General features: G+C 34.6%; 8 protein-coding genes, 1 long non-coding RNA gene and 2 other non-coding genes across 12 annotated transcripts; 7 read left to right on the plus strand and 4 right to left on the minus strand.

Moving 5' to 3' along the window:
- Positions 1-23,527: 23,527 nt before the first annotated feature.
- LOC108197635 (abscisic acid receptor PYL4) lies at positions 23,528-24,729 on the minus strand. Its single transcript, XM_017365305.2, has one exon. The coding sequence runs from the start codon at positions 24,441-24,443 to the stop codon at positions 23,802-23,804; it is 642 nt and encodes a 213-aa protein (XP_017220794.1). The 5' UTR covers positions 24,444-24,729; the 3' UTR covers positions 23,528-23,801.
- Positions 24,730-39,958: 15,229 nt separating this feature from the next.
- Positions 39,959-44,352, plus strand: LOC108197252 (uncharacterized protein At5g01610). Its single transcript, XM_017364826.2, has 3 exons — positions 39,959-40,219; positions 42,015-42,069; positions 43,811-44,352. The coding sequence occupies exons 1-3, from the start codon at positions 40,133-40,135 to the stop codon at positions 44,179-44,181; spliced, it is 513 nt and encodes a 170-aa protein (XP_017220315.1). The 5' UTR covers positions 39,959-40,132; the 3' UTR covers positions 44,182-44,352.
- A 697-nt stretch (positions 44,353-45,049) lies between these two features.
- On the plus strand, positions 45,050-47,765 carry LOC108197241 (ferritin, chloroplastic). The gene is made up of 8 exons (XM_064082824.1): positions 45,050-45,529; positions 46,180-46,263; positions 46,352-46,412; positions 46,491-46,578; positions 46,678-46,739; positions 46,871-46,936; positions 47,334-47,397; positions 47,497-47,765. Exons 1-8 carry the CDS (start codon positions 45,195-45,197, stop codon positions 47,541-47,543), a joined length of 807 nt encoding a protein of 268 aa, XP_063938894.1. The 5' UTR covers positions 45,050-45,194; the 3' UTR covers positions 47,544-47,765.
- A 2,407-nt stretch (positions 47,766-50,172) lies between these two features.
- Positions 50,173-51,159, plus strand: LOC108197897 (uncharacterized). Its single transcript, XM_017365636.1, has one exon. It carries the CDS (start codon positions 50,173-50,175, stop codon positions 51,157-51,159), a length of 987 nt encoding a protein of 328 aa, XP_017221125.1.
- A 472-nt stretch (positions 51,160-51,631) lies between these two features.
- TRNAS-CGA (transfer RNA serine (anticodon CGA)) lies at positions 51,632-51,712 on the plus strand. Its single transcript has one exon. It is a non-coding gene; the product is annotated as a tRNA-Ser (tRNA).
- A 55-nt stretch (positions 51,713-51,767) lies between these two features.
- Positions 51,768-58,131, plus strand: LOC108199370 (ubiquitin-activating enzyme E1 2). Of its 2 annotated transcripts, XM_064083309.1 has the most exons (7): positions 51,768-52,038; positions 52,309-52,589; positions 53,113-53,330; positions 54,437-55,231; positions 55,397-56,265; positions 56,357-56,789; positions 57,141-58,131. In XM_064083309.1, exons 2-7 carry the CDS (start codon positions 52,322-52,324, stop codon positions 57,735-57,737), a joined length of 3,180 nt encoding a protein of 1,059 aa, XP_063939379.1. In that variant the 5' UTR covers positions 51,768-52,038; positions 52,309-52,321; the 3' UTR covers positions 57,738-58,131. The 2 variants fall into 2 exon arrangements, with proteins under 2 accessions (XP_063939379.1, XP_063939378.1); XM_064083308.1 differs by lacking the exon at positions 51,768-52,038 and having other exon boundaries at positions 52,277-52,589.
- A 96-nt stretch (positions 58,132-58,227) lies between these two features.
- On the minus strand, positions 58,228-60,056 carry LOC108199371 (protein NODULATION SIGNALING PATHWAY 2-like). Its single transcript, XM_017367155.2, has one exon. The coding sequence runs from the start codon at positions 59,966-59,968 to the stop codon at positions 58,349-58,351; it is 1,620 nt and encodes a 539-aa protein (XP_017222644.1). The 5' UTR covers positions 59,969-60,056; the 3' UTR covers positions 58,228-58,348.
- Positions 60,057-64,361: 4,305 nt separating this feature from the next.
- Positions 64,362-65,987, plus strand: LOC108197898 (protein NODULATION SIGNALING PATHWAY 2). The gene has a single exon (XM_017365637.1). The coding sequence runs from the start codon at positions 64,362-64,364 to the stop codon at positions 65,985-65,987; it is 1,626 nt and encodes a 541-aa protein (XP_017221126.1).
- A 688-nt stretch (positions 65,988-66,675) lies between these two features.
- LOC108198976 (uncharacterized) lies at positions 66,676-67,368 on the minus strand. The gene has a single exon (XM_017366749.2). The coding sequence runs from the start codon at positions 67,366-67,368 to the stop codon at positions 66,676-66,678; it is 693 nt and encodes a 230-aa protein (XP_017222238.1).
- A 2,320-nt stretch (positions 67,369-69,688) lies between these two features.
- Positions 69,689-70,393, minus strand: LOC108198819 (uncharacterized). The gene is made up of 2 exons (XR_001802192.2): positions 70,072-70,393; positions 69,689-69,910 (listed from the first exon to the last, which is right to left on the minus strand). It is a non-coding gene; the product is annotated as an uncharacterized LOC108198819 (long non-coding RNA).
- On the plus strand, positions 69,889-69,986 carry LOC135149099 (U6 spliceosomal RNA). Its single transcript, XR_010287159.1, has one exon. It is a non-coding gene; the product is annotated as a U6 spliceosomal RNA (small nuclear RNA).
- Positions 70,394-71,403: the final 1,010 nt, after the last annotated feature.

Consider the following 71,403-nt stretch of genomic DNA (forward strand, 5'->3'; position numbering starts at 1 on the left):
TGGTATCAGAGCGAGGTTGATTGATATACAAATCAGGATCCTTATTGTACGTAAAATCATGAACCTAGCTTTTGATATTTGATTAGGGGAAATGTTCTTCCGGTTTGTGTTGCTGAATTTGTCCGTAGGCCTAAGCAAGGATTATCTGTCGGATATTGAACTTTGGACCGGGACTTATAAATTTATACTTTAAATTTTAAAAAGTTTATTTTATAAATTTGACTTAATTTATTTTAAACTTATTAATTGAGTTTATTATGAATTAATTAAATTTATCTTATAAACTTGATTAAATTTACTTTATAAACTTTACTAAATTCATTTAATAAATTTGCTTAAATTTATTTTAGACTTGTAAAGTTTACTCTTAGACTTTATCAAGTTTATCATAAATTTTTATAAATTTATTATTTAAATTTGTATAATTTATGATTTAAATTTAAGTTAAAATATAAAATATAAATTTAAGAGGATTTAACTGATTATGGATATAAGTTCAAGTTCAAGGGTTCAATTTAGTTTGTTCTGGAAGCTATGATTTAATTGGAGACGAGACACTTGAATATTTTCAAAAATTAAATTTATCTAATAAATTTTAATATATTTACTAAATGAATTTGAAATAAATTTATTCTAAACTTATTCAGTTTATTATGAATTTATTTGAATTTATTTTTTTAAATATAATTAAATTTACTTTATAGATTTAACTAAGTTTATTTTATACTTTATTTTCTTTCATCTTTTAAAACTTATTTTTAAATTTATTTTCTTTATAATTTAAACTTAGTTTAAATAATCAAGTGTCCCGTAACCTTTTTAATTATTCTACTCCAAGACAAATCAGATTGACATTTAGTTGAGACAGATCAGGCTGACAGATTATAAGACAAACACCGGGCTTTCAAATACCAGATTCTCAGAACCGGTAATGGAAGTACATTGATGACCCAATCCAATTGATTTCTCAAAGGATTATTAGAAGCAGTTTTCTATGTTCGACAAAGTTGATTGTGATTCGAAGAAGATTCTATTGAAGACTAATTTGGTACTGCTAAAAGTGGATTTTGAAGAAGGTACTTCAGGCCTTGATCTGAGTAATTACTCCGACTTGATTATCAGATCACCAGATCAGGATGGGAATTCGCTACATCTACAATGAAGCATCTTTCCAGGGCTCGGAATGTCAACTTTGAATGGCACCACTAGTAGTAGGAAATGAGAAGTTTTTGTAGAAGAATCTTCAAGGGATTTCAATCTAACTTAGTGATTCAGGGATATACAATTACTTAGTGAATTGTACCAATGCTAAATCTATCTGGAATCATCTGAGACCAAAGACAGAGAACTGTGGAGGTTTAAGGATATAATTATCGAGTTACTACCGCACCAAATCAGTTTCGTGCATTTATGTCAGAACCTTAGAATTGAACAGAAGAGTTTGTAACTGCTGAATTTGAGGAAGCTCAAGTCGACGAAAGTTAACACTTTTGAAGAATGTGAGGAAAGAACTTCAAGGATTAGCATAACACTGTCTGAGAAGTTTTAGTCATGTCAGATTCAGATGGAATCCATTGGTTTCAAGTGGTGACTCTTCAGGGTTCAGTTCGACAGGTTGTTTGAAAACTGAGTTGGTCAGTACACACAATATTGTTTGGTATCTTTAGCAAAGAAGGGTTGCTATATATATTGAAGCCTCGACAAACAAGGATGATAGGGATTGTCTAAAATTCAAGTGGATGTTTTGAAAGAAGCATCACAACAAGTTCTTATGCTATTTTAGGAAAGGTGTGAGATGGATCAATTGCTGATGAGAAGGATGATTATGGTTATCTGGCTATCCAAGCGTTCTCTGAAGATAATTCACTTTGCACATCTCAGGTACGAATTCTTTCTAACTATGCAATACATATTTCTTTATATTCAAAGCATGTTATAAATTTCTGAGTAGAATTGTTCAACACACAAGCACAAGCATGATGGCATCACAATAGATAATGTTAAACTAGTATGCTAGATGACTGTTCTGGTAACTAGGATTGATGATAATCTTGTGCATGTGTCTTTAGCAGATTCTTAACATGTGTATGAATATTTAGGATCTGATTATTTGCAATGGTGAGATTAGAAGCTTTCCTTTGGAAAACAACTCTTAGTTTTAGGGGTTATGATCCTAGCATATATAACTTTGTTAAAACACTTACTTTCAGATTCCCTAGTATAACTAGATTCGCTTATTTATCTGAATTGTTTGTTAAGGAATTTACTTGTTCTATGATGGAATGTCTACCTTGTGTCAGCAGTACTTTTAGAACTTCATGTTAGATCTAAAACTGACTTAGGTAATAGAGATAGTATAATGCCATATAACAATAGAGTGGGATTAATATGAATTGATAATGTGATTATTAATCTGTTTATGATCATTATGCTTTTAGGAGATTATTGAATATCTGTAATTCTGCTTTCTACCTATTACACTTGTGTTAATTGGTTTAAGTAGAGAGTACTGAATCTTCTGAATTGCAAAACTGCCTGTCTTGCTCTTGTCTTATGTTTGATTGTTAGCCATGTGTATTCAACATCATGTCTGCTTATTTTCATGTCATGAATGCATGCCTTTGTACTTGCTTTGATTTTAGAAAAGCATGTTTGAGAATCACATTAGGGCAATGTCTAAATAAGAATTAGCATGTTAAGGTTGATTCTGTTGTTACCACTGTTAAAGAAAAATCTCTAATCCATCCGGACCCAGTTATGATTGGGGACCATAGAACTCTTTCCATTTGTGATTGCAGGTTACATATGATCCATATGATTGTTGGTGCACTCTGTTTGCTGAGTAACTGAATTCATACGCTTCACCAAAAGTACCCTGTTAGCAAATGTGATCATGTGAGCAGTTCCGTCAATAATCTTTGAACGATGACAACAAAGATTCTCTTACGGGACATGCCTGTTTTCCTGGAATGTCATCATGGAAGAATATCTTTCTTGGAAGAGTCAAAGCACAGAAATTCCTAGTATCAGACGGTTCTCTGACAAAGGACATTATGTCAGTTCATGGAATAGTGTTTTATCTTAAATCAGGAAGGATGTGAATTTTACTCGTAGCTAATATGGAACTTCAACTAAAGATGAAGTGAGCTGTTTCGATAGAGAAGCTTCATCGGATAAGTATTAGCTATGGCACTTGAAGCTCTCAAACTTGTATGTCAAAACAAGGAGCTCTTTCTATTTGCAAGAAGAGCATTGGTGAGAGGACTACCTCATCTGGAATTCAAATTGGATGAAGGATATGAGTTATGTCAAAATAGGGAAGTCGAAGGAGCATCGCACAGAAGCAAAGATATGATTAACATTACTGAGCCGCTTGAGATGATACGTATGTATTTCTACAGATCAGCTAATGTCATGTCTGCAAACAAAGCCAGATATCTTTTTGCGATGATCGTTGACTACTCTAGACTCTTTTGTGTTGTTCATATGTGTTCGAAGGACAAGACGTCACAAATAGAGGTTGATCAAGATGAACCCTGATCGTTGATAAATCCAGAAAGGCACCATTCTTGTTAGTGGCCAATCAGAAGCAAACACACAATCTCTTGATATGTGTTTGGGGAAAAATGCCTCTTTGCAAGTCTTGCATCTAAAAGCTCAAAGAATATTTTCCTTGGCTACTCAATGGAGTCTACAGTCTATAGGGTGATTATGATTGATCAACAGAAGGTGATTGTAAGTCTGGACAGGACATTGAACAACACTTTGCTCCAAGCTGTTAAAGGTTATATCATTCGTATTATGATGAATCAAATCCAAGCAGAATCTCTTTGCAAGGATAAGGATTGTTAAGGAAATCCCAGCAACAGCTTAGGGGGAGCAGTTGGTGGATCCACTAGTCAAACTCAACACCAAATTGAAGATGAACAGGACATATGAAGAACGTATCTGCTTAGACAAAGGGTTTGGACTTTGGAGTCAATATCATTCCCGGGTTCTAGTTCTTAAATGTTCTGAATGGTGAAGTGAAGACTGGGAGAGCTATTGTGAAAGGATGTTGTTTCTTTGGGTTTCAATCTGAAGTGAAACTTGAGGAAGATTCAGAAGCTCTTAAAGGGATCCAGATTGAGTGATTGCACAATAAGATGATCTCAATCAGTTTGAAAGCAGATTGTGCGGATTCTGATACCCTGACCTAATGACAATTCATTACGTAGTACTTGTCGGGTATTTAGATTCCAACTGGATGTTTTTGGCTCTGTTACGAGGGACAAGCCAATTTGGTTGCTTAGAGTTACTTCAAAAGAGAAGGTTATGAAGATGATGGAAATAGAATCTTCAAGTTCAGGACTCTACATCTTAGGGGACTCAACGACCTTCATGATTGAACTAAAGCACCATTGACGAGACTCGGGTTCAGGATATTACAGTGAGCTAGAAGATGAAGCTTCATGCAATATTTCAAGGACTTTGCAGTTGCAGATCCAACGGAATTTGTATACCTATTTCTTCACCAGCTCTCTATGAGTTGCTATCCAACACCTGATGATCGTCACAGACATGGTATGACTTCTTACTATCATATTATCTTAATATCTGTTTGCTAGAGTCATATTTGGTATCCAAATTATTACCTCTCATGATACAAGGCACACACAATACAACTATCTATGCTGTAATACCATGATTATATTATATGTGGACTAACGTCACTTGTGCAAGATAATTGCTAAGTGAATGCAGATTAGTGATATGATGAGTTTGTTGGAAAGTTGCAATTCTTTATGGTCTACTAGTTAGCCTAAAGAATGATGGCAATAAAAGGAAGTCAAGGATCTTTTGAATATGCGCATTTTGGAAGATTCTAGACCTGCCAAGACTTATGCCAACAACCACTGGACTTCATCAGTACAAGAAAGTAACATCAACTGAAATGTCAAGTCTCAGAGGTATTCAACTTATCACTTTACTTAACTGCAAGTGGATCACATACTATACTTTCTATAAGGTATTACTTCTTTCATGAGCATGTCTATCGTATTTCTTGAATGAATTCATGAGTATTAAATTGTCTATACATAGGACTTGTGAATTTATTTAAAATCCAGTACCTCGTGCTTTTTGCTATTCTATGTGATTGCCATGTTTATTGCTTTGCATGCTTAGATGGTGATTATATGTTTTAGCATGAGCGTTTGTTATTTCAATTATTTAAATTATGTTGCATGACAATTAAGTGACTTATTTGTTCATGATTTAAATGATTAGAGATGACATGAAGCATGACTTAATTATGTTATTTTTCTTGATCTATACCTCTTTAACAATTGGTATCTAGTAGAGAAACTTTGTCATAATCTAGTCGTGATATATCTGTATTTGTGAACATACTTAGGATTATTTTCTAGGTTGAATTCATTTTTATAGGTATAAAATCTGAAGCATGACTTATTTGTTTCTAGACTTGTGACTTGTATCAGTAATTGGTATGTGGTTAGAATCTAGTTAGAATTTAGTCATGATATACTAGTATTTGTGGAGTTACTTAGATTCTCACTAGGCTGAATCCATTTATATTAGTGTATATACTTGAAGCATAACTTTTTGTGTTGGATATTTGATGATTTAATAATTGATATTTTATTTCATGTCTAACTGCATATAGTTGTGATACTTTTAATGTTAGTGATATTTTTGCATGCTTATATGTAGATCACTAATATTAAGTGTTAATATTTTCTGCGAGGAGTTGTGTGAGTTCACTTGTGTTTAATGATTATCTGTATAAGACTCGTGAACTTTTCTTCAACTTTCCTCGGGCTTGCGAATATCTTTGTATGATTGTCATGATTTTAGTTGTTATATGTTGATCTGATAATTATATGATATTGCATAGGTAATTATTATTTTATCTTGGTTAAATTGTGATCCATGACAATTATATGCCTATTTGTTTCATGATTGACTTTGATAGAATAATAGAAGCATGATTAATTCATCTTTGAAATATTTGATTGGTATCTTTTCTTGATGCTTTATTGACGTTTTATTTGTGAATTGATTGTGATGTATTGGCACTGGTGAAATATTGTTGCATATTTCTTAAAACCACTAGTGCTAATATATTTTAGGTGTTTAATATTCTGAGTACAAGGCAGACAACAAAATATTTATTCTGTCTCGTATTTATGTTATGGAGTGGTGAGTTTCTGTAAAGAAATTTCCTTATCAATTGATTTCAACAATTGGTATCCACTACTCTATTTCATAAATATTTTTCAGAATATTTTACATCAATACATGAAGCGTCATAGGACGAGACATTGATTATCTTGTATTTGTATACTTGGTGATCTTTGTCACTTGCAGCGTCTGTTTTGACGATGTGCTAGTATGAGGCCTTTTCACTAATTATTGTGGTGAGTGCTTTATACACTGTAGCGCATAAATTTTCTTGTTTTCTTTTTAAATTGTAGTGAGAAACAGGAGTCTGTGTCTTTTTCAAAGACAAGTTCATTTAAACCTTTTTCAGACTCTCGTACTCAAACCAGTTTTTAATGGAAAACTTTGATTCTTTCATCGGTTGTGATTGTCATTCTTTATGAAAATCATTTTACAGTCACAACTGATTCATTTTTCTCAAAAGATTAAATGCAATTGCTTTCATTCAAAATCATATATTTTCTAAAGTGCATTTATATCTCATTCTGTTCTTCGGAACTTAATCAGCCTCTTGGCTTTCCTAGATAGTCATAAGGTTGAAAACCAACAATCTTTATCCCAGACTATAAAACCAAATTCAGAACACATCCCAACTTTTCCCTGGAGTAATAAGGAACTTATTAGACTAGAGGTCAATGAGGGAGAAACTGTACTCGTTGCAGCAAATAAGGATGTGAGGGATAGTGTACCCACAGCTCTACCTCCCAAGAAGAAAAGTTGTTTTTTTGAAATTGAGGTAACTGTTGCTCATCTGTATTCTCTCAACAGAATATAGAGCTGAAAAGGCAATTAAACAGTCTCTGGAATCATTCTCTCAACAGGATGAGTCCATTGAAATTCGCTCGTCAGCCAGAGCATCTTGTATTGAGTCAAGCACATCATCAGTAATCACTCTGATGAAGAGCCTAAACAAAAAATCTTACGGACACAATACAAGAGAGTGCACAGTGAGGTTAAAGGTTTTGTTCCAGAAGCAACTTCTTCATTTACCATTTTACGGTAGATAAGATGGTTGATGCCTTTACAGGTGTAAGGAGGAAACGAGAATCTCAATTGCCAAATCTTCAGGATTCTCGTCTCCCTCCCCAGATAAGAACAGATCTGGATCCAATCGGAATGGATTTCCTATTTATAGGAGATCGGCAACTCTCTGACTATGAGTCAATTTATTGATGAGTCAGTTGAGGATCGGGGATTTACGAAACCCCATTGCACCGCCAGTGACCTCTCTTGAAGGGGCTATGGTGATTTTCTCATGCAGGTACAGAAGACCATACTTTGAGTGCTGAGAGAAACACTATGAGCCAAACACTGAGAGTTAAACACTTGGTGAGATTCTGAGAAGAACCAGTGAGATATCAGAATGAGAAATATGTGAGCATAAGTGAGTGCAAACACATAGGATTTTGAGAAGAGTGTAACACTTGTGACGTACATATAATAATAATCGGTATTGAAAGCTCACAAGTTGTTGAAAGAATTGACGGAAGCAACTACGGTTCATTCCATTTCACGTTGTGAACTTATGGTTGATGATTCTCTTGAATCAAGTGTCTTCACAGACATTGAGGAGGACTTAGGCCTTTGCCATAATTAAGCCTTTGTCTAACCTCCCAGAGCAAACAACTCTGGATCCTTAATTGGATAAGCCACTTAATGGTTGGCAACTTGTGGACCATGATTCGGATTTATCCGATGAGTCTGTAGGGACTGGGAATTACGAACTCCCATTGCACCACCAGTGACCCCCTTTAAGGGTGGCTAAGGTGATTTTCTTGCAGGTACTCAGCATTTTGGAAGCTCAGTATTTGTGTGGAGGGATACACTTACAGAACTCGTGAGTGACACCCTTACCCAAAAACCGAGAGAAAATTGAGTGTTGAGTGATACACCTGCAGAACATTTTAGTGAGACACCCACTAATTACCAAATTTATACCTAAAGACAAAGTGGATGTTGTTACTGGAATGTCAGTTTTTACTCATTACTTTTCCGTTTGGAACCTATTCTTTCAGCATAGGGACCAACCCAATCAAAGTAAACCCTTCTTCTGAACTCTTTCTTCGACCCCAGCTTTAGCGTTGTTTAGTTCTCTATGGGGAGATTATCTTTTGGTACAGGAAGTATTGTACACGTTCCTTGACCTATTTGATACCACATATCCTCGAAGGATTCCACAACTAAGGGGGAGAATATATTTAGGGGGAGAATATATGAAAGGGGGAAGAAAAAGTAAGTTAGCTTTCTTCTATTGTCTACAACTAAGGGGGATTAAACTACTCTTTAGCTGTGTACTACTGAGGGGGAGATTCTTCTTCAACTAAGGAGGAGGATTGATCTTTCATCTAAGGGGAGATAGCTACTTATCACCAAGGGGAACCTGATCAAGGTAACGGGAGGAGAAGTATAAGATGTATTTATTCTTCAGTAAGTGGTAGACATGAACTTATTCATTACCACTGAAGAATTCATTGAAGCTGCTGATTGTTCTTTGCATAATGGAATGTTTTGAATTCTCTTCAAGACAGACTATGAGGATTATCTGGCAGGTAAGCAAAAACCAGAGAAATGAAGGTGATATGCACATCTGTTATTTCTATTCATGAAATCTGGAAATGTATTATATGATCCAGAAACTTTGTAGCATTATTTACTAGTCCAGGACTTTACTTTTTCTAGTGTTAGTTGAGTTATCCTCCAGAGGATTTGCTTGTTATGATTAACAAACAAATAGGGGGAGATTGTAAGTCTAAATGTAAAGACAACCCTATCTGTTACATAGGGATGATAACTCAACAATAAAACAGGACAAGTAAATAACACTACGCCTGCACCGGAATCGGAAGATACGAAGATAAAGGTTGAAGAAGTCATCTACAGTCTTGAAGGAATAAGTTCACTGGAAGAAGTTCATTAATATGTTCATGCCTCAGTGAAGAATAAAGATTGAAGTATTCAAGATTGTGGAAGCAATGAAGATGTTGTCCAAGTACTCGAAAGATTTCAGTGCAACCCATGAAGCAAGATATTTCTATATATCTTGGTTGGTTATTTATAATCAACAAACTGAAGCATAAACTAACCCGGAACCGACTGATCAATGTTTGCTGACAAAGACGGTACAATGTTTAACTTCAGTGTTAGTCGCTTGTGAACCAGACCAGTGCACTAAGCGTCAGCACGTACGGAGTTTTCCAAAGTATTTATCAATCGAAGAATTGATCAAGTCATAACAAGTCATTTGTTCCAAAGCCAAGTCAAGCCAAATGCCAGCTATGCCAAAGCTTACTGCTCAAATGCCATATGTCAAAGCTTCCACAGAAAGCCATATCAGGAAGTGACATTTTATATATGTGTGCACTTATATATTTGTATATGTACAAATATAATTATATATGTATATATGTATATTTAATTAAATATAATATATATAATATATATGTATATATGTTTTTAAACATATGTATATGTATATATATATGTATATATATTTAAATAAATATATATGTATATAGTATATGTATTTATATTTTACATAAACATTTATATATTTAAGTGTATATATATATATATTATATTATGTGCATAAATATGTGTATATTTATATATAGATAATTATATATATATCCCTATATATATTTATATTTATATTTACATATAATTTTATGTATATTATATATATTTAAATATATGAGAATATATTTAAATATATGTATATATATATATATTACTATATGTTTATATAAATATTATTTATATATATTTATATATATATCTTTATTTATACATATATTTATATAATATTATGAATATAATATAAATATATGGATGGAGCAAACTCAAGTCAATCTCAGTCAAAGGAGTGATAACAAGGAAAGCTCTTACTATGTGAGGAACAACATTTGACCGAAGTCAACAGCTCTTCCTCACTTAGAAAATTCTCTAAGTACATCACAGTGAAGACATAGCACTCTTGAGGCGCAACCTTTGACCAAAGTCAAAGTTCGTCCCCAAGAGATGAGAGATAACAGGGGAAGCATTACAATGGTGGAGCAAGTTCATATTTGCCTTAGAATTTCTCTAAGTCACCATATACCTCTTGCACACTCTATGGCGCAACATTTGACCAAGGCGCAAGGTTTGACCCGGGCGCAACATTTGACCCAGGCGCAACATTTGACTCGGGCGCAACATTTGACCGGTCAAATGTTGCTCCTCTACTAACAACTCTTGGCACTAACCCTTTGTGACTTAGAATAATTTCTAAGTCACAACTCTACACTGGAATGCACTGAGGAGGCGCAACCTTTGACCGTAAGTCAAAGCGCAATGTTTGACTTCTCCACTGGACAATATTGGCGCAAGTTTCTTTTGGCGAAAATATTCTAAGTGCTTACAGTGGATCTTCTGTGATGGGGCGCCAAGTTTGACTGGGACAGGGGCGCCAACTTTGACCTGGCAAATAGCTCAAGATATTACTTAGAATAATTCTAAGTAATACACACCACTACACTGTATGGCGCCATGTTTGACCAAAGGAGGCGCAAGGTTTGACCACAGCTTACAAGCGCAACTTTGAGTTTCTTTTGGAGTTAGTTTATTTCTGGACAATTTAATTTAACTACAGTTAAATTGAATTCGTCCAGGACGAACTCAAGTCGTCCAGGACGAACTCGTTAACCATGGTTAGTTTATGAAAAGCCTATAAATACCCATGGATTTTGTTCTCATTTGTAACACTCTCCACCACCTTTATGGTGGAATGGCTTTGTGCCTTGCACACTACTACACACAAATAAATCATAGCTTAGTTTTGTATTATATATATATTTAGAAGCTAGGGTTTGTGAGTGTAAGTAGTAGTAGCCATTGTAGCCAACCTTCGGGTTTGGATTTATAGCACCCTTCGAGGTATTTATCAATATACAGATATACCTTGGAAAATATTGTGTGTTGGTTTAATATTTTCATATCCTCAGAAACCGACCCAATAAATATCCGGAACACGAAACCCATTACAGAACTGCAATTTGTTTATCCGCAAGATTCGAAAGAATTTTAAATTGTAGTGAGTATCGTATTCAACCCCCCCCTTCTACGATACTTTGGACCTAACAAGATGGAGACATGTTCTGCTTGTCAATTAGGAAAGCAAACAAGGACTCCACATAAGGCAAAGAAAATGGTATCTACTTCTAAACCTTTAGAGCTTCTTCACTTGGATCTTTTTGGTCCCGAAGCTTATAAGAGTATTGGAGGTAAACAATATGCCTTTGTTATTGTTGATGATTATTCTAGATTCACTTGGGTATTATTCTTGCGTACTAAAGATTGTGCTTTTAGTGAATTTGAGAAACTAATCAAGTTGCTTGAGAACAAGCTAGATACAAGACTTGTAGGTATTCGAAGTGATCATGGTGGGGAATTCCAAAAAGACTTCATTACTTATTGTGAAGAAAGAGGAATCTCACATGAGTTCTCAGCACCTCGTACACCTCAGCAAAATGGAGTTGTAGAGCGTAAGAACAGGTCCTTACAAGAAACAGCTAGGACATTGCTGCAGGAGAGCAAGCTGCCAAGAAGTTTCTGGGCAGAAGCTGTCAACACAGCATGCTATGTTCTTAACAGAGTGCTTATCAGGCCAATTCTCAACAAGACTCCTTATGAATTGATAAGGAAAAAGAAGCCTAACATTAGCTACTTCAAAGTCTTTGGATCTAAGTGCTTCGTACTCAAAACCATTGATAGGGATGGTAAATTCGACTCTAAATCTTATGAAGCTATATTTTTGGGATATTCTTTAACAAGTCGTGCTTATAGAGTTTATAATCTTGCTAAACATACTGTTGAAGAATCTATTGATGTTTCATTTCAAGAGTCTACTGATGATCTTGCAAGGGATGAGGAAGAATGTGCAGGTACAAGTACTAGCAGCAAGCTGACAGTAAAGGAAACTGGAAATCAGCAAGCTGACAAGTCAACTGCCACAACTTCAGAAGGCAATAAAGCTACTGAATCCACTCCATCTCTTGAGGAAACTTTGGATAAGATGTCAAAGCTTACATTAGATGAATCCAGAGGTCAAACTTCATCAGCAAGCCAAAATGTTGTTGATCAGACTCCTCCTAGGCAGACTACAAGGAATGAAGAGGTCATAGCTCAACATAATCTACCAAAATCAACTAGAACAGTGAAGAATCATCCACCTCAGTTGATCATTGGAGATAAATCAGCTGGAATCAAGACAAGGAAAGCTCAAGCCAACATTTGTGCTTATGCTGCCTTCATAGCTCAAGAGGAACCAAAGAATGTTCAAGAAGCTTTACAAGATGAAAATTGGATCATGGCAATGCAAGAAGAACTCAATCAATTCGAAAGATGTGATGTTTGGGAACTTGTAGATCCACCAAAGGATGCGTCAATTGTTGGAACCAAATGGGTATTCAAGAATAAAGTTGATGAATTTGGTACTATCACTCGGAACAAAGCTAGACTTGTTGCACAAGGATACAATCAGCAAGAAGGAATTGATTTTGATCAAACATATGCTCCGGTTGCAAGATTGGAATCTATTAGGATGCTATTATCCTTTGCATGCTACAAGAAGTTCAAGCTACATCAAATGGACGTCAAAAGTGCATTCTTAAATGGATATCTAAAGGAAGAAGTCTATGTCAAGCAACCACCAGGATTCGAGGATGAAAAGTATCCCAACCGTGTCTACAAGCTCAAGAAGGCACTATATGGGTTAAGGCAAGCACCTCGATCATGGTATGAAAGGTTAAGTGAATTTTTGATCAAAAATGGTTTCATTAGAGGTAAAATTGATCCTACTTTGTTTACTATCTTTAAAGGTCAAGATATATTAGTTGTTCAAATATATGTAGATGATATTATATTTGGATCTACTAATGATTCTTTGTGTAAGTGGTTTTCAAAGTGCATGCATAGTGAGTTTGACATGAGCATGATGGGAGAGCTCAATTATTTCTTGGGGCTCCAAATTAAGCAAACTCCAGAGGGAATTTATGTGCATCAATCCAAGTATATCAAGAATCTACTCAAAAGATTTGGATATGAGAATATCAAGGCGAAATCAACACCAATGAGCGTTGTCAGCAAGCTGACAGCAGATGAAAATGGTAAAGATGTTGATATTCGAATGTATAGAGGTATGATTGGTAGTTTACTTTATCTTACAGCCTCTAGACCTGATATTATGTATAGTGTTTGTGTTTGTGCTAGATTTCAAGCAAAACCAAAGGATTCTCACTTACAAGCTGTTAAAAGAATATTTAAATATTTAAGTGGAACCATTACTTTGGGCTTATTCTATCCTATCACAAATGCTTTTGATCTTGTTGGGTATAGTGATGCAGATTATGCAGGTAGTCAAACTGATAGAAAAAGTACAAGTGGTGTTTGTGCATTTTTGGGTCAAAGCTTAGTTTCTTGGTTAAGCAAGAAGCAAACTTCAGTTGCTCTATCTACGGCTGAGGGGGAGTATTTAGCAGCTGGTAGCTGTTGCTCTCAAATGCTATGGATGAGACAACAATTGAAGGACTTTGGAATCAAATGCAAGCAAACTCCTATCTTTTGTGACAACACAAGTACAATCAACATTTCAGAAAATCCAGTCAATCATTCAAGGACAAAGCATATTGATGTTCGACATCATTTTCTGAGAGACAATGTTGCAAAGGGTGCTGTCAAATTAATATTTGTGGCTACAGCAGATCAGCTAGCTGACATCTTCACAAAACCTCTTCCAGAAGAACGCTATGTTGTGCTGAGAAGGGAATTGGGTATGTGTGATGTGCAGTCAGCAGGCTCTTAAGCATGATCCGGGTACTATCAGCTTACTACTAGTATTTTACATAATTTTTGTTATTTTTGCATGCCAGTCAGTTTAAGTGTTAATTTGAAATTTGTGCTCTTAAATGATATTGCCGTTGTACGTTTAGAAAGTTGAAATTTTGTGTTGAATTTTGATACGTGATTATGTGCTTATCTGTGTAATTTATGATAAGTTTAAAATTCAAATCTGTTACACTGGATATATATATATAGATGTGATAAGTGATAAGTGGTTATTTGTTTTAAATCTTTCGGGAGCTAATAGATTAACATGAATTGTTTTAGGAATATCACTTCGTTTAATTTTATTCCTAAAAATACTCCCCTGATAATTGTTAAAAGAGTGTTAAAATCTATCCTCTCTCCACGCCTCTTCAACTACTTATACAACCCTCCCCGAGACGCTAGGGTTTTATCTCTCTTCGCTCGAAAGGTTTTCGTTTTCACAATAGCATCAATCGGACTGCGACTCGCGATGAGGAAGAAGACTCGTGCAAATGTCAAGGCTCACACCCCTACTCCGATATCGCAAAAGCGCAAGTTGATTGACGAAGACGAGGATGAGCTGGTGACTGTTGATAGTGGTGACGAGTTCTCTGGAGTGAATCGAGATGAGGTCGGGGTTGAATCCACTCAGAAAAGGCCCAAATCGGAGATGTTGGTTGTCCGAGGTCTTGCCGGTCGCAAGGTTATTTTGGGTAAGCCACTATCTGGAAAAGCTTTGTACTCTTGTGGTATAGTTAAGCTTTTTGAGGATTTAGGGTTTCAATCGTTTTTAGTGGATTTACCTAAAACTTGCTATCCTGCATTAGTTAGAGAATTTTATGCGAATCTACAGTTGGTTGGATCTGATCAGTATGTGTCGTATGTGTCGGATGTGAAGATTTGTCTCTCCTCTATGTTTTTGGGGGCTATACTTAAATGTCCACCATCTACTCTGTCTATACATACTAAAAGAGGTCCTAAGGATGTTGAAGGTTTTGTTCATACAGATCAGTTAAAATTAATCACTGGGTCTGAAATTGTTTCTGAAAATGCTTTTCCGTCTACTACACAATTGCTCCCACTGGCACAAGCTTTATTTAAGCTGTCTATTGAGAATGTTAGTCCACGTTTGGGAACTCGTTCTAATTTATCTTCTCAAGATATTGTTGTGGTTGCTATGTTGATGGGTGGTCGCAAATTTGATCTAAGTGATTTAATTTTGAAGAATATGTTGGATTCTGTTGAGGGTAAATCCACAGGTGGTTTACCATACGGTCTGTTATTGACTCGGGTTTTCGAGTGGTTTGGTGTTTCTTTTGTTAATGAGGAAACGGTTGTTGCTAAGGAGTTTTTGGATGTTAAGTTTTTGGGTCAATCCAATTTGAAATTGGATAAAGATGGGAAATTAGTAGCTGTTGAAATTCCTCCTCCTCCACCTCCTACACATTCTGTGAACGTTGTTGATTTGGGAATCTCTGCACAAGAGATTCAGGAATATATGGAAGAGCTTCGTTCCAATCATCAGCAGCTGGTGGACGGGCAAAAGCAATTGTCTGAGCAGATGGCTGATCTGGTTTCTCAAGTCAGTTTTTGGAAGGATATGATGTTTGGGGCACGAACTTCAACTGCTTCTGAGAAATGCAGTTCTGGAAGTTTTGCCTATGAACTTTGCAAGCGGATGTATGGGTCTGGTGGTTCCTCTGATGTCAAGGCAACTTTCACTTCAGAAGATGATGCCACAGAAAGTCCAAGGCCTAGGACAGCTTTGGATGCACTGAAGGAAGCTGCTGGAACGGATTCTAAGTATGCTGCTGCTGGGAATGCACTGATGGCTGAAAATCTGATTGCTGCAGAGCTTGCCAAGAAGTTTGCCAAGGACAAGGATGATCAGGACAAGGCTGGAACTTGATTTTCTCACCTTTTTAATGATTAAGGGGGAGGAAATTAGGAAATTAATAATACTTTACTTAAGTTTGTGTTATCTGCTTAAGTACATTGGCCCTAAGTTTATTTGTTTCTAAGACTAAGTTGGTTTGGATTTGAATTTGCTGGTGCTGGTCTCAGGTGGTTTATCCTGAGTTAAATTGGTTTGATTGTGTTTGGATAATATTTTGGATACCAGGTGGTTTATCCTGGTTAGGAATATTTTAATTATCTATGCATATTTGCTTTGGTTAATTGCTTTCTGCGTTAAATATTGCATATTTGTGAATATTTGTGAATTAGATATATCTGCTAGATTTTATTCTCTGTGATAATTGTGAAAGTTTAATGATATTAGATTGCTATATTTAGGGGGAGTTAATTACTTTTCCTAATATAGTGTAATCATCAAAAAGGGGGAGATTGATACTCTCAAGGTTTTGATGATGACACTAACAGCAAGCTAATAACATGAAACTGATATGTGTGAGCATGCTATCAAAGGTTATTTATGCGGACTAACAGTATTTCAGGATGTTAGCATGATTATAGCTGTCAGCAAGCTTACAGGGATATTTACAAGCTATCAGCAGGCTTACAGCGAGAACAGAGAAACAATCGGATAAAGATCAAAGTCTATTTTCAAGGAGATTTAATAGGAAACGACTTTGTAAGGATTCTAATATTTGTATATATCTTATATAAATATTAGAGCTCGGTTTTATAAAGAGTTTTGTTCAAAAACGTTTTCCTAACAAATAGGAGATTTTATCTCAAAAGATCTTATCTTTAACAAACTCCTATTTTGTTTCAAACGGGTTTTAGTTTAAATGTCTTACTGAGATGATTTCAAACGTGTTTTATCTTTTACTCAGTAATCTTACTTCATTCAAACGTTCATCATTCAATTCAAATTTAAACGTGAGGTTGTTACCAAGATCGTTGGGAAATTTGTTGGATTATGACCGTTGGTATGATGTATATAAACTTGAGTGTGGTTTCGGTTTTGACAACAAGAAAAACACACCAAGCTTTCTGAAATACAACTCTTCACATTGCTAAATCTTTTATTGAGCTCTAGTACTTATATTTGCATATATATCTATATTGAGAGTTCATAGTTTCGGTTGTATTACACTCACACATTGTATTGTTCAAGGTGTAATGTTTTGTTGCTGTGTATCGAGCTTGTGAAACAAGGGAACAAGGGGACTAGTTAGCTTGGAGAATATACTTGGGAAGTATAGGTCTCGGTAGGCTTTTGGTTCGTGGTTCAGGGGTTTCAGCAGGCTGATAACAGGAACAAGGGAGAAAGGGAGTTATATTATTGAATCTTGTAATCGTTGATATTATTGATTAATAATATAATCTCTTACCAGTTGGTAGGGGACCAGGACGTAGACCATTAGGGTTAGGGGTCGAACCTGGCTAAAACTCTTGGTGTTGCTAGCATACTGCTTTACATTATCTGCATTGCATTTATCTTATTAGCAGGCTAACAGTTTACTCTGAAAATTAATAGCAGGCTGTCTTTGACAGATTAATTATTCGGTAACTTATAAAAATCGGGTATATTAGCCATAACACCTATTCACCCCCCCTCTAGGTGTATAATTTCAATTTCGTGTTAGTCTGAGTAATTACAAATATATTCAGTACCCTGAATTAGATATTATTGATATTATTAGTTGGTTTCAAAATAAAATTATACTTAAAGGGCGAACACTCATCGTTTACGGCATGGACTACATTTAGTAAAAACACAATTATATTATAAAAACAAAAAAATTATCAATTAAATTAAATAATATATATTTTTTATAAATGTTGGCCCGTGCCTTGCACGGGTTTCCATGCTAATTTCAGACTTAAATGATAAATCCGATTCTGATTTGCAGAGCAAACAACTAAATAGTAATCAACAAGTCGAATACAAATTGACCTGGTGGCCTCCCCAATTCACACGACGCAGGGTGATGTGTACACAAGAAAACTAAATACTACTGAATTAATTGGTTTTATAATATGCTTTTCTTTGAACAAAGTTGCAATACAAAACTGAAAACGTGACTCCGATAGGCATCAATGTGGAAAAAAGTATGAGTATAATCAAAATTCAAAGCCCACTTGCTCTATCAACTTGCATGGCAATGCACCCATTTTTTCCTCCTCGTTTCCTTCCATATTTACTTCTTTCATTTTCGTAAATTTTAAATTTCAATTGTTGGTGTGTATATATATCATGTACACACCACACCTTCCGCATCCCAGAACTAAGTCTTAAGTTAATTTAAGATTTATTTTTTAATTATAAATTGGTTTCTAATTTGGTATGAAAATAGATTGCTTTCAACTTAGGTCGAAAATGGTTTTGAGTATTCATATTTGTCAACTCTGAAATAAATATAGATTTCAAGATATGAACCAAAAAAATTTATATAATATTGGGCTTTTTGCAAAAATATTATTGATTTTAAAAAAATGCAAAAATACGATTTTTTGAAAAGGAGTTGCAAAAATACTATTTTCGAAACACTTTTGCGAAAATACGATTTGCAACCATGTACATATATGCTTGCTCATATTTGCAAACACAATCCAACTTTGAAAAAACTGTTTAAATTATATTTAGTTGCACAATAAGTTGTAACTAGTTACAAAGATCATAAAGATGATTGTAGACGAGTACTAATATCACAAAAATAACTAGAAAATCAAATGCAAGCAAATCATAACATAACTAAAAGCAACTAACAAGATTTCTCTCTTCATATCTCTTTTTCTTTATCACTCACCACCAACTCCTTATCGTCTCTCCCTTCCTCTATATGTCAATCTCTCCTCATCGTTCTCTTTTCATTATGGCAGTTGCTCCTTCGACTACCGACAACACCCTAAACATCAATCCACCCCCGTCACCACATATCCATCATCTATTTCATCTAATCTCTAATTTCTTTTTCCACACATACTTATGATTATGTACATGTGCCGCAATTGAGATGCGAAAGAGTTTTTGATTGTAATTTTTTTGATATATGTATCGATCAAGACTCCATAAATTACGAAACCAATATATAGATCAATAACTCTAGGACGACAAACAAAAACAGTCGAGTTTCATTCGACAGAACCGAGTTTAACTTTATTTTAAAACGAGTCAAGCTGATCCTCAACCAAAAGAAAAGTTTTATTCAATATCAGCTCGATGATAAATAAGCCGAACATGTGAAAACAATTTGTGTTGAGCTGAACTCGAGCCGAGTTGTCCACAAATAATTCATATTTAATTTTTACATCTTCATTTATCATTTGTAAAACTTGATATATAGTCTTACAAGTTATATCCGTGTACATATCGGTCAAGACTCCATAAATTACGAAATCAATATCTAAATTAATGACATTAGGACGACAAACAAACTCAGCCGAGTTTAACTTTTTTCTTAAACGAGTCAAGCTTATCCTCAATCAAAGGAAAAGTCATATTCAATGTCGGCTTATAATAAACAAGTCGAACACGTGAAAACAATTGGTATTGAGTAGTTGAACTCGAGCTGAGTTGCCCACAAATAATTCATATTTAATTTTTACTTTAATTAGTTCTCAATTGTAAAACGTTATATATAATTTTACAAGTTACATCTTTATAAATATCAAACAATTATAATATTTATACATTCATAGTTACACTCGATTCACCAATAACTCTCACATATTTGTTTAACTTCCAGTTCGTAAAATATAATTTATAATTTTCAAAGTTACATCTAATTTAGTATTATAATAATCATATATTTACACTCAAATCACAATCAGCTATACACTTACTTTTGACTAACGACTCATTCCATCTTTCATGTCAACTTTCTAATGATATTGGTTTGAAATTTTAATATAAAATATTCAAATTATTAATATATTATAAATATTCGAGTACAAAAATACAACAAAAATCATAAAAATACAAAAAAAAATAGCTCGCTTAAAATTTTTCAGTCTAAAATATTCGAATTATTCATATATTATATATTTAAAGAAATAATAATAATTAACTGAGTATAATGAAGTTAGATGAGTTTGAGCCAAACTTGAGATAATCTCGAACTGAGTGAGTAAAACTCTAGTGGACAGATAAAATACTCCGCCACATTGGTCCACAAACCTCACCCAAAAATTTACAATTATAAACTCCACGAAAATTTTATATAACAAATTAAAAAACTCAATTTTCACGAGGTTGCTCCAATTTCCAAACATAAATAAAAAAATATTTGCACATCAAATCTCAACAACATTCTTAGAAACTATGAAATTATTTTGATATATGTATCGATAAAGATTGTAGGAAGAAAACAAACAAAGTCAAGACTTTCATTCGTCTGAGCCGAGTTTAACTTCTTCTCTAAAACAAGTTAAGTTGATCCTCAACCAAGCGAAAAGCCGAGTTTAACTTCTTCTCGAAAACAAGTTAAGTTGATCCTCAACCAAACGAAAAGTCATATATTCAAGGGGTTTTTTCATAAATATATAGGAAAAAGTAAATTTTTGCAAATTTACTTTTCTCAAGAATAGCTATTTGCAGTTTTACTACACTAAGTTTCTAAATTGCAAAAATACTACCCCTCCCTTCTGCAACTGAATGCAACCACATGCAACTGAACGCCTGATTTCAAGTTCCAGTTCTCAAATGTCATTTTCGACCTCATCCTTGGAATCCATATATATATATATATATATATATATATATATATATATATGGATTTCAAGGATGAGGTCGAAAATGACATTTAAAAAGTGGAACTTGAAATCAGGCATTCAGTTGCATATGAGGTTGCATTGAGTTGCAGGGGGAGGGGTAGTATTTTTGTAATTTAGAAACTTAGTTTAGTAAATATGCAATTAATTTAGGAAGATGGTATTTTTGCAAATAAGATCCTAAAAAGTAGTATATTTGATAAATTCCCTATATTCAATAGATAACAAACAAGCTGAGCACATGAAAATAACTTGCGTTGAGCTAAACTCGAGCTGAGTCACATTTAATTTTTTTCATTTGTAAAACGTAATATATAATTTTATAAGTTACATCCTTGTAAATATAAAACAATTAAAATATTTATACATTCATACTTACACTCGATTCACGAACAATTCTCACATATTTTTTACTCTATCAATCCTTGCCCGTATTATAATTCATAATCTTACAAATGACATCCAAATTAGTATTATAACAATTATATACTTGCACTCAATTCACAATTAAATTATGTTGGTGTTTGGACCGGGCTTAAAAGCCCCGCTTCTCAAATTTTAAGTTCGAATCACTTATTCGTGCAATTTGTGTAAAAAAATCGAGAAACACTTATAAAAAGTTAAGATTCCTAACTTTTGTTTCATGACTTCTACTTTTTTCATAAACACTTTAATCATCATCTAAGTCTAAACTAATTTCTAACTTCTACTTAATTTTTTTTATTTCAAAAAAGAAGCACTTTAAACTCACTCAAACGGTCAATATATATACCTATTTCTATCTTACGACTCATTTCATCTTTCATGTCAATTTATCAATCAAAATATACAAAATTTATACGGCAGATTTCAGTGCTTAGCATACGACTCACAAACCTTATTTTAAAAGTTCATGTGTGTGTTGTTTAATACGACAAAGATGCATAGCAAATGTACACAGTTTTTTCTGGGGAGTCGTAACTACCAGGTTGCAAGTTGCAAGGATGGTCTGTGAACAGGTAGTCAGTCAGCTCAGCTGGTGATGAGATACATGTAATGTATGTAAGTATAAATCAGAAAGAACAAGTCTTGTACTCCCTCTGTCCCGGTCAATTGTATACGTTTCTTTTTCACTGCTCGATACGCTTTTTAAGGCACTTATAAAACATAGTTCTACAACTTATTTTTAAGATTTTCTTTTTTTGTATAAAAGTATAAATGTTATACTTTTATACAGAAAAAGAAAATTTTAAAAATAATTTACAGAACTATACTATATTGAAGCATTAAAGTCCGTGTCGCGCCCCCGTCCCCCAATGTATACTATTGACTGGGACGGAGGGAGTATCAACTTGCACCAGGCAGCGGCTGTTGAAGATTCCCATCACGTTACTTATTATTATTCTAATGCAACATGCCTCCCAACTCCAACCTTTTTGCTCCACAAATTTCTTAATCCTCAAACCTTCGCTTAATCACACTTTTCCTAATGTGTTTACCATCAAGCCTGATTCAGGAATTCAACTTGATCGTTTAAAACTCTGGATCACAATGATCCGATTAAACTTAAATATCACAATAACTCTAACATCAACTCGAAAATATAATTAAATATTCCAATAACTCTAATATCAACTCGCTGATTTCATTAAAATTTTGAATTTGCTTTTTATTAAAATTCTCAACCGAAACTCCATAGATGAATCAACAGTTCGGATCGATTTGACTAAAAAGGCGAGCTCGAACTTTATGCAGATATTTGGCTAAATTTGTAAGTAAATTTCGGGCTGATAAATAAAAAAAATTGAAATTACAAAAATATAAGAAAGCAGTTTCAAACATATTATATAATATTTTAATTATCATTATATTAATAACTATTAATTATACTTAACAAACCATAAATATCAAAAAATTATTTAAACACATAAATTGAAAATTATTACTTATAAATATATTTTCATTTAGAGGTAATAAACATTTTATAAGTAATTTTTTTTTCCAAATTGGCCAGGTCCTGTATTATCTGAACTCTATATCTATAGCTACTAGCAAGCAGTTACACAAAATATTAAGGCTAATGAATTTTTTACATGCGGAACTTGGGACAATCTTTTACTTTGTCGGATAATTTATTCCTGACCTACTGCAATTACGGATTAAAAACAGTCGAATTAAGTCGGTCATAGTTCCATAGCATGTGAAAGCTAGATATTTATACAGTACTCCCTCTGTTTCATATTATATGTCCACTATTGAGAATAAAAAATTGTTTCAAATTATTTGTCTATTTCAACTTTCAATGGAGTGTAGTCAATATTTGTATTTCCAAGATGAGTTTTATACCACATCTTACCAAATTATTATTTCTTAGATCAAATATATGCCATATATTATACTTGGTCAATGCAATAAATACAATAATAAATGAAAGATTTCTATAAAAGTTAGTTTTTCTTAATATGCGTAATTTGTTTAAAAGTGGACATGTATTATGAAACGGACGTAGTATAATACAAATGAGAGTTACACTGGCACTCCCTCTTCAAAATAATCTTTTTGCGTGCACATTTATATCACAATATTTTGACAGGAGCCCCGGTGTGATGTTCATCACCAATAGTCGGTTGATTTCAACCCTCGAAGCGAATTACTATACGATAATCATATCAAGCGATTGGATAATATCTTGATCATAAGCGATTAAGATACAAATGTATAACAGCTAAACATGACAAAGATTAACATATTTTTATGTAAAAAAGTATAAATAAAATTATTATTTGTGGAGAAGACACCAACAGAGAGCAAATGAGAGTGAGACCTTGATATGATTCAGCCTTGACGTTGATCATCTCCAAAATATGCATAAATAATCCAAAAGCGACCAAACATAAAATTCTCAGCGAAACAAAATTTTAAAACTAAAACATGCATTAGTTACTAATTACATCAACAGACACATACCTAATCTTTTTGTCTTTGTTTTTTCTCAGATCATCACAAGATTAATTAAACACTAATACGAAATTAACCAACACATTTTGCTGTTACCGTCATTAACTGCTCCGATGAGATTAGTTTCGTTGCATTAGATTCTGAGCGATCCTCGCAAGAGACTTGAGGTTACAGATAAGTATGGTGTCGACAAAGACACGTGTCTCTTCTTTTGTGTTCCCCGGTGGAACATCAACAACGTAGGACTCCACGACCACCGTCCCGTTCCCCGATGCCGCCGGATGGAGCGTCGTCACCGACCGGTAGTTCTCGAGGCGGTGCTCGCCGCCGATCACGCTGAAGCTCATCACGTGCTGTTCCTCGTCGAGGATCTCGAGGCGCTCGGTGCTGTTCTCGGCGGGGAGGCCGGAGACGACGTGGACTTCCCGGAGAGTCCCGACGTCGCCGTCGCCGAGGAGGAGGTGGCAGCTGCGGAGGAAGTGTTTGTACGCTTGCGGGTTGTCGAAGCGGCGCACGACGGACCAGACGGTGGCGAGCGGCGCGTCGATGTGTTTGATCACGGCGGAGCAGCATTGGTTGGGGCCCAGGGGGTGTGTGTGGTAGAGCGCCACCGAGTCCGGGATTTGCGCGCCGTCGCGTGGGGTGGGGGTGTGGCGGCTCACGGCGGCGTTAGCTGTGTTCATTCTTTCGAGCAAAATAGATGAAGCTGGCCTCAAAGGATTATTTGGTCTAAGTGGCTGCATAGGGTTTTGATTTGTCATGGTAATGTGTTAGAGAGCTCTAACTTTGTGATATGTGGTCACTTTTTATATGATCCTAATATCTCCCGAACACACTGCTCTAAACGGGATATACTTGATACGTTTTCGTTTCGATCACGTATCGTGCATGATATGTGAGAGGCTCTTGAGGCTAATGATGCTTTGGTAAAAGAAAAGGGTTTGTTTGAATCTGTTGAGGGTTGGAGGTTTGTGGGAAGAGGATGAAGATGAGCTCAAATGGTTGGGTTAGCCATGTGAGATATATGAATTAACTATGTCAAGTTGATGAGTTTGTAGTGTCTAAACTACCCTTCTATATTTTTATGCTTTTAGTTTTTAAGTTTTGATTCATGCATATTACCGGTCGTTGGAGAATGTTTGACTTGATTTTTTTTTCCATATAAATGTATAGCGTAGTTATAAAATATTAAAATCAACTCAATTCAATATTTTTGTTTTTTCTTTTTTTTTGATAAAAATATTATTGTTAATCAATGACTATGTGAAATAAGGTAATTTTGATAAAAAAAAATACATTTAATGAGAGAATTTCAGTCAAAATATCTAATGAGAGAATTTCACACAAAATTTATTTCAAAATTAAATAAATTGAATTAATTATCTTACAAAATATGTATTAAGAAATTATTAAATGTATAAGATAATCTCGGAAAAATAGAATTGAAAGATCGTTCGGATAGACTCTGATTAGGATTGATCGGATAGACTCTGATTAGCGAATGTTTGTAACAACTTTTTGTCGCTTTCACTACTATAGTACATAATAAAAAAGATGGATCACGACGTAGATTTTTGTATTCATATTCAAATTTCTATAAAACTTTTTTGTCGCTTTTCACTATTGTGATAAAAATTGATCAATTGATGTCAGTAGATTTTTGGATTCATATTAAATTTTTTAAATAATATTGTTCTAATAAACAAATATCAAACTTAGTTATAATTATTTTTTAAATTATTTGTCTGGAATTCGGACAAATTTAACTGATGGTGCGGAATTTGAAAGAGAGGTGCATATGAGTAATATCAAAAATTTGGCGTTGGAATCTATCAAACCGCAACTTTTCAAAAAAGAAGCAGCTCATTTGCAAATAAAGTAGCCGCGGCAAAGAGAGCATGGCGTAAGGTGACTGACAAGATAGTTAGATAGACCTCCATCCCATCCCTATGGGGCCGTTTGGGTTAGCGTAAAAGAAGTGACTTCTTGCTTATAGTAAAGAAGTGAAGCAGAAGTGAGAAATAAAAAAGTTAATAAAATGTTTGGAAAAAAAGCGAAGCTGTGAGAGAGAAGCTAGCATTCTCAGCTTTTTAAAAATGCTTCTACTTCTTTACACAAACGGGTCAAGAGAAGCAGAAGCCATAAGCAGGTTCTGCTTCTCTCAACCAAACAGCCCCGTGATTTTTGCACACTCCACCAATTTCTGATATTACTACTCTATGATTCATTTGTTGTTAGAATTATATTATGTTATTAAAACATCTCCGACCTTATAAAACTCACGCAGAATTTTTGGCAAAGATATTAAATCGATTTTTAAAAAATAATATGATATATGAATTTTAACAAGTTAATATATCAAATATTCTAACAATTACAACCCTATCCTCTATACTTGTTTGGTATTTTTATTTTATTATTATTTGAAAGAAAAGTATGAAAGAATAGGGAATAGAATTGGAGAGAAGTGATATTATATGAGATTTTTTAAAATGTGTCCATGATCACAACCTAACAACCACATTAACTACAAGTCTACAAATATCTCAAGGATTAATTCTTTATTTCGTCACTTGACCAAAACTTCAGTTAACCTGTCAAGTCAATAATAAAGAATATAAAAAGATTAAACTTAAAAGAGATTTCAGCACCGCTAAATAGTAGTTGACTTTAACGGATAAATGTTTTAACGCTTATTCTGATATGTACATATAATCGATCAGGTTTTTGGTTAAAAATCTTAAATCAACACCTCAGCTCCTAAGCATATACATACACACTTCTCTCTACCTCTGGATCATTCTCAATCTCAGCAGTGATGGATGCTCAATGAGTTTTGCTAGATGAATTCATGGGTGATCAGTTTTTTGGTTAAAAACAACACCTTAGCTCCGAAGCATATTATTAGGATTGCATCCACTATATATTGTCACTATAATCACACATAATTACAAGCACAAAAGTAAATAATACAAACAATTAACGTGAAAGTCCCTCAAGGGAGGGTAAAACCACGAATCCATGAAATATGAATGTGTTACCAGATTGCAATTGCTCCCTCACTCAACACTCTTGTATACAAACACATCAACTTGGTCACAAAAGTCTTTTCTTATATATCTCTCAAACAACTCTCTAACTTTTGCAATACATAAAACTGCGACAAAACTATATTTATAGGTATGATAAATAATTGTAATCCTAATTTTCTTCAAATCTTATTTATGAAAATTACCATATTTTCCTATCTTGAATTGAATCCTTCCACAATTAATATTTCTACCAAAATACGATTACCTCAATTATCATAAATAAGACACCTTCTCAAATTAGGATTCTTAACTTACCTATAAATTCGGGACGGGACTCAGTATATAAACGTACACACTTCTCTCTATCCTTCGATCTCTTTCGATCTCAACAGTGATGATGTTCAACGAGCTTTGCTAGATTAACTCATTTGTGCTGGTATTACCTTTCTTTCATAATTACCTCCCTCCTCCTATCTACATACTCTCCTGTTCACCAGTTCTTGAACAACAACTTTCGGTGAGTCAATAATGGCAGAGCCCCCGTCCCCCCGTCGTCGTTGCACATATGAGTGGATATACATACATACATACTTATTCAAGTTTGAAATCAGACTGAAAGAAAGCAACAAAAAACAAAACCCTAGCAATCTGATTTTTCCCCAAAATTAATTTTTTCCTCCCCCAATATTGTTGTTGTATATAAACTGATGGTATCATTTTGTTTTAAAAAGAAAGGACTGAGAGTATACAAACTGATAGCATTTGAGAGTGAGAGGAGATGGAGAAAGAATATCTCTACTTGTTAAAAAACTAACGGAATGATCTTTCGGCAAGTTTTAATGGTACAATTAGTTGACTGAAAACTTATTTCACTCGGTAGGTCAACTGAAAATTTTGGTCGAGTATAATGATGATATAGAGCATTAACCCAAAATCTTTCATTTTTAATGAGATTGGAGCCGATAAAAATTTGACACCTAGCTAAAAAGTAGTTGTTAATGTATACTCATTAAAACATGCTGAAAAGTTCATATTTTAATAATAACTAGCGTAGAAGCCCGTGCGAGGCACGGGCCGGTCATTTATAAATTGATTTATTATTATTTTTTGGATTAATAATTTAATTTAAATTTTTTTATTATATATCAATTTTATTTGATTTTTAAATATTTTAAAATAAATTAATAATATCCATGATAACTGATTCAGCATGACAAACAAATATTCATATAACTTGAATTGGCATAATAGATTAGGCACATGAAAGAAGTTTACACAATCATTTTTCAGTATGTTATTCAACCAAAACACATCTGAACGTGTCTGTAAATGATAAAAATTATAAGCTTGATTCGCATGAATCATATAAGCAACCCATTGAATGGTAGGGTAGCTAAAATTGATTAATATTTTCATATGCTACGATGATAAAAAAGATATAAGATCGAACACCGAGAGACATGCACATATGAAAGGATATTTATATGATACAGTTTTGTAGCAAAAATAAACATAATACTTGGTAGGCCTTCCTCCCTCTCACTTCCTCCAGTAAATCTCTTCATATATATGTATCTTATTCATTAGTATGTTACAATAACTATCCATCAATTATCGGTTAATGATACATTATTATAAGGTCGGTCGATTAATTATTAACTGTTCATTTATTATCTTATCAATGGGTGTTTATTGATATTTTAACAGACTATTTTTAACAATTTATATGAGATTATTTGTTTAATAGTCGACTGTTAGAGTATGTTGTCTAAAATCCATTGGCTTGATCGATAACTTGGTCGAGTACTCGTGCTTTGGATGCTAGCTCGATATTTAGCCCAAGTCGAATAAAGTTCGACATAACTCGCGTAAAAATTGGGGCAACGTGGATTATATATTAAAAAAAACAGATTAAAAAAAAAGAGAAAAGATCCCAGATAACCTGTAAAGTTTTTAATGGAAATTTATCATATAATACACATCTTTTTTAACAGTTTAATCTCTAAAATTAGTTTATAAATACATGCAAACTGTTTAAGTAAGTACTTGTCGATTATTTTGAGTATTTATTACTGATAAGATTATCGAGTCAAATTAAAATTCACTTTTTAGAACATTAGTTAGCATTTAATGACTTGTCACTCGAGCGCCAGAGTTTCATTTGAACACCATCACTCTGATGATAATATTTGAATCACATGATATACTTGATATTTTTTTTTACTCCCACTTTTTCAATACACCATGTAACAAATCTATGATTTGTTATAAAATTTCGTTATTACAAATTAAGATAAAATTTCAACTTAATAAATATGGTTGTACCATTACATATATGAAAACATATAAGTACGTACATACATATTATATGTACATAAATAAATACATACATACATACATACATACATACATACATACATACATACATACATACATACATACATACATACATACATACATACATACATACATACATACATACATACATACATGTAATTAAAAATAAGATTCGTAAACAAAATCACTCTGCAAAAAGTATAAGAGCTAATTAATTACTATATTAGAAACATTAAGTTAAATCATAAATAATTTAAGATAATCGCACATGTAAAAAATTTATAATTTTCTTAAATAAAATGGGAATCAAGATATCTTAATTTATCAATTATGATTGTAGAGAGTTTACATGAGAGTTTAATCATATATCTAAACTCCAACTCACATAAATTTATGTTGTGTAAAGTAAATAGCTACATTAACATCTAATTTAAGATAATCGCACATGTAAAAAATCTATATTTTTTTTTTAATAAAATGAGAATCAAGATATCTTAATTTATCAATTATGATTGTAGAGAGTTTACATGAGAGTTTAATCATATATCTAAACTCCAACTCACATAAATTTATTTTGTGTAAAGTAAATAGCTACGTTAACATTTATTATTTCAATTCGTTTATAATGAGTGGTCATAAATAAAGGACAACTGTAATTAAAATGGATATTTATTATGTAAATGTGTTAATTACTAACACTTAATGTTTTAATACAATAAATGACCCACCACTTGGTAATCTTGTAATTACATGTAACACAAGGGTATAATGGAGATTTCACCACCATTTTATTGGCTCATTTTGCCCTTGGTTGCCATTTAATATATAGAAGTAGATAAGTCAAGAGCATATAGATGCTCTTTAAAAAGAGAAGAAAGAGGATATTCTTAAAATATTTAAAAATAAAGTACTTGGAACACATTGGAGTATTGTTTTCCTCATGTTTTTTAAATTTGATTAAGAACGTGTTTGAATAGTCCATTGACGATACTCTTAGGTTAATGTTTAGGTATCGTGCTACAAATATATTTTTTAAATAATATGTAAAAGTAGTGATTACAAACTTTTTGTCAATAATTATAGTCGATCTGTTATATTTTTCAAAACTCTATACATTTGGTAGTGAAATGACATCTCATATATTCTCTTATTAAAGTGAAATATTTTTGTTAATAATAATTTAAAGTATAATAACTATTTTAAAATATAATCAGTATTATTGAAGTACATGTCTTTCAACTAATTTTATATAATATTTTACTGGATCAATTTAGCCAACAATTCTCGGTATCGTAATCATAAAGGATAGTCGGTGTCTCCGGTTGCGAGTAATGATTTAAATTTCAAATGTGTTCATAGCATACGCTAACAAACATAGTTGATTTTTATTAGCTATAATTTTATTAATAATGATGTTGCCTGCATGCTCAAAAATCTCTATCAATAAAACTTTTCATCTAATAATAAATAGATATTAGTTTATAGAAAAACCTTTACAAATTCACTATAGGAACACAAATATCTCTTGTTTCTCCGGCCAAAAATGGAACTATACGGCTTATTTGTAATACGGAGTTGGAACTTTGATCAAGCAAAACTTTGATTGAATTTGATTGATGGAGGAGAATTTGTTGTTCAAAAACGGTTGCGATGTTTCTCAAGTGTCTTTTTTCTTTAATAAAACTCCCAAGTGTTTGATATGATAATTAAAATATAAGCAATTAAAAATATAATTATAACGAGTTCAACGTATTGACCATCTGGAAAAGGGATCATATAACATCAAAAATATAATACTCCCTCCGTCCCATTTTAACTGCTTTTGACTTTTTTACACGTATTTTAAGATATTAAAAAAATCACATCTACACATAATTATTCTTTATAAAATTTATATCAAATAAAAGTTTAGAACCTATACTTTTATTTGATATAAGAATTTAATTTTTTTATTGGGTATAGATATAGTTTTTTTACACCTCAAAATACGTGTTAAAAAGTCAAACATCAGTTAAAATGGGACAGAGGGAGTACATATTGTTCATTAAAAAGTAACATTAACTTTAAATTTTATCATCTTTACATTTTTAAGTCAATTTCTATAATTCCACACAGATTTTTATAGCTAAAAATAAAAATATACTTCAATTTAAGATTAATAATTATTCAAAAGAATTGAACTTAAATCTTATACAAACACGCTATTAAGCTTGATGATAATTTTGCTTAGCAAAGACTTTTAGGCTTGTTATTTTTTCTTTTAAGAAAGTTGTTGAGCCACAAATTCGGCTTAGGTCTCATTTGTTAACGAGTGGATCATTCCGTACTAAACTGGATGCTCCATTTCATTTTGTTAAGATTTAAGGCCGTTTGTCAAGATTATTATTTTTCTTTTAAGAAAGTTGTTGAGCCACAAATTCGGCCTTAGATCTCATTTGTTAACGAGTGGATCATTCCGTATTGAACTGGATGTTTCATTTCATTCTGTTAAGATTTAAGACCGTTTGTCAAGATTATTCAAAGCTGAAGGACTCGAGAAATCAGCTGGACAAGATCATGATAATTTTTATTTGTACTAATAAAACAAATTTTTTTTATCATTGAAATTTTAAGATGAAAAAAATTTATATTTTTCCATCATAATTTGTAAATAAAAATTTATTAAAACATATAATAATGGTTAATAGTCATAACTAAAATAAATTTAATAAAGTGAAGTACTATAAAATATATACCTTAAATTTTTAAAAATTATATTAATTGCATTCAAAACTTTTCAAAAATAATTAACAAACAACATTATCACTTTGGTTCAGATTAGTTATCGTTCGGAAACTTTCACTCCAAAAAATTTTGTTCAGATTTAACAAATGACCCATAACAACCTTTTGTCAATCTTCTCCTGCCCCTGCTTGTATTTATCCATTGCTGAGGAATATACCACACAATACCCCCACCCTATACTGGATTGGACAAATGACACTTGGTCCTTTTGACCATAAATGATGCACCTATTTCTATGATTTCAAGTGTACAAAACTGGGAGTCCATCTATTATTACCCCCAACTTGGAGTCCAAACTGTTACCCCAAGTTACTGTCCAGTCTATTTCACTCTTGTTTTTGGCAATACTCCCCCTTCACCCCTCAACGATTCACAAACTTAAGGCCATTTAATATTAAAAAATAATATCTTATTGAGTTCATTTGGCTGAGCTTGATATAATAAATTGAGAATTTAAAATATATATTTTATTAGTTTTGAATTATTAATGATTTATGAATTTCTAAAAATGTAATAATAAAAATAAAAGTGATTATGAATAATTTATGACTTACAAAAAATTTTTATCAAAAAAACTTTAAACAATTAAGTCACCAGAAAAATACATTAAACTAACTTGTAGTTTTAATTCAGCTTCCTGGTTATTTTTGAAACTAACAGAGTCATTTTATTAACTCAAACAATCATAAGAAAGAGACTCCAACAAACACGTAGGAGGAGACGTGAATAAATTGCGGAAATTTACTAAGGGGCCGTTTGGAAACATGCATTTCATTTCAAATGATGGATTTCAAATGACTGGATTTGAGTTGTCATTTCAAATTCTAAGATTTATACTAACATTTGAATGTGTGGATTTCAAATGAAATCCAAATCCAAATTCTCAAACAAGTTATTTGATCAAATCCAGAATTTCAAATGAAATCCTGGTTCCCAAACAGTGCATAAGCTTAATTTTAAGTTAAGTTCTTATTCATTAAACGGAAACAGTTTTTAAATAAAAATTAAAAATAATTTGTGTTGTGAGTTGAGTGTAGAATCCTCCGGAGGGTTGTGGTCAAGTTGCAGATGTTTTGTAAAAAGTCCCACCAGTGACCAGACGAATTAAAGAAATAGGAGTGAGCGAGGTTAAAAACAAATGAAGACACACCAGCAGCAGCAGCAGCTTTATTATCAACTTGCCAAGTTGATAGCAGAACCGGGAGTCGTCATCTATAAACTGGTTGGTCCAATTCCCCATTTGTCTTCTTCTCCTCAGCTGCCATCATCTTACTTACTATTTGGCCCCTTCTGCTACTATTCATTATTTCCACTCTAAGTACCATTTTCGTTTTGGGTTAATTATCAAGTTGGTCACTGAAGTGGGCTTAATGTATCAAGTTGGTCACTGAACTCAAAACGGTATCAAGATGGTCACTGAAGTGGCCATAAATATCAAACAGGTACCTCGAAATACAAGTTCAAACAGTAAAAATATTATTTATAAAGTTTTACACATTATTTTTAAATATTACCAAAACCAATTAAAAGGTTATGACTTCTAGTATTTAAAATAATATATTTATATTTTATTAAGTTTATTTATTATTTATATTTTATTATATAGTTATTTTCTTTGTTTTAATGAAAAATAAATAATAAATAAACTTGATAAAATCTAAATATATTATCATAAATATTAGAAGTCATAACCTTTTACTTGGTTTAGATAACATTCAAAAATAATGTGTAAAACTTTATAAATAATATTTTTAGTGTTTGAACTTATATTTTAAGGTACCTGTTTGATATTTATGGCCACTTCAGTGACCATCTTGATATCGTTTTGAGTTCAGTGACCAATTTGATACATTAAGCCCACTTCAGTGACTAACTTGATAATTAACCCTTTTGGTTTTACACATACATATCTATCTTTTCCTCCCAAATGATTTGGGTGCATAATACAAGCACTACTTTTTTCGAGAAACCAGCTTCTACTTTTATTGCTCAGTTTGCTTAAAAAATTGAGAAGCATTTTAAAAAAAATTAAAAATCATAACTTTTTTTTCAAGCCTTCTACTTATTTACCAAACACTTTAATCACTTATTAATCTTAACTTTATTCTAACTTCTACTTTATTTTTTTTACTTTAAGCAAAAATCATTTATTTTAATCTCACTCAAACGGTCTCATCATATGCTCCATTTTTATTTTTTTTTGAAAAGCACTTCATTGATATAAGATAAACTCCCATGGCAGGGAGACAAAAGAAATACAGGCCCTCGCCCTCGGCCACCATATCATATGCTCCGTACATCCATAAATTATTGAATAGTTTTTTTTACAAAAAGCAAAGAGTCCGTTAAAATACTGAAACTCGGTCGGGACAAACCTCCAGATCATTAATTACAATCTCATTGTGAAACAAAAAATGAGCTGAACAAATAATTAATTTGTTTTTAAATTACTTAACACATAAAACAATCAAATTCTTTAATAAAAAAAATATTACAATTATATCTCGAATAATCAAACCTACATCAATTGCGAACATAGCAGCATCACAATTGACCCTCGCGTGATTATCATCGCTGGTCCAATGTTCAAAATTATCAATAATATAAATATGAACAATTTTTTATCGTGAATGGTGAGCTCTTACATTATTAACCATCGTGTCATATTTGATGTCATCCTCACGGATCACGCGAAATTTAATATAAGTATTTTTTAAAAAAATTATCGAAATCCATGACAAAACACACAAAAACATCACCACACAACATCAAGATACAAAAAATATCACGACTAACAACCTTCATGACAAAATACTTCATAAGAACTTTATTAAAAAGGATCAGATTTTATTTTAGCAAAAACACTTGTAAGAACTTTATTAAAAGGGATTAGATTATATTTTAACAAAAACACTTGTAAATACGGGAAATGATGGAAAAGCTTGATTTTATTAATTAATTCTATATTATATAAAAATGTTTAACACGCTTATATCCATCGAGATTGGATTCTTAAGATATTGTATTATATAAAAATCATATCCTACCAATTAATTCTAATATCAAACTATTATCAAATTAAATAATCTCTTTCTAGATGGTTTTACTTGAGAATCGTGACTTGACATATATTTTAAAATTCATGTAGTTTAAGAAATTATTTCAAAATTTTCAAATAAAATTTATTGTTTAAACATTTGTATAGAAAAATTAAAATAAATTATAAAATTATATATAATAATACATATATTTTTAAATACTGATGAATTCTAACTTAATCATTTCATCGCTACAATTCATCCGGTCGAAGTCATTACAAATGTTAGATGACGAAGAAAATAATAGAAAAAGTGACAGCGAAAATACAAGTCAGGTGACACCAGATTTATACAGTATTAATCTTGGACATGATCGGATCGGAGCTAGGGATGGCAAACGGGTCGGTCGAAACGGGTTTGGTGAAAACCAAACCCGAACCCGAATTTATATTGTAAACCCAAATCCGAACCCGAACCCGAGAAACCCGAACTATGTTAAACCGAACCCGAACCCGTTGGGTTTTATTCGGGTTCGGGTTAACCCGAAACCCGAAAATATTACTTACTCTTTCACAGTGACCTGTGAAAAAGGAGAATGGTGTACAGAGTGTGGCATCTGCTAGACTGCTACACTTGGCATATATGTTTCCAGATTACAACTTACAAACCATGGCTACCAATCCATGATCCTTGTAAATACTGTGATTATATCCTACGTGAAAATAAGGTTTTGTGATCTCGCAGGGCTCAAAACAAACAACTGATCACCACACCAAAACTAATCAAACTATAATTAAGTCAATGACTTGATAAATAATATATCAAGTATTTATTAAATATCTGTAAATAACAAATATTAAAAAAATATTAGCAATATTACGGTAGACTACATATGTACATATTACTAATAAATATTAATAATATATATATATATATATATACACACACACGGGTCGGGTTTGGATTCGGGTTCGGTTTGAAACGGGTTTCGGGTTTTCGGGTCGGGTTCGAAACGGTATGCCATAAACCCGAACCCGACCCGAAAATAGTTCGGGTTTAAAAATTAAATCCAAACCCGAACCCGAACCCGAACCCGAAATATTCGGGTTCGGTAAAACCCAATCGGGTCGGTACGGATCGGGTATCCATCGGTTCGGTACAAATTGTCATCTCTAATCGGAGCTCATGCCTATTTAGAGAGAGACCCTAGCTGGATCTGCTGAAGAAAAGAGCTCGCGTGATTTACCGATAACTCCAGTATATAATTGACATTGTGAGATTGAGACGATGTGACAGTCATCAGTTAATCACACCTTATTGGAAGTTAAGGACCGCGACTCGGTTTTAGTCTTTGAATTTTTTCAATATATATTAATAGTCTTTTAAGTGTTACTTTTATATAATTGATTATGCACAAGTGGATTCAAAAGTCCAGCCGACTGAATGAATTATAATATGTAAATCGTACCAAATAAATATTTAGTTCTGTCACAGAAATATATACATATGAACATATATCTGATATTTTTAATAAAATTTGATTTTCACGGTTAACCGCACTTTAGGGCTGTCAAAAAAATCCGAAAAATCCGATATCCATCCGAAAAATCCGCATTCGTATCCGAGATAAAGCGGATATTATCCGTATCCGAGACAAAACGGATATTATCCGCATCTGAATCAGACAATTCTGGATACGGATACGAATATAGGTATATTCATATCCGATAATATCCGAATCCGAAATTTAATATATATGATATTAAATATTATATATATTATTATAATTATTATTATTCAATAACTATATAATGTGTGTATTTATATATGTATACATAAAATAATATATTAATAGAAAATCTGTATCATTTTAAAATATTATAGACATATATCATAATTTTATTTGAGTTTAATATTTTAAAGATAACAAATTTATATTGAAAGATAAATAAGAATTAATTTTTGAATTAATTTAAACCTTCTTTAATGATTTGAATTTTTTTTACTCAGTTTTTAAAAATTAATTTTCAATTTTTACTATTTTTTATGATTTTTAAAAAATTTAAATAGAAAAATAAAACTTCTGATTAAAAATCAGATTCGGATCCGGATATTATCCGAATCCGGATAGTATCCGTCGGATCCGGATTTGGATATCATCCTTTAAAAAATTTCGGATTTGGATCCGGATACGGATATGGATTTTCGGATTCGGATCCAGATCCAGATACAGGCAGATCTGTATCCGAATTATCCGTTTGACACCCCCACCGCACCCGCACGTCACAATTAGTATGTATATGATTCTGAAGGAGATTAATTATCAATTTCTTATGATCAAAATATATTGAAAAAGTCATTAATTATGAAAATAACTTACTTGAGCTTCAATCGCAGTGTAAAAATTTATATTAAAGTACTTAATTCAACCAAATTTGAAAATATTGAATAAATGTTTAGAAGTTTGATATATTAGATTCCTTTTATTCAGGTTTTATAAGTTTGATATAATATTTAAATATAAGAAAGTTATAATTATTATTGACACATAAAATTATAAATAAAATTATGAATTATGTACTCGCTCCAATTCTTTAGTCAAGAATCACCATCCTGATCCCTGGATCAAGTAAAGACTTTGAGTTTTCAACAAGCCACTGCTATATCCATTTCATCAGGAAGAGTTGGACCATGACTTTTTTTTTTGAGAATGAGTTGGACCATGACTTAATTTTAACATTTACCCCTCCAATCTTTTATATTTGTACAACATTCACAAATTTTATAAATTTGGTCTATAATTCATAAGAGGGACATATCATCTATTTCTGTTTATATGTCAAATTAATACATTTTTTTCAAATTTTGTGTCTCGTTCGATTTCTCATGTCGGTATCCTAAACACCTTATTTTTCTTTGCAATATGTATTAAAGACACTTTAATAATTAGTTGTTTAATTTAATTACTTATCATTTCAGGTAAATTATTGAGGATAAAAAAAATGAGAATCTGAACTAATTTATAATGTCATGGATTAGTATTTAATTAACTTTAATTTAATATTATTCATAAAATAATTATATTTAAAAATTTAATTTTCCCCAACAATTTTATAAATTTTAATACTTTTTATTGATTTTTGATCACTTAATTATCGACTAAGTAACGGTATTTCCGATGCTGATCCAGATGCATCACTCAGAAATTGAGAATAGAGAGCACTTGTCCTATTGAACCCGTGTATTTCCTTCCTTCTTCGTTCTTTCTAATTCATTCACTTCAAGACTGGTTCTGAACGCCGCAAGCTCCTCAGCCGTAGTTTCCGAAGGTTCCACAAGATGAACTGTGGGATGAGCTAGACCAGCCCCTCATCAGTGAATCTTTGGGGTCGGGTTGATAGTAGTCGTGGTAGTAATGTCCTGGAGCTCGGCTACCGACCCGAGGTGCCGAGTCATAAAGGGGCATTAAACGTAATTTTAGAAGGGCTTTACCACAAAAACCGAGGCTTGACAGTTCAAATGAAAGTTTCTTAGACTAGTCCCTTTAAGATGACGAGAAAACTTACTTTCGACGGAGCTGCTTTCGCCTCGGGAATTACCTAACGAGAGGGCCAATGGAAAAGTATAGGCCTCGACGCGAGGGAACAAATTTTTTTTGGTGAACGTGTTACAGCTTACTCCTGTTTTTTTTTTTTTTTGTAAAGAAGCTTTATTTCGGTACAACGAGAAGAAGATTGCTATGGTCAGTGCAGTGAGATTTGTGGAACTAATCATACTTTTACGCGTGCGCCCGAAAAGATAGGCCGACTGTTGAGCCCACTCTGGCTCAGCCGCACCACCCAGGGTGCGAGCCACCCGAGAAGCAAGCTATTACAGCGAACAGCTGGAGCAGAGGATACAGTTAAGATAACGAACTTGAAACGCAGAGCCCGAGCGGCCCGCGAGCGAGTGGTTAGTGGCCAATAGCGCCTTAGTTGATGACATTCCTCTCTGCGGCTGGCACTCGAGGAACCATAGGGCATTCCATATGGACCATTTTTTTATATTAATTATTTTGACTAATTTTGCCAAATCATATTGAAATTCGCCAAACTATCGATGAATCAGTAAATTGATTGAATTTAGAATAATTGTTATGAATAATTATTTATCTATTGTAATTTGGTTAATCCAAAACAGGTCAAAATTTATTAAAATTATCCATATATTTATATATTTTAGTTATTCGGTTAAATTTTTATAACTCGAATTAATTAGATCTCGTCATTTTATTATTTAGAGGAAACTTCAGAGTTGTGGTCAAAGTTTAAGCCGATTTTCAAAAAGTTGGCCAGAGTTCCAAATTCTAAAAAATGTGATTAAACTTTGGCTTCGCTTTTTAAAACTGTGGCTCCAGTTAAATGTCACTAACTGGAGTAACGGATAGAGGGTAAAAATTAGTTTTTGGACACCCATATCAATCATTCCCATACAAACAGTAAAAACACATCAATTTCACTCAACCTGAACATATATCAAGAACTCTTTCAACAGTGCATCTGTCGTGTGTGTGTGTGTATATGTGTGTGTTTTGTGCGGAGTAATCGAGGAAAAGGGTTGGTAATAACTGGCGGTGGTGTTAGGAGAGAGAGGGCGACAGCTATTGAATACACAGCGGAAGGGGGAGACACGTAGATTATATGTAGCGGGGTTGATTGTGTTCAGAGACAGCGGGAAAGCCAATGGCGGCGACGTGACTGCGAGGTAATTGATTGAGGCAAGTGTAGCAGAGAGTAGGAGGGAGATAGAGATAGAGATGGGAGAGAAGTGAGGGCAATGACAATTTTGTAACTTCACAAGTATTAGACCGAAATATCTTTTAAAAAATTTCAATCATATCAATTAACTTTAAGATTTTAACGACATTTTAACGGGAGCCACATTTTTAAAAAACAGAGCCAAAATTTGACTATTTTTCTAAAAATTTGGAACTATAACTAAAATTTAAAAAATCGGTGTAAACTTTGGTCACAATTTTGAAGTTTTTACTCTTATAATACGATTAATCCGGTTCTCGTTCACCTCTTCCCTTTTTTCACGAAAGAAAATATCAATAGAGCTCAAATGACACGTGGAAATGAGGTGGACAAATGATTTTGATATTTTCGTATAGCTTGCATAAAGTCTAATTTCAACACCACCAAGAAACACCCATTTATCTCTATCCCCGATTGGAGGGTGGACTTGTTAATTTGCATAATTTAGGGCACAGAGGTGAAGATGGATCAGGTGTTGAACAAGGTCGGATCATACTGGTTCAGTAAAAAAGCTTCCAAGGAGCTCAGTTCCGTTGGTGATGACTTTAACGTAATCTCTCTCTCTCTCTCTCTCTCTCTCTCTCTCTCTCTCTCTCTCTCTCTCTCTCTCTCTCTCCCTCCCTCCCTCCCTCCCTCTCCACCTCCCTCCCCCCGCTCTCTCTCTCTCTCTCTCTCTCTCTCTCTCTCTCTCTCTCTCTCTCCCCCTCTCCCCCCCCACCCCCTAATTGTCAGTTTATTGTTCATTGTCTCACTTAAAGTCTCTATCTTTCGTCTCATGTTTTTAATTTTAGTTGATTGGTGGTCTCAAGATCCGAGATTAATCTTGATTAATTGAAATTTGAGCTAGATTTGAGGGATGGGTATTTTTGTACTATTAGATCTTATAATCTAAATTAAGTATACTCATTAATTCATTATTCAGTGCTTATTCTTTCTTGGTGTATGGAATAAAGTATCATAACACCTTAAGTGCATTTTATATTCTGATTGTTTACATTGGACATAAATTTAATAATGAAATATAGGCCTTATCAGGTATCATGAATTCTTCTTGGACCTTTCAAGTTTAATTCATGGATCTTCATTCATCCCACTTTGAGAGCATAATGCAAAGAAAATCAGCATTCGAGTTGCTATAAAATTGATGATCAAATGAAAGTATCGTCAGTTTGTCACGATTATTTGCATGGGTTGTTAGGTTTATATTCTTCAGAAGGGAAATGGAACTCTATATGTTGATTTCCCAAGGGTTTTTTCGAAGATCGATAGTTTTTATAGCAATAATTACTTGTATTGCCCGATTGTAAAGAGTGAGATTATGGGATGGGGGACAACAGATAGTTAAAGAAAGCAACATACATTCATGATCATTTTGGAAGTAATTTATGGTTCATGCAATTTCTTTTCCGCTAAATGTTTTTGCCTTCTGCACAAGTAATGTTACAAATTTTTACATCACAAGGATTATATAAAGTAATTGATGGTGCATTGTGAACCCACTTTGCTCAACACACTAGCTTTTGCATTATATTAAATGTTGTTACAGATAACAGCTTCATGTCCAGATCCTTGGATATTTTGCCTAGTGAATTATCTAAATATATCTAAAAGCTTGTAAAAGTTGATCTTAGTTGTGTGTAATGTAGCTAAATATTCCTCAAGTTTAAGCTAAAGAACTGGTACCATGTTCGGTGTAAACAGTCACACAATAAAATATAGGAAGAAATGTTAGCATGCTAGTTGGATTTGGGCTACATGGTTTTCCTTGTTCTGTGTACTATAAACTCTCTAACTTTGCCTCAAATGTTTGCTTTGTACTATAAAGTTATTTTTTTCTTCTATTGTTCTTTTAATTGTTGATGTTCATTATAAGTATGAAAGTACCTCTACAGTTCATTGGCGAAGAACATAAGCTACATCTGATTTTGATGCTCTAAGATGCTCTTGTGAATAAATCTGCCCCAGTCTGTTAAAATCTGTAGTAGAATATGCTGTCTACTTGTTGTGCTATTGTGCAACATACTGTTATTGTGCTGGAAAAATAGGACAAATCAATATAGTCTAGCTTCCTAATTAATAACTTAATCTGAATTGTTATCATTGGTAGTGCATCCCTAGTTTCAGATATGTCATAAATCAGGCAGACGATTGCTATGTTACCACTGCTTAAAGTGTGACATTCTGTTAACTTGTAATTCTATGTTATCATGCTGCATACATGTTATTGTGTCACTGTAAACACCAAAGGAATCCTGGAAATTGATTTGTATATTCTGCTACACTATTACCTTTATTTCTTTCCTCATACATACACGATCTTACTCCGTCTCTTTTATAAATTATAGTCTGTATCCAGCAGTATTGAAGGAGGAACAAAATGGCTGGTCAACAAAATCAAAGGTTTGTTTCGTTCTCCATTATTAATATAATTGGATAGTACCCTTTTACTTTTGATGACTCTTTTAGTTTGCATGTAATTAAGTGATATGCACTGCTTCTATTAACACAGTTTAGCTATTCACACATTGTTCTCTTGATACTTTACATTTTGAAATTGCTATACCTAGGCCTGAGCATAATTATCCGAAACCGGTCCAAACCGACCGATCCAAACCGTCCAAACCGAATATTTCGGTTTTTTAACGGTTTGGTTTGGTTTTGGTTTTGGTAATTAGAACCGAAAATTTTCGGTTTGGTTTCGGTTTTCAACTTCAAACCGACCGAAATATCCGAACCGAACCGTTAGCACATATATTAGAAAATTATTATTTTTATATATTTAGTTTAGGTATTTAAATGTAGTGTTGATCAATATCATAAATATTCCTTACTTTCAAGATTATCCCTCCATTTTTTCTCCATCCTTATTTTATCCCCACTTCATTAATAATCAACCTTTCTTCTTTTTCTCTTTTAAATAAAACATTTTGTTTAGTTTTTAAAATAAAATGAATTATTTGTTCTCATTACAACGTATAAGGATAGTACCTAAAATTATTTATATCGAATAATTATACAAGTTTCACCTTTATCCTTTTATAAGGTATTTTGTTAAGCGACAAAAAAGGAGCACCTAGAATAATTATAAATTAATAAAAATGTACAATTTTTTCAATATTTTGGTCAAAAACCGAAACCAAACCGAACCAATCCGTTAATAATCGGTTTGGTTTGGATTGGTTTTTATAATATTCGGTTTGGTTATGGTTTGTAAATTTTCAAAACCGAAAAATTCGGTTTGGTTCGGTTTGGACCTCCAAACCGCCCAAACCGAACCGTGCTCACCCCTAGCTATACCAGCCTCGGTCGTTTTATGATATTGTTGAGGCTTGAGGGTATTGACAATACTGTGGGAGTGTGGGTTTGTGTTTTTTATGATATCGTTATCAGCTGTTGAGGGTATTGACAATACTTTGGTAGTGTGGTTTCTGTTTTGTCATAGTCAAAACGATCATCAATCTGAATTAAATATAGAACCATATGTTTTTGTACTTTCTTGAACATAATAGACGTCTAAGGCGTTTAAGTTATAGTAGTAAACTAGCTTGGCTAACCTGAAAGGTGCATAGATGATGGACTATATACCTGGTGGTCTAAAGTAATTAATTCCCTAGGATTTGCTGATTGATGTTTCGATCCCATGTTCCTGAAATTAAAGTTTCAAGGTAAAGTTATAAATATTGAGAAATGACATGCCGGTCTTAAAAAACTACTCCCTCTGTCCCATTTAATTGTATACGTTTCTTTTCAACTGCTCGACACGCATTTCAATGCTCTTATAAAATATAGTTCCGTAACTTATTTTTGAGATTTTCTTTTTCTGAATAAAAATATAACATCCAAACTTTAATTCAGAAAAAGAAAATTTTAAAAATAAATTACACAACTACACTTTACAGAAGCATTAAAGTCTGTGCCGCGTCCCCGTCCCCCAATGTATACAACTCAGGGGGACAGAGGGAGTAGCATTTATGTTAAGTATTGAGATGTTCTGCCTGCTTCTTACTAGGAAATTCAATTCACATGTTCTTGCTGCCTTTACTAGGTATACATTGGCTAAATGGCCTGATGTAGACACGTATTGCATCTAAGCTCATTGTTTTTAAGAGCTGAACCATAATTAGTGAAGTGTCTCTTCCAGGGAAAATGCAAAAGCCACTACCAGAGCTGCTCAAGGAGTATGACCTGCCAGTAGGTATCTTTCCTCGTGATGCAACCAACTACGAGTTCAACGAGGAGACAAGAAAACTGACTGTCTACATACCTGCAATATGCGAAGTGGGTTACAGGGACTCATCAGTCTTGCGATTTCTCACTATTGTGACTGGATATTTGGAGAAAGGAAAGCTAGCTGATATAGAGGGAATTAAAACAAAAGTGATGATTTGGACAAAAGTAACTTGCATCTCTTGTGAAGGACCAAAGCTGCAAGTCACAGCTGGGATGAAGAAAACCAGAAAGAGAGAGGCTTATGAGGTTCTCAGAGATGGAATTGGCGTTGATAAATTCTAAAGTAGTTAAGATTTGTGCTCAGTATATTTGCATGTGTTCTATGTGATCATTCCTGGTGATAACATTTGTACCAACCGAACTAAAGACCTGTTTTTTTTATGCATCATCGACTACTCGTATTAGTTAATGTACTCTTAAATGCTGCAAAGAAATTGTTTTATGTTTTTTTTATTCTTACTGGTATTTGTTAATGTACTCCTAAATGTTACAAAGAAATTGTTCAAGTTCAATTTTTCTTTGGTTACAACTTTGAAGGATGAGCCTTTAGATGATTCATGTATGATTTACAGGGCATTTTAAGTGAACTTGCTTCCAAGGTGCAAGGACTCCAGTATTATGTATCTTTGGTTTGATACGCTTTTGTGTATATTGGTTAATTTTAAATGGAAAATTCTAGGGATGAGTATTATACTCCCTCTGTAGCCTTTTACATGTTTTTTTTTTGAATTTTGATGAGTATTTGGTTTCCTTATCTATCCCTAACAAGTAACAAGTGTAGTGAATTAAATTAATTTATGTATGTATGTGTAGTAGTCAAACATAGAAACTTGTATTCAAAGAGTATTCTTTGAGAAAATATTCAAAAAATTGCTTTGAAACAAGTATTTCAGGATAAATTTTTTTTTTTTGAAAACAGATATGTAAATGAGGACCGAGGGAGCAGGATTTTAGATGTATTTTCACATCTAAAATTCTTTAGTAGCACTAATCCAATCCAAAATTCTGTAGTTGGGCCCAGCAAGTACCAAAAAAACTGGAGAACCAAGTTAGATGAGCACGGGTTGGCCACACGCCCATCCCCAAAACCCAATCACCATTACCCACCTGTCATATAATCCAATGGTCCAAAATGACTCCTGCTTAGATAAAACTCTCAAGAACTCTCATTTTCCAATCATCCTCCTGCTATAAATAAATTTCTATAAACCCTAAAACCCTAGTCTCCTAATCTTCACACCCCTCAATTCATCTTCCCAAATCTTGAAACCCCATCTGCTTCAATCTCTGTAAAAATGTGTTCTTTAGCATCATTTTCTGCCATTCAAGAAGCAACTCATGGAGCTCTGTTTAGCTCAAATTCCAAATCTTTATCATCTTCTAGCATGATGTCTTCTCAGGCTCATTTCACCACTAGAATGCATCTTTTTCCAAGAAAAAGAGCTGGAGTTTCGGTTTCGGCTTCGGTTGAAATTGACAGTGGGAATAGCATGCCAGTTAGTGGCTTGGTGTTCCAACCATTTGAAGAGGTGAAGAATGAGGCCTTTGTTGCTCCAGTTGCTCCTCAGCTTTCGATTGCTCGACAACGCTTTGCGGATGAATGTGAATCAGCAATCAATGAGCAAATCAAGTGAGTTTTTTCTCTTTCTCTGTTCCTCTAGTATATTATGATTTGTTGTATCTTAGAACAACTTAAGAATTACAATGGATGAGGATATGGGAATTATATGATGTATGGAGCTTTACTTTTTCCTTTTTATAGGTAGATCTATGGAAAGATTTGAATGCTTATACGTTAGATTTACATATAGAAAACTTGACTATGAAATGTGCCAAATTTAGTGTTTTTCCCTTGTGCTTTTGTGGGCTATTAAAAGTTTTTATGAGCAAGTATTCGATACACATGCTTAAGATGTCGTAAGAAATAATGCAAATACATTATTACTATGCAAAAACATTATTGATGAAGGAAGTAGTGGAGTGTGAGGCCTCATTTGCTTAACAAGTGTAGTTAAACCAAGGCAAGAATGATGTAACTTGGAATATCTGATTAAAGAATTGAAGTGAGAGAGATGGCGAGCATACTACTAATATAGAAGAATTCAGTGCGGATTCTGATTAGTTTTGTGCATTGTGATTTGCTAAATATTGTTGTATGTATAGACTGGATCCCAATTTTATCTGGAAACGAATATTCAATAATGTTTGCTTCATTTCATCCATCTGAGTTCTATACTAATCATTTATTTGTATTTGATATGTTCGTTCTGTCTGTCACAGTGTGGAATACAATAACTCTTATGTGTACCATGCAATGTTTGCATACTTCGACAGGGACAACATTGCTCTCAAAGGACTTGCCAAGTAACCAGCAAATATTTTTTGAAATCCTTACAACTTTCTTTCTATTGTTACTTTTGAATGAACTTACTATTACCTTGCTTTAATTTAGATTTTTCAAGGACTCAAGTGAAGAAGAAAGAACACATGCTGAGATGCTAATGGAATACCAGGTGCTTGCAATATATGTCATATTGTTTCTGTTTTGCTGCAGTTATCACATAGTACCTAATCTCTTCAGATCTAAACAGAACATGCGTGGTGGAAGAGTTAAATTGCACTCAATAATGAATCCCCCTAGCGAGTTTGACAATGCAGAGAAGGGCGATGCATTGTATGGTGAGTTCTGATATTATTGGTCCATTAAGGAACAGATTGTTATGTCTCTGCACCACAAAGGTGTAACAGTTCTGAATTTTTCTTTCAAATTCTGAGCAGCCATGGAACTAGCATTATCTTTGGAGAAGCTGACAAATGAGAAACTTCTGAGCTTGCACAATGTAAAACACTGTTTGCCCTTTTTTTTTTTTGTTCTGTTTTTGTAAACTGAGGGCATTGTTCACTGATTTTATTTCTTGAAATACTATGGAAATCACGTCTGTAATGTACTTGTATTCTTAATGAACAATAGGTGGCTGACCGTTGCAATGATCCTCAATTGGCAGACTTTATTGAGAGCAAATTTCTTAATGAGCAGGTAATCAGACAAGTTTCTTCCTATCATGTTCAATAACTTCCCGCTTTTAAAACTATGGTCTTTGAACGAGAGTACGTTTATATCTCTTCCTTGGCAATCGGTAAAGCCGTTTTGGCCGTTTCGTTCTCCAAAATTTAGAAATTCTATAATATATCCACTTTTGTTACCTTCACTATTTACAAAAATTGTTAACTAGGTAAAAGATAACTTGTTTAGTTTTGAACTTAGCAAGGACCTGCTTTTTGAAGTAGTAAATGTTGGTATGGACATAACTGGCTCTGTAATATTTATGAGTGAACCTAGATAGTAATAGTAAGATGCCCTTCAACAGAGTAAACACAATCAGAACTTAATCAGCATCTTCTAACATGACTAAGTTATTATTTTTGTTTGTCAGGTTGAAGCTATAAAGAAAATAGCTGATTATGTCAGTCAGTTGAGGAGGCTCGGAAAAGGACACGGTATGAAATATACTTCAAAGATACTTCTACTTTTTCCTGACTTTGCTTCCGCTATATTATATATCAAGTCTTTCTCTAATGTGGTAAACTTTACTGCAGGTGTGTGGCACTTTGACCAGAGTCTCTTACAGGAGGCAGCAGTATAAATAACTCCCCAGCTGTTTAATTTAGGTAGGATCTGCTAGTTTACATGAGCTTTTGGATGTGTTATTGAAGTTTAGACATTTCATGTAATGAAATGATGGATTTGCGGCAGGTTTAGCCTTGTAGGTTTATAATGTTTGAAGTATGAAAAACTAAATCAGACTATACTTGAGCTACTTGGTCAATTATGTATACTATATCTGCACTTGGATTTTATTGCTAAAGCGTATATGTTCTAGCTCAGAAGGCTAATTTATGATTTATCCTACTGAAGATAACTGATCGTAGAACTAATAAAGTATTTTAATAGAAACTTTTAGTGCCAGTAAAAACACTGAGAATGACAAAGAGGACCTGGGAGAAGCCTCTGTTTGTATTGTGGACTACTATATTCTTGTGTTTGGCAACAAGAATGCTTCAAACTTTATTAAGTAAACTATAAATGCTAAATAACTTTATTGAAGCCAAGGCCCAAGAGTGACAAAAGAAAAAGAATGCATCTTTTGAAGAAGCACAAACCATTTAAGTTGGTCTGAAGCAAACTCTTCTGCGGAAACGCATTTTTCTGGTTTGTGGGCTGTTAGTATAGATAGAAGAGTGCACCATCTCCCACATCACTTGTATATCTTCATACCCTGCACAAGCCTCTTTGTCCTTATAAAGACTCACCATCCCAGTCCCTTTCTCTGCAACGACCATCACCATATGTTAGGGAAAGGAACAAACGCAGACACACCCACTCGCTAACACATACATCATCTGATATCTGAAAGATTTTAGCTTACCTTTAGACTTGTGTCTGAGGCGTGAAATGACCTTCAAAAGTATCGCCTTTGATGGTCGGAGGAACGACTTCTTGAAGTTGAATGACAGCCATTTCTTCCACCTCTCCATCTTCTGAATGTATAGTTCTCTAAAACCTCAATAGTATATATGCTCTCTCATTCACTAATCCCGCGCCTCAGAACTAATAAACTAATGCTATACTGCTAAATACAAATGCATTCAACAAAACAGAAGGAGACACTCAAAGGGACAGAAAGCCTTCTATTCTGTTCTAAAGTTGTTTTTACATAAATATACATATTTGAATAGAGTACTATTAGAACAAAGTCAAAATAGAAAGATTAATAGGCCCAGTCCAATCAAACGAATGATTAAGAACTATTAATATCTAATCACTGTATATTTTATAATAAACTAACCCTAGTTTAAACACTTGAAGTTGAAGATGTCAGTTTGTAGGCTTAAAAAGGATATAAACACTTCACTTAGTATTTCATAAGAAATAGTAAGCTTGACTAAACTCTGGGAGTGAGTAGGAAGGGTTTGTTTGGATTTTGGCTTTCCCACTTATTCCTTTTAACCTAAGATTCTCATTTCTATGCTATTATAAGAAGAAGCCAATGGGGCCTCTGGTCAACTAGTTGGTTTAGTTTTGTTTTTCTTCAAGTGGCTTTCTGCTTGTATAGTCTCTCTTCCACAACACCCATACAATTAATCAGTAATCTAAGTGGCCTAGTATAATTACAGTTAGTTAAGCGATCATCAGGTACGTACTTATTAAGCGCTCGAATAAATATTACATAATTAACACATTTGCAGGCAGTCTGTAGCATCTCTGCCTACCAGGGCTTTCACCAGTGATCATAAAATAGATTTTGCACGTAAATTTTTTTGTTTTGGAACTTGTAGGAAGTGTTTTGGCCTAATCGACTTATTAATTCTAAGCAGTTGGTAATTTTAAGCAGCTGAGGGCTCTGAGCATGTGCTCACTAACTAATTTAGGTTACCTACTGCTGTTTGTATTAATATTTCAGTGCTTCACCAGCTCTCTCTCTTCCAACTCTTCTTTTACATAATAAGAATGGCACCTCAACTTTCTACTGTAAGTTAAAGAAGTGTAAATATATACAGTAAGATGGTATCGGTAGAAAATTTCAATTCCTTACTAAATTATCGACTTCCCATTTTTACTATAAATACCGTGTTAATTTTTTTTGGTTATTCAAAATGTGGTGATTTACTCAAGTTCTTCCCAGAAGCAGAAAGCTGAAATCTTTTTATCTAGATATCTCTTCTGCTTCTTCTCCTCGTGATGTTGTAACAGCTATAGCTTACCTGTATCAACTTTGTGATTGGTAGAGTGTGAATTGTTAGCTCAGTAGCATAGTCTACGCGTATTTGATGGTTTTAGTCACTTGTAAATCACCCTGTGATACTGGCAACTCCGATGATTGACTCCTATATTGTAGCCAGCTATAAGTAATCAGTAGTCAAAGAGCGCAATATTTAAGCACATCCTTGAATGCATAAAACATAAGAGCATAATGCACTAGTATGTTTTCGATTTATTGCAAGTGATGCATTTGAAGTCAGATTATGCAGGACCATAAACACAGAACATCTAATTATGACTAAATAAATAAATATGAGGCCTAATTTGGAAATGAGTCAATAATGTTTGCCAAACATATGTTATCCTATTTTTGACAACCACTTCATACTTCTGCACAAAACAAGGAAATTTGCTTCTGTTTTATCCACAGGTTGAATTGCCTACTCTATTCTTCTCCTAAAGCCCTTCGAAGCATTTTTAAACCAGATGCAGAGAATTAAGAATCAAAAACCATGGAGACAGAACAAGAACGAGCACGAGACCTGGATATAATTGGCGTGATCAAAGAATCATTTAACCTTGTTATTTCATGGAAGACAATTTTCGGGCAGATTACATTATTCCACATCCTTCCCCTTTCCATAACCTTCATGTCCCACATTTGGATATCAGAATGGCTTTTCGGAGAAATCACATATGATGAGGACTTGTTATTATTCACCAGGGCCGGTTCTCCTACCTACAATGACATCATCGACCTCATTCAGACCGAGAAGATGCTCTTCATCCTATTCACAATCCTCTACTACATTTTCGCCATCATATTCTCCCTCATTTCAACGTCTGCTGTCGTTTACACCATAGCCTGTATTTACACAGAAAAAGACCTGACCTTCAGGAAACTGATGACGGTGGTGCCACGAGTCTGGCAGAGGCTCATGGTCACTTTCATGTGGAGTTCTTTCATCGTCTTTGCATACAACATCGCGTCATGCTTTGTTCTTGTCACTGCTATCAACATAGAAGCAATAACCGACGCCTGGGGACTCTTAATTTTCCTGATCACATACCTTATCGGCTTTGCCTACATTGGCATTGTCTGGCAGCTGGCCTGTGTCACATCCGTACTAGAAGATCTCAGCGGAATACGAGCCATAAGTAAAAGCAAAGATCTGATCAAAGGCAAGACACTAGTTGCCGGGACAATCTATGTTCTAGTGAACACAAGTTTTGCAGGAATCCAAGTGGAGACCATAATGTTGGGGCCTGATCCAATGCAAGAATGGGGAAACATATCTGGCTACGCCATTCTCTGCGTCGCGCTTGTGGTTCTGATATTATTTGGTTTGGTTAGCCAGACAATCATATACTTTGTTTGCAAATCTTATCACCAGGAGAATATTGACAAGCCTTCTTTAGCAGATCACTTGGAAGAGTTCACAGGAGAATATATGCCACTACTAGACAAGGATGTTCAGTTGGGGAAAATTCCAGCCTAAAAATGAAAGGTCTCTGTAAAGAATATCAGTGTTCCTTGGATATGTAAACAACTAGGATTCTTTTCTTAGGTAAAGGAGCCTTGATTTTTGTATGGTATATGGGCATAGATTCACTTTGTACATAGAGACTAATGGTGGGGAGTTGTGCTACTATGTTTTCATACATCATTGGATATGTGTTATTTAAACTAAATTTTAATCTTGTTTAAGTGAAATAATTTCAAATTGACATTAGATCCGATTTGAAGAAAGTGGAGAACCAGTATATATCAAAAGTTTATACTATAAGCCTTTTATTTTCATTGATTTAACTAGATGTTAAATGGAAAAAACTAAGAGGGAAGGGGAGCAAAAACAATTTACCTCCAAAGATTTTTTCTACCATTAATGTTCAGGTATATTTCAAATACTGAGAACTATTTTCCTTTAAATTATATATATATATGTAAAATGTAAAACCTACAACAAATGCGTCGATATGTCCGAGTGGTTAAGGAGACAGACTCGAAATCTGTTGGGTTCGCCTGCGCAGGTTCGAATCCTGCTGTCGACGACTTTTTTCATCTTTTAATCCCACTTTATTTTATTCATAAGCAAAACCTTAAACATATACTATAGAAACTCAACATACAGAAACCTCTATTTTGGGCAGACACACTCTCTCTTCCAATATCTCTCTGCAAATCTAGACAGAAAAATATTGATCAAGAACCCTTTTAATCTACATCTCTCTCTCTCTCTCTCTCTAATACTGATCAAGAACCCTTGTTAACTCTCCCTCTCTCTCTTTCTCTCTCTCTGACCTAAAAACACAAACCCCAAATTATTAATCTTTATTATTAGCAAATAAAAATATCGCCTTCCTTCAATCTCTCAAAGGTATGTATCTATCTCTTTCTATCTTTGTTCATTCTTTACTTCATATCTATATATGCACAGCACACCCAAATCTTTTTCTTCAATTTTATCACGTTTCTTTTGCATATAGATACACACAAGCTTTGCAAATACACATAAGCACGTATATATCTGATTCTTTGTGTGAAGTTTGGATTTTTATATACTCATAAGCACATATATATCTGATTCTTGGTGTAAAGTTTGGATTTTTATTGTAATTTAATTGGGGAAAATGGTTCTAACCAGCAGTTCATCGGACTTTATGCTGACCGGAAAGAGGGTTTCCGAGGGAGAGGTTGTAGTCGAGGAGTCTTCTTCTTTGATCAAAAAGCAAAAGATCGAAAGCGTTTTTCCGACAATGGGGGGAAAGAATGTTAGTAATGGTAAAGATATGATTGAGAGGAGCTCACCTGATATTGATGAGGATTTGCATAGTAGACAGCTTGCTGTTTATGGCCGCGAGACTATGAGGCGTCTTTTTGCCTCCAATATCCTTGTTTCCGGGATGCAAGGACTTGGCGCTGAGATTGGTATATACATATGTGCTTTGATTGTTGTCTTGTTTTGTGTTCACTGAGGTGGATATGATAATTTTTGTTTGGTGTGTGTTGTTTAGCAGGGATATGTAATTAGGGTTTATTCAATGTTTTAAATACTAGACGGCTTGCTGTTTATGGCTGCAAGACTATGAGGTGTCTTTTGGCCTGGAATATAATTGTTTCTGGGATGCAAGAACTTGGTTCTTAGATTGGTATATATATCTATGCATGAATTGTTGTCTTGTTTTGGGTTTTCTAGTGTGTGGATGTAATAACTTATGTTACTTGTGCATTATTTAATAAAAATATGCAGTTAGGTTTAGTAAGTGTTTTGCATTCTCTGTCTTTTATGAGGTTTTGAATTTTTTATCAAGGGATTTATTAACATTGGCTGATACTTGACATGTTGTCATTTGTTCCTTCTGTGAATTGGAAAATTTCTCTTTCCAGATAACAAGGCATTTTCACGATGGTAATAGATCTTTATAATGAAGTGGTACATGTGTGTTTACAGTGAAAAACCTTGTTCTTGCTGGAGTCAAGTCTGTGACTTTACATGATGAGGGGGACGTGGAATTGTGGGATTTATCTAGCAGTTTTGTTTTCTCGGAGGATGATGTGGGCAAGAATCGCGCACTTGCTTCGGTGCCCAAACTTCAAGAGTTGAACAATTCTGTTGTTGTTTCGGCTTTGACTAATGAATTGACCAAGGAACACCTCGCTGGTTTTCAGGCAAGTACCTGGATGCATTATTCCATAGAATTATTTTCTCTCACTAGTCTCTAAAGGTCGATTAATGACCTGTTTCCAATTTATGTGAGAGTTTAAACCATAGAATCAGAAGTTGAAACAATGTCATTTTGATTAGTTCAAAATAATATCAGTCTTTTGAGTTTTGAATAATATCAATTTTGAGCACGATTGGATAGCCCAAGCGGTAGGTTTATCCTCTGTTGTCCCGGAGCACCCGGGTTCGACTCTGGCTCATCCCAAAAAGTACTAGAACAAATACTCATTTGTAAGGCATATAAGCCTTAATTGTCAACAAAAATCAGTCTTTCAAATAATATCAGTTTAGTTTCATTGACTTGAGTTGCTTGCTCTGTATTTGTCGGATGCCTATGAATTGTCCAACAAGGCAATAACATAAAGAATTGGAAATTTAGCTGTATTGTAGACCAAAGTTACAACAATATATGGACTTATTCAATGGATTTTATTCTCTATCTGAGCATTTACTAGTTATGTTATTAGCTATTGGAGTAAAAAGATACTGGGAAGATACAGTTGTGAATTGTAAGTTGCAAAGACCAGAATACAGTTTATTCTGTCAATAGGAGTATGATCTAGTCACTCTTATAGTCTTATGTCAATTAGAGTGTTCCATTTGGTGATTGTTCTTTTCCATGATTCTATGTTACTGGCTTCTGATCGGCTCTAGTTTTTCTAATTTTTAACAAATGAAATTATTTGGTTTCGTGATGTAGTGACCCATGTTTGGATATATTGAAATATAATTTGGCAGTTTTTTTATTTGATTCTCATTGATTGTGTTGTGAATGTTCCTAAAGAATTGGCTGCAAAGTAGTAATATGTTATATAATTATGAGATAAGATGGTGCTCTGAAACACTTTTATGGTGTTCCTTAGTATATGCATCCGCTAGTATAGTTCTTCAAAAGCTTCTTCTTGTATAACACTAAGTGATAAATAGTTTAATTCACAACATACAATTTTGAAGCTTAGGTCTACAAAGAATCAATGTAATTGCTGTATATCTTTACCTTTGTGCTTGATTGATCTATGGCCCTAGACTTTGACATGTCTTAATCATGCAGGTTGTGGTAGTCACTGATATCAGCCTAGAAAAGGCAATTGAATTTGATGACTTCTGCCATAATCATCAGCCTCCAATTGCTTTCATCAAATCTGAGGTACGAGGTCTTTTTGGTAGTGTATTTTGTGACTTCGGACCGGAGTTTACTGTGCTTGATGTCGATGGTGAGGATCCACATACGGGCATCATTGCATCTATTAGCAATGACAACCCTGCGCTAGTTTCATGTGTTGATGATGAGAGACTTGAGTTTCAAGATGGAGATCTGGTCATATTCTCAGAAGTTCATGGAATGGCAGAATTAAGTGATGGAAAGCCAAGAAAGGTTAAAAATGTAAGACCATATTCATTTTCTATTGAAGAGGACACCACAAACTATGCTCCATATGTGAAAGGTGGCATGGTCACCCAAGTTAAGCAACCAAAAGTTTTCAAGTTTAAGACACTACGAGAAGCACTCGTGGATCCTGGTGAATTTCTTTTGAGTGATTTCTCCAAGTTTGACCGACCTCCTCTTTTACATTTGGCATTTCAATCACTGGACAAGTTTTTATCAGAAGTGGGACGCTTCCCTGTTGCTGGATCAGATGAGGATGCTCAGAAATTGATATCTTTGGCCACTGGCATCAATGATAGCTTGACCAATGGGAAAATTGAAGATATAGACAAGAAGCTTCTTCGTAACTTTGCTTATGGTGCTAGGGCAGTGCTAAACCCAATGGCTGCTATGTTTGGCGGCATTGTTGGACAAGAAGTCGTGAAGGCTTGCTCAGGGAAGTTCCAACCTCTTTATCAGGTTAGTAACATTTTTGTTGGCACAAGTTTCAAGTGTGGCTTATAGATGAGTTTTATAGTACAGACTGTACAGTTATCTGATTGTTATGGATCATTTGGTGAGTAAAATATTCTATTATAGGAGTTCTAATTATAGCTTTCATTCATTTATTGTTTATGTGGACAGTTCTTTTACTTTGATTCTGTTGAATCTCTTCCGGTTGAACCTCTGGAAGCTGATGACCTAAAGCCATTGAATAGTCGTTACGATGCCCAAATCTCGGTGTTTGGATCTAAGCTACAGAAAAAGCTAGAGAATGCCAAAGTTTTCATGGTAGGATCTGGTGCTCTAGGATGTGAGTTTTTGAAAAACGTAGCTTTAATGGGGGTATCATGTGGTAATGATGCGAAGCTAACAATTACAGATGATGATGTCATTGAGAAGAGTAATCTTAGTCGGCAGTTCCTTTTCCGTGATTGGAATATTGGCCAGGCCAAATCAACAGTTGCTGCCACAGCAGCTTCTGGAATAAACCCGAGTCTTCACATCGAGGCACTCCAAAACCGTGCAAGCCCTGAGAGTGAGAATGTTTTCGATGATACATTTTGGGAAAACCTGAGTGTTGTCATCAATGCACTAGATAATGTGAATGCAAGGCTCTACATTGATCAAAGGTGCTTGTATTTCCAAAAACCACTATTGGAGTCTGGAACCCTTGGTGCCAAGTGCAACACACAAATGGTCATCCCTCATTTGACCGAGAACTATGGAGCCTCGAGGGACCCACCTGAGAAGCAAGCGCCAATGTGCACTGTACACTCATTCCCACACAACATTGATCACTGCCTGACCTGGGCTCGTTCTGAGTTTGATGGTCTGCTTGAAAAGACACCAGCTGAAGTAAACGCCTATTTAACCAATCCTAGTGAATATACAAATGCTATTAGGAATGCTGGAGATGCACAAGCCCGAGATAATGTGGAACGTGTTCTTGAATGCCTTGATAAGGAGAGATGTGAAACTTTGCTAGATTGCATATCCTGGGCCCGTTTGAAGTACGTGATGCTTTACTGCTTAGATTATTGCTGTGGTATCTTGAATTTTTTTTCTTTAGCTCGCCTAAATTTTGCTCTTTTCATGAATCAGGTTTGAAGACTACTTTGCAAGCCGTGTGAAGCAGTTGACTTTCACCTTTCCCGAGGATGCTACTACCAGTAATGGTACACCATTCTGGTCTGCCCCAAAACGTTTCCCCTGGCCATTGAAATTTTCTTCTGATGATCCAAGTCACCTTTATTTTGTAATGGCGGGTTCTATCTTACGAGCAGAGACATTCGGCATTCCAATTCCCGAATGGGTTAAATCTCCTAGTAAGTTAGCTGATGCTATTAACAAAGTGGTAGTCCCTGAGTTCCAGCCCAAGAAAGATGTAAAGATTGTCACAGATGAGAAAGCCACTACACTTTCTGCTGCATCTGTAGATGATGCTGCAGTGATCAATGACTTGATCATGAAGCTAGAAACATGTCACAAGAAATTGCCACCGGGTTTCAAAATGAATCCAATTCAGTTTGAGAAGGTTCTTTTCTCCCCTCCTCCCCACATTAATAGCAAGAATTGAGTATAGAGATATTTGTCTGGTTTATTATTCTATGCCATTCTCTCTAGGGAACTTTATACATGTGTTCTGGTATACAATGGTAATTAATATAAGAGGTGCATCCTTGATATAAAGTGGCAACATTATTGGTGTAGTTTGAGCTTGGCTACATGATGCAAAGTGTCAAATACAAAAACGAATTCGGTACCCTTTATCTTGCGATAATTTCACAAGAGTCAGCATAAGAGTGTTGGATTCTGATTGATGTGATCAAATTTATATATTAGTCATTGATATCTCCCTCTTATGCGCGTTTTTTTGAATATGCAGGATGATGACACTAATTATCATATGGAGCTTATAGCTGGACTTGCCAACATGAGAGCTAGGAATTATAGCATTCCCGAGGTCGACAAGCTCAAGGCTAAATTTATTGCTGGAAGGATCATTCCTGCTATCGCCACCTCCACTGCCATGGCCACTGGTCTCGTCTGCCTGGAGCTTTATAAGGTTCTCAGTGGAGGTCACAAAGTGGAGGACTACCGCAACACCTTTGCAAACCTGGCACTTCCTTTATTTTCAATGGCTGAGCCAGTCCCCCCTAAGGTGATAAAGCACCAGGGCATGAGCTGGACAGTGTGGGACAGATGGATACTGAGAGACAACCCATCTTTGAGAGACTTGCTTCAGTGGCTAAAAGACAAAGGGTTGAACGCATACAGTATTTCCTATGGGAGCTGCTTGCTTTATAACAGCATGTTCCCCAGGCACAGAGATCGCATGGATCGGAAGATGGTTGATCTGGCAAAGGAAGTTGGAAAAGCAGAGCTACCATCACACCGGTGCCATTTTGATGTTGTAGTGGCCTGTGAGGACGATGAAGACAATGATGTAGACATTCCTCAGGTTTCTATATACTTCAGTTAGGCTGTTTCTGCTAATCTACTTAAGTTTCGAGAATCCAAGAGAAGGACTCGGCGTCACCTGATCAATAAAAGACTTGAAATGTCCTATATAAGCATCCGGTATTAGGATTATCTCCTCGCTACAATCCTGATGTTGGTGCTCTGCGTTACATTACTAAATTACTGGTTTTCATTTGAAAGCAGACTTGAAATGCGCGAACCTCGTATCAAAACATTTGAACATTCGTCTTGTTTCTTGATGACCCATTTGTATTTTGCTTTGCTTCTGTCTGAAAGCAACTGTTCCAACCTTATGATGATGCAGCCAGCTTAAAAGCTGCTGCTAGCCTATGGATTTGCTTGTGGGTTTATATTAATCTTCGATTTCTTTGAAGAAAACTTTTTATCCTCTTGAATTCTATGGTTCTTTTATCTTTTGAATTCTATGCTGATATGGAATACTGGAGTTTATAACTCTACTATATAATAATTTTGGTCATGAAACCTGGACATCATAAAACAAAGATATGCTGCTCTATTATATATGCCCATAATTTTTACTGGTATAGCTAAAGTAAAAAAGAGAAAAAACTAATCTGTTGTATTATCCCCCTATTTAGTTAAGTCTGATATTCACATCCATGTTGAAACTCTCACTAATGGACTTCCTTTCCATTCCAGAATCATTTCATTCTCGTTCAGGCCTTCAGTTTTGATGGCATATGAAGTTTCTCCTTCCTTGGCCATCTCTTTCGCTTCTAGTAAGTTCTGTTGGCTCACTTTTAAACCTTGTAATCCAGTTATTGCCTTGGATACAGGGCCATTCTGTATCTCCTCCTCCCACCTCTGAAAGCAAGAGGGAGAAGAGACATATGGTGCGAGGAAAAGGCTTTCCATGGCTAATCTTCCTTCTGCAAAATAAGCTGGAAAACTGCATTCCATTGATTCATACAGTGCATGGAAGTGCCTCAAGTTTTCAGAAAAGTACGAACTGAATTTTGGAAAACTTTTCATAACATTTACATCTTCCCCAAGGCCAAGTGTTAACATCCCTTTATAGGTTGCAGAATTGGCTAAGACTGTCTGAGCTACAGTTATAAATTTCAGGACATCGCGTCTGCTTCTCCTACTCCCCATGTGCGGAAGGTTAGTTATACAATTGAAAGCTAACCATTCTCTCCTGTTCAAACTCCTTAAATTTTCTACATTTCTCATCAAATCAACCATTGTAATCTCCTCTACAATCAGATTAAGATCAAAAGATCCAGCGTACTCATAGAGTCGCGACTTAGCCTCCTCAAATTTCCATATTGCTGGATTAGAAGCAAAGTCATGCTCTACTTTAATTGATGTCAGTTTTAGTGCTTTGTTTTGACCACTTATAGCCTCAATAAGTGAAGGCCACTGAATTCCTGCTCCCATGTCAAAGTCTATTATGTGTATCATCTCTGCATTATCTGGCATAGCTTCAAGAATGGCGGAGTTGGCAGCAAAGTGAGAAAACCTCCCATATGGGAAGATTTCATAGAATGCTTTAAATGCTGCCTCGAGGTTTTTGATTGCTTCTTGCTTTATGTAGCTTCCTTGGTTTTCCATGGACTGAAATAGGCTGAATGCTACACGTTCAAGTGTCTCGCCTACTGGGCTAACCTTCTCATTTATGCGTTTGACTATGACCTCTGCAAGTTGTGATTGCCCTTCATCAACAGCCTCGCCATAAGCTTTTAGCAAGAGGCAGAGGCTTGATTGGGTATCAATTTCCATATCATCACTTGGTAATATTAGTGACTGGTTTTCTGACTGCAAACATTCTGTTCCGATATATGATTCTATTAGGAGATCAGATTCAGGACTCCATAAATCTTTTTGCTCCATAGAAGATAGATCAGGACTCCAGAAATCTTGTTCCTCCCCAGGAAGTTGAGACAATATATTCTCCTTACCGTCACTTCCATCTAACAAGCCACACATAGTCTCAATCTCATAACTCGAAATAGCTTCAAAGCTCTCCATAGCAATATTCTCCCTTGGCAGTATGTCTTGCATCTGATCATCTATAAATGAATAATCAGCAAGCTCCTCGGATAGAAAACCTGGAAAATATGAGTCTGAGTTTGTGAGTGAACCCTCACTGTTGGTAATTAAGGGTGAAAACTGATGGTTGTTAATGCAAATTTGCATTGTTTGATCAAGAGTCAAGTTCATGGTGTTATATGGTTCCCAAGAGGGTAGAGAAAGTTGAGATTGCATCATTTTTTTTTTTTCGAGATAACTTAAAAGTGGAAGTGGAGTCTTGATTTGGGGATAGGTCTAATTGGTTTATATATAGAAGATGGTGAACTTTGAGATCACTTCTTATCAACACTTTCAACCTCTCACAACATATTTTAAAAGGGATCCTGACAAGCGATTATTTGCAACTATCTTTGAGCGTTTTTTCCCTGCCAGAAGACAAAATCCCTAGAATGGGAGATATAAGGCTCTCATAGGGTAGGTAACCCCTTGCAGGTATCCCCTTGTATTCGCATAAAGTTTTAGGGTTAAAACTTTGACGGAAAAAATGCTCAAAAATGATTGCATCAATCGCTTGTCAGGACCCGGACCTATAATAAAAATGGTATCTAATATAAAATTACTCAAGGCTCTTATTATGTCCTGTAGTTGATGGTTTTTTCGGCATACTTGTTGAGCAGAGTTCTCCTACAAAGTCCTATTCATTTCTTGGAGTTTTCCGGGAGGTTGGTTTGCTGTGCATATCAACCTGAATATACTATTCATTATGTCACACGTATTCTTATACAGCGATATACACGTCTTTTCAAGTGTACCAATTTTCTTAAACTTAAATGTTTTCTGTCAGGTTTCCCTGAATATGTGAAATCAATTTAGTTTCACATGTGGGATTATAATATTTGAGCTTGACTATATAAAAAAATGACAGGTTGATAGGGGGATATCCAGATTATCCCATTAGAATTTCCCTACTGAAAAAAGGACAAATATGTAGAGTTACATTAGTTGTCCCATGGTTGAGAAATTGTATTCGAGTTCATATGATCATTCTGCAACATTTTCAGAGATCATTGTCAAATGTCAAAATAGTATTTCTTGGTTTCTTCAGTTAAAACTTTTTATACTGATAATTGTGCAGTTGAAGAAGATTTTACCCAGAATACTCCAAAAGTCATGAATTCTGCATTTAGGGTAAAAAGGTTTGATTGATGTTCTTCTTTTTCAGCTACAATTTCCGTCATACCTAATCTTATTTCTATTGTCCTTCGTTTTTGGAACCTAGTACTTTTTAAATGCTGCATGTCAGTTAAAATTGAAGGCTAGAAGGTAAGAGCTCGACGTAACTTTCCTACTTGATTGCAATTATTTATTTCTTTTGTCGTATAACTGTTTTATTGTGTGTGTGGCACTTCATACAGGAGGTTGTTAAAGTCATTTTGCACGACTCTGATCATGATATATTAGAAATTTCTTCACATATACATCTATGAGGTTGATGCAACTAAGTACAAATTTGAGTTCATTGGGTGGTTGCAGATCAGTGACAGAAGTTTTGGACAACATGAAGGGTTCTACTAATATTGATTTACAAATTTCTTTTCTACTGTTAAACGGCGCAAGTGTTTTGGCTTAAACAACAATTTCAACATTATTTACTCGGCTATTTTGTTCGTTGATTGCTGTCACAAGGTCCTACATTGTAGATTCTTATTGTTGTTGCCTGCAGTGCTGCTTTTTCTAATAATTCTCTGACGGCTGTCTGAACTTCTGGTTAAATTGCTTGATTTAATAAACAAGTCCAGTGTTTAGTGCCTTTAGCCTCTCTTTTTGGATCCTTATTGTTTTCCACCAGAGTATTATATGCGATGTGGATGTGAGTTTCGTGTTTATTATAAGGTAAACCATATGGTTGATCTCAAAGTCGTCGTACCTTATTGATCATCTTCTTTTCAAGCTATAAGTTTGTCGTGCTCTCCGTTTGGTATATGCAGAAGAAAAGGCCTGATATATATTACGTGTGAGATTAAGTTTAAGATTTTTCTTAAGTTCCACGGAAACTAGCAGATCAGAACAAAAAATGACAACTGGATGCTAACAATGTTGATTGATCTGATAATGCTTAACTGCTTAATAGATAAGAATAGATCAAAGAGCCAAGTTTATGGAACTTGTATTAAAGAAATAGGCTATTAGGTTTATTTTCTTGGAAGAATCTATACATATCGATTCTTTTGAGTAGATGGAGATTCTTGGTTTTCATGTTCATAACTTGTGATGACTCAGATATAATACATATAAGAAAATTTTTCTGCTGATTTTGTTTCACCATTATGTCTGTAAGTTGTCAGTGTCCCTCACAAACAATTGATACAACCATCTTTTAGCGGTTTAAAGGCATTGCCCTGCTACGACATTTACCAATGTTTTAATCACCCCATTCTAGGCTTTTTGCTTTCTGACAATAAAAAACACAATTACAAAACAATCGCTTGACAGTGACCAACTGGCGTCAATATATACATTAATTTTGTTCATCTGTTTTCCTGACTTCCTCCAGAACTTTTAGATTCTGTGAAGTTACTCTCCAGAAATCATGTCAACTGGGATTACAATTGCAGAAGTTGCCTCTACCTGGCCATGCAATAGGAATTAATGAATGTTTCTATCATCTTTGAATGTAGATCTGTTTTTAGTTTTGAAATTAGCACAACCATCTTTAACTACATAAAAGGAACCCTAATGTAGTAATGTCTATCATTTCACACATTTCTTTATGAAGATTTAACCATGCACGTTCATCGACAGCTTCCTTTGCCATCATTATAACACTCGATCTGATAAATCATTAATAATATGAAACTCAGAGTTCCTCATATGACCATACTTATGGCTATTTTCCCATTTTCACCACCTCAAGCTTTTGTCGTATGAATTGGTCAAGTTTCACAGAACAGTTCACCACTTCACCTGATATGTGTGTGCCGCGTTCTCAGCCTTGATATATCTGACCTTTTGCCTTGTAGTGTCTTACAATATCAGCCATGCATTTCATATACAAAATCCATTGCTTAGTGTCTTACAATATCAGCCATGCATTTCATATACAAAATCCATTGCTGTCTTATTATGTCATATATCAATCAAATGTTTTTCTGGTACATTTTATTACTTCTCTCCATTTCTGATATGCTATTGGTTGCAGAAACTAAAAAAATATATATGCATTTTTCGGCAATACATGAGAAGGTAAGGTTTTTCGACCCTATACCATGTCTGGTTCGCGCAAAGATTGCCTAATAGTTTACCGCAAAAGACATTACTGAGGATATTCTCAATTCATCAGGCACTATAGACATAAGTCAAATCACATCAGTTTTCTATTACTGTTAGATGTCAAGTACAACATTATAATTAAGTACAATTCATCTGTTTTACTGAAGTTTGTTTCTTGTTACATTCTGGATAGAGTTTTTACGTCCACAAATTGTGTTCTTGTGACTCTGCAAGATGGCATTCCCCTCATACGAATGTCGTTTATTTAGAAGAACTTTGTAGGAATCCTTGAACTTGTCATTACTTGTATCTTCTGCAGTTGTTGAGAAACTATACAGATTGATATACGAAAATTGTGAATATCTTATTCTGGTATTCTTTGCCATCCCTCACAGATTTCATTCTTCATGCATATCTTATAAGATACTCCCCTTGAAACAAATGATAAACCAATATTTTAAGCAAGAATTGTGTGTTAGAATATAATATGATCCTGATAACTGATAAGTCCTCCTCCCAACATCTTGAGATCTTGGGAGAATTGGTCACTTAACATGGTATCAGAGCTTTGTCACTCTCGACCCAAACAATGGCCTTTTCAGTGAAAGGGAATGTTAGAATATAATATGATCCTGATAAGCCCTCCTTCCAACACCTTGAGGTTTTGGGAGAACTGATCACTTAACATTGTGGAAGTCCATATAAACAATATTATCATTAAGAAGATGTGGGATTGGAGTCACAAGTAACAGCATTGAAATTTCTACTGAAGATTCTCAATGCTGGTTTTATGGCTCCAGGAAGAGCCATTATTTTAGTCCAACTAAATTCAGAAGCTTGACATTCCGAAAACTGGACTTTCAGAACGCAGAGGATTGTGGTTTTTTCATTAAGGGACAAAACCAAACTTGTGGTAGCGTATCATTAATGATTTTAAAGAGACTCTTAATTCTGCTATTACACGTGTCGACTGATAAGAGATTAATGATTTCAACATCATAAGACTCTTGATTCTGCTATTACACGTGTCGACTGATAAGAGACTTAGCTTCTTGAGAAAAATATGTGTCCTGGAGTTTGGACATTATGGTTTAGGATTAAAGACAACATTTGAATGTATTACTTAAATTTCATTCAAACTTTATCTGAAATCACATTTTGGTCTAACTGAAAGAGAGTTTGGTAAATATAACTTACCATTTTTCAGAACTGCCAGGAGGAAGATGGCTAAATAGGGAATATGAGCTGCCATGAATTTTTTTTATTCGAATAACATTCTTGGTAGCCTATAAATACTGATATACTTGAAAACAAAATACAACTCAATAGTTTTCGAGTAAATTTTAATCTGTCATCCACAATGTTTGAACCTGCAATGCTTCAAGTTCAACCCTCATTGTTATATTCTGATAGTTTAACTTCATTTACTGATGATGAGGTTAGACTATATGAATTCGAATTCGATGCCCAAAATCTTGGCAGCCAAGATTTTTCTTCTCTGGATACAACTCCACAGTCCTCCCCAGATTTCTGTTTCTCAATCCAAGATCTTGACAATATGGATTTTCAAGTTGATCAGCCAGGTGTCATGCTGTCAACTGATCATTTTTCAACAGTTTACGACGAACAAAATGTTATATTTACAGGGGAGATTGATGACATGCTTTTGTATTCTATGGATGGTGAAGAAAGTTTTGTAGATGTTCAGCAATCAACACTTGATGCAGAAGATGAATGGAGCCTCAACCCTTCCATGGACGCGACTGATTTTCTAATGCACTTGCCTAATGGAGGGATCGAGGTTAATAATCACGTGGCACTGATCCAACCATCACTAGACTTGCCTACAGAGGGAGTGGAGATTGATCTTCGACTCGTTTTATTTCATCTAGTCATGGCATATGGACAAGCCATTGAGAATGGGCACAATGCGCTTGCAAAGGCGGTTGTTAAACACATGAATCAAACAGTTAGCCTTGTCGGTAACATTATGGAGCGTTTACTGCATTACGTGTTTTCAGTGGACCTGAAATCGGACTATCTTAAGCTGGAGTGTAAGAAAAACTTCTATGCAGCTTACATGGCATTCTATCAAATATTCCCCTATGGAAAATTTGCTCACTTTGCAGCCAATTCAGCAATCCTAAAGGCTGTCCATGAAAATGTCAAGATCATTCATATCTACGACTTTGATTTAGGAGACGGCTTGCAATGGTGTTCGATGATTGAGGCCCTCAGGGGTCAGCAGAGGGAACTCAGGCTGACAGCAATCAAATGGACCGAGGGAGAATCTACTTGCATTCCTCAAGAATGGAAGTTTGAGGAGACGAAGAGACGGCTTATTGATCATTCAAGTTCCTGCAATGTAGACTTAAAGGTGGATGAGATGATGATGCATGATTTTATTGAATTGAAGAAAATAAAGAGCAGAGGTGACAATGGAGAATGGTGTGCCTTTAACTGCATGACAAGCCTCCCTCACATGGGAAGAGCGCGGAGTAGGAAGAACGTCACTGAGTTTCTTAACGGGGCCAAAGAAATCATAAGGCATACACATTCCGGAATCATAATATTTGGTGATGGAGATGCTTGGGAAAAACAGAAAATGTCCTCGAATTTTACTTCATTTTTGGATGGGCATTTGATGCATTACGAAGCTTTGCTAGAGTCCATCGAGTTTAATTTCCCGGTTCATCTTAAAGAAGCAAGGACTTTGATGGAATGCCTGTTTGTGGCGCCCTTCGCCTCTGCTCATGCACAGATTCAGAAATGGGAAGAAACAAGAGAATGCTGTGATCTTGAATCAGCAGGATTGTCTGGCTTAAAGGGTCGTAAAGTGAGCGAAGAGAGCTTAATGGAAGCTAAAGAAATGATCAAAGAAGGCGAGAGTCTGTATGGCATAAAAGTCCAAGGTGAGTTTAACAATCAGCTGGTCTTGGACTGGAGAGGAACTGAACTAGTAAAAGTGTCTTGCTGGCAGAGCTAATCTAAAGTGGATCTAGACTTCCAGTGATGTAAATTGTATATTTGAATGTGTATACATAAGTACATGAATATTTTTTCTTCTTCTGCTAGATAATGATATACTGTGAAAACTAAACATTTTATGAATTGCATGTATAAATAACAAGCTGAATGATAATATAAATGATCATGCAGTACTTATTCAACTTGTTTATATCTCGCCAACTTATTCTGCATAAACTTTCCAGGGACTGAGAAATTTTACGCAGTTTCCAGATTGAAATGACTCTAGACAACAATAATATAAGTAGAATGAAAGACAATTGTACAATGTTCTTGGATGGTCCGTCGAGGTAGATATGTATACGTCTCTGCCATGATAACTGCTGAGATCATACTCTCCAGACCGTGCTGTAGATAATTTGAACTTATGTTACGTTGTTATAGATTAAGTTAAAGGTAGAAGCCACGTTAGTTTTGCGAAACTTCTTTTTATCTAAAAAAACAACGAAAACAGAGTGGTATTTCTGCATCCGCCACTGTCTACGACAATGGGAAGTTTTCAGAGAATCGGAAGTTCAAGCATTACTTGACGAGAAATATACAGACAGACAATAACTTTTGAAAACTCTACAACAATATATTTCGTATTAATAATATGATAAATACCGGAAAAAGAATGAACCTAGTCCAAATTCTGAAAACAAGTTTCAATAGCGGCAAGAATTGAATTGAGTTTGAGGTAATGAACAGCTGTGTTTTCTTCTTGTCGGGTTCACCGGGGTCTTGACACCGCACAATTTATGCTTCATTCGCCAGGGGAAGAATATGTCCAAACCGCAGCTCTTAGGCGACGAGTAAGATTGCCTGACAGTGCGTGAACTATGATAATTATTATTGCTCGTAGAACCTGGAATAACAGCAGATGATGCAGCAGCCAATGCCTTAGCATCCGAAAGATATCTCTGAATGATGAAACTCGGAGACTGAGTAGAACTGGACTCCCTGGTATCGAAATCATCTACATCTCTGTCAAAAAAGTCCACTGACTCTGACAGAGAAAAAATGTCAATTGCATCCGAGAAATCCCCTTGATCACACCTACGTTCCTGATCATTTTTCGTGTCACTCTCATGGCTATCGTCTCGAGTGAGTGCTAGTTCTGGTGCAGGATGCCATCTGCAGGGCGGGAGCTTAGGCGGAAGCACATCGCAATGTTCCTCATCATAAGTCTTAAGGCCACCCTTTGGCTTGCCAGGAGTTTGCTCCCAAGAAAAAGGCACCCTGTTGCATGTATCCCACGAGGGCCGTCTTGAGCTCAATCGAGGCAATTCTATACGTCGCGTGGAGAGAAAAGGCGCATTCAGATCGAGTTTTCTAGGACAGGATGATTTTTTCTCCATAGATGAAAATCGTTGAGGCTTGCTCCATGTAGTACAAGTTGCAGAGGTAATTTTATCAAAGGTGGTTGTGAATAAAGCAAGAAACAGCTGGGAAGTCTAAGGTATCTCGTGCAATCAACTAAAAGATGAACTTTTAGATATCACATGACACTTGTAATGCAGAACTACATGAGTTCATGGACATGATCTTAACCACGTAATGTTGTAAAGCTAGTAACAAGTGCCGGTGAAATTTGAATTTTTTTTTTTATTTACATCACTAAAAAAACAGGGGTTTTTCGATGGACACTAAACCGACCGTCCTGAAATAGGGTTTTTTCGACCTTCGATAAAAGGGTGTGGTCAATATCCATGATTGACGATCTGAAAAAATGGTCACAAATATCATTTATTAACGTTACATTGTGTAGCGTTTGAATATTTATCAAAGACGCGACATCGTCTTGTGTTTTTTAGGATTAAAAAAAAGTAGTGCTTAATTGGGGTCTAAATATCATAACGATAGACGATTTAGCAATTTTTTCCACAATTGAAAACTATAAATTATTCGGCGTTAATAATTAGTATGTGTGCCCATTTTCTCCAACTCTATTATTTTAAGCATTATTTATGTGTTTTGTGATCTCTCTAGTCTTTTTTCCGATATAAGTTTGTCGACTTCTATGATTCCATATCCCCCTTTCCGACAGTCACTAAAAATAAGACCCACCTCACAGACTCAGTTTTACGTTGTAGACATGTATGTACAGATATCCAATAAGTACTGTGGGGGTGGCATGTCTGTATTCTGTAGGTCTGCATTGCCATGATTTTGTTATTTGCATGATTAATAATCAAGATGAAGACATGGACCCGTTCGAGATTAGACATGGACCAGTTATTTTGCATGATTTTGCACTTGAGTAATATAATAGATATAAAATCAGGTATAAATTCTTTCATAAAATAACCTGATAATTGAGATGGAATGTCTTAAATGATGTTATATATGAATATAAGGTAGGAACGAGCAAAATCGAAACCGAAACCATAAAAAACCGAATGAAACCGCACCAATAAAAACCGAATCGACTAATAACCGAACCGAATAAAAATCGAACCTATAAAAACCGAATGAAACCGCACCAACGGTGTTTGGTTTTTAATTTTAGAAACCAAATAAATTTAGTTACGGTTTGATTTCCGGTCGAAACCGAACCACGCTCATCCATAATATAAGGTATCATTGCACATGAAGCATTTTCCTTTTCACTTTGAATGAAACTATCTTTACGTTACATATATTTCAGAGCCTTTTATTATGAGAACTTCTTCGAATAACTTTTTAAAATTAACGAAAATTGAGTTTAAACATACAATCATCTGATTATCAAATACCGATCCATAAAATATATCCAACTTCAATTTCCAAATTTCAAATAAGAGATGACTAGATTATCTTGTTTGCTAAATTGTCAAAGTGTTTATACGTCTCCTCCTAGTATATTGTTCGAGATTTTGGTGCATGATGCTTCTTCTTGATGAGATTCATTTTTACTAAAAAAAAATAAAACGGGAGGATAACAGGATAACATTTATTTGGTCCTGATGGGATCATGGGAGTGCCCACCTAATGATATTGAGAGATGCCTAGTTTATTAATTACACGTGAAGAAAAAGAAATTAATAATTAATGAGCGCAAGATGCTAATAATCTCTTGTGGCCAATAATACCTTGACAGACAAGAAGATGGATAGTTTTGTACTCTGCTAGGAGAGTGATATTCTGTAGGGGACTGGAGAATGTACCATTTTCGATCATTTCACAAGTACTGTTCAATAACGACACTTCCTTTCTGTGTGGACGACATCTTAGATATGTGTACGTTATGTTTCGGTGATAACAATGGACACTCACAGCAGTATTCTCGCCCCGGAGTCGATGAATTCCTAATCTAGAATCGAAATCTGAAATCGTCCGTACATCAGGGCAGTTTAGGTTAGCTCAAGAAGAGAAGAAATTAGAAGTAGGTTAAGACTTATAAGTGATTAAAGTGTTTGGAACGGAAGTAGAAGTCGTGAAATAAAAGTTAGCATTCTCAACTTCTTTTAAGTACTTCTTGACTTTTTACACAAACAGTACAAATAAATGCTTCTACTTATAAACTCAGAAGTCGAACTTATAAGTGGTGGCCAAACACCCCCGATATGATCCCTTCCTAAATTTGAAATCCAATGCATGAGATTCGGCTTGTCTCGTGAAATCATGTATACTAATCAGTTCCTCTCACAAGTTGGAGATTTGTTAATTACAACATATGCTAACATAACAAGTTTAACGAACATCAAAACCAGAAACTTATCATAATAATGCATCAATATTTGGATTCAGAAAATTATATATCAACATCAATTCATCGTATTCCCTATATGTTATACAGATTATGTAATGTAATAACCCTCCACTAAAACTGAGGCTATCCTCTTTACTAATAGATGAAAGCTCAATATAATTGTTGATGCCTTCCTCATCAGTTAATACTCCATGAGTCCCTCCGGAATTCTGGTAAAATTGGAACGATACAGAGACGATTAGCATGACTCCAATATGCACAAATCGAGAAATGGTCCAAAATTTATTTTTTGCATAACAAAGCAACATAATCTTATCAAACACATTAGTACTGAAAAAACACAAACCACATAAGTAATTCATGTACTCACCTTATCAAAGTACTCTATATGCATGAACTCATCAAATAACGCTTCGTCACACCTCTAAATCTCGTTCTTTGCTACCACGATTACTCTCGCGCTTCACATAGAGGTACACAAGAAGAGAAGCGATGAAGAGGCCGAAAATCGAGAGCACCACAACCATCATAATCTCCCCGTGAAGGCCATAAAGACGATAACTGGAGTCGGAAACTTCACCAGCTCCTTGTGTAGCCGCGGGGGAGATGATTTGGGAGTGACCAGGTGAGGAGAGTGGAGCAGAAAACATCGAGATTTCGAGACGTACGGCAATGTTACACTCGTTAGCAATGACTTATGGTACACTACTACAAATTAGAAATGTAGAAATGGTAGGCCATTTTTAGGGGAAAAAGCCAAACAATTGTCCTTGCTTTTGGGCCACAATTTGTCTTGTGTGAGTATATATAAAATTTTTCTGTCTAGAGATATTTTTATTTCCCGATCAGTCTGTAGATAAACTTTGAATCACTGATATCCATCGCAATGGCAAATACTGACACAGGTTAAAGTGAAAACCGTACCAGAGTATTATTCTCTTTCTATCTTCTCGAAATGTGCAGTCATCCATCAAATACAGTGACTCTCGTTAAAAACCTTCCCTCACACCTTAAAATTTTAGATTAATTGGTAGATTAATGGGCGGCGGCGTTCGTCAGCCCGAAACAAATTTTACGATTAAATTTTGTTAGATTTATTCTTGATCACCTATGCTTGTGAAAATATGCGAGATGTTGATCACTAATTGCAGGGAATGTGTTCATTATAAGGAGTAATTTTTTGAGATCGAGATAAATTCGATATTACTCAACAGTAGTCGAGAGTAAAGTGTTAAAATAGTACTCCCTCCATCCCATTTTAAGTGTCTACTTTGCAAATTTCACACATATTAAGAAATAATTAATATCATGTTTTGATCATTATCTTCCACAACTAATCACCTTAGTTTTCATAACATATTGATTATGCACCTCATTAATTACTATGTATTTGGACCTTTTTTCATTTCAAATTACACTATACATTCATAATCTCTCTAAATATATTTATGAGGGGCTTGTTGCTTGTATTTAATTCTATATTGGAAATAGTATAAAGTTTACATAGATTAAAGAGTATGACACATATTTTGGGATATTTTTTTTTGGCAAAATGGACACTTAAAATGGGACGGAGGGAGTAAAATACAATATCGGAGTTGGAAACAGTGAAATGTTCGAATAGTATAACATGATACCAGAGTTCGGACAAAAAACCCTGTGTTATTCAAATATTGATGGTAAATACTTAGGAAACTGCAGA

Source organism: Daucus carota, chromosome 8 (genome assembly GCF_001625215.2).
Source record: "Daucus carota subsp. sativus chromosome 8, DH1 v3.0, whole genome shotgun sequence".
Taxonomy (NCBI): Eukaryota; Viridiplantae; Streptophyta; class Magnoliopsida; order Apiales; family Apiaceae; genus Daucus; species Daucus carota.

What these genes read in the sequence shown, in the direction of transcription:
- LOC108197635 (XM_017365305.2), bottom strand. Translation starts at nt 24,443, where the DNA reads ATGACAAATCAAAACCCTATGCAGCCACTTAGACCAAATAATCCTTTG.
- LOC108197252 (XM_017364826.2), top strand. Translation starts at nt 40,133, where the DNA reads ATGGATCAGGTGTTGAACAAGGTCGGATCATACTGGTTCAGTAAAAAA. An exon ending in CCGTTGGTGATGACTTTAAC is followed by an intron (nt 40,220 to 42,014) that starts GTAATCTCTCTC and finishes TATAAATTATAG; the next exon opens with TCTGTATCCAGCAGTATTGA. An exon ending in GCTGGTCAACAAAATCAAAG is followed by an intron (nt 42,070 to 43,810) that starts GTTTGTTTCGTT and finishes TGTCTCTTCCAG; the next exon opens with GGAAAATGCAAAAGCCACTA.
- LOC108197241 (XM_064082824.1), top strand. Translation starts at nt 45,195, where the DNA reads ATGTGTTCTTTAGCATCATTTTCTGCCATTCAAGAAGCAACTCATGGA. An exon ending in GCAATCAATGAGCAAATCAA is followed by an intron (nt 45,530 to 46,179) that starts GTGAGTTTTTTC and finishes TGTCTGTCACAG; the next exon opens with TGTGGAATACAATAACTCTT. An exon ending in GAGGCTCGGAAAAGGACACG is followed by an intron (nt 47,398 to 47,496) that starts GTATGAAATATA and finishes ACTTTACTGCAG; the next exon opens with GTGTGTGGCACTTTGACCAG.
- LOC108197897 (XM_017365636.1), top strand. Translation starts at nt 50,173, where the DNA reads ATGGAGACAGAACAAGAACGAGCACGAGACCTGGATATAATTGGCGTG.
- LOC108199370 (XM_064083308.1), top strand. Translation starts at nt 52,292, where the DNA reads ATGGTTCTAACCAGCAGTTCATCGGACTTTATGCTGACCGGAAAGAGG. An exon ending in AGTTCCAACCTCTTTATCAG is followed by an intron (nt 55,232 to 55,396) that starts GTTAGTAACATT and finishes TTATGTGGACAG; the next exon opens with TTCTTTTACTTTGATTCTGT. An exon ending in ATATCCTGGGCCCGTTTGAA is followed by an intron (nt 56,266 to 56,356) that starts GTACGTGATGCT and finishes TTCATGAATCAG; the next exon opens with GTTTGAAGACTACTTTGCAA.
- LOC108199371 (XM_017367155.2), bottom strand. Translation starts at nt 59,968, where the DNA reads ATGATGCAATCTCAACTTTCTCTACCCTCTTGGGAACCATATAACACC.
- LOC108197898 (XM_017365637.1), top strand. Translation starts at nt 64,362, where the DNA reads ATGTTTGAACCTGCAATGCTTCAAGTTCAACCCTCATTGTTATATTCT.
- LOC108198976 (XM_017366749.2), bottom strand. Translation starts at nt 67,368, where the DNA reads ATGGAGAAAAAATCATCCTGTCCTAGAAAACTCGATCTGAATGCGCCT.